At 42.4% G+C, this 72,089-nt stretch overlaps 1 pseudogene; it reads left to right on the forward strand.

Annotated features, from left to right (window-relative positions):
- The first annotated feature begins 39,928 nt into the window (after positions 1 to 39,928).
- LOC149279366 (SWI/SNF-related matrix-associated actin-dependent regulator of chromatin subfamily E member 1-related-like) lies at positions 39,929 to 51,671 on the forward strand (annotated as a pseudogene).
- Positions 51,672 to 72,089: the final 20,418 nt, after the last annotated feature.

Below are 72,089 nucleotides of genomic sequence, written 5' to 3' on the forward strand. Positions count from 1 at the left end.
TTATCCCAACCAATATAGATTATGAAGAGGCAAAATAAGCATCTGTTATGTAGTGGGTATTGTTTTTTACAGGTCGTAAAATCTCCTTTTTTATTACAAATGCATCTTTTGTTACAAAGATCAGTCTAATAATAACTTAAAATGTGTGATATCACGTTAAACAAAATGTCTTCTACTCTTGCTGACACCCAAGGGTGAAAAACTCTTAGTCATTCATTTAAAAACGTACACATTTTAAAGTAGCCTTTCTAAAATGCAACTGGATGGCTGCAATGTTTTGTTTTGCGGAAAATAAAACCATATATAAAGCCGACTTTCCTTTTGTGCTCCCTTCTTCTTACCAGGCTACAAAAAAAAAGAAGAGAAAAAATACCGTTTCCAATGGACCCAAAGCCCCAGTCACGGGGTATGTTAGATATTCGAATGAACGCCGAGAACAGATCAGAAGCCAGCACCCAGACTTGTCATTTTCAGAAATCTCAAAGATGCTGGGAGCTGAGTGGAGCAGTTTGCCAGCACCAGAGAAGCAGGTTTGGTTTTCAGAAACAAACTATTATGCTAAATGTATTGGTCCTTTTTAGTTCTATTGTTTCCATTCCCATGAATATTATTTTTAGCAATTAGGTTTTTGGTTGTATGCTTATTATGGGTTTTACTATTTATCTATTTATTACACCGGTGTCATTAACAAGATGGGTGAGTGAGTTTATATTCAATGTCTACTTCCAGGGGGCATAACTAGAAGCCACAGGGCCCGGATGTGAAAATTGCCAAGGGGCTCCCCAACAGCTAGTCTGTGCCATCACTGCCCCCAAACAACTTGTCTGTGCCTTCCTCGCCCCTTTCCTTCCAACATACACTCTGGCACACATATGTAAACACCCTTACACAAATTACACACACTCATACCAACACATATGGTTACATTCATTCTAACACACACTCCATCACAGCCCACTTACGCATCCATGTTCACACACACACACAATTACACATCCATGCTCACACATACGCACATTTACTCATCCATGCTCACACACAATTGCACAACCATGCTCACACACACAATTATGCAATTATCCAGTCGGAAGGGCCCTTTCTAAACTATTTTGAATCGGTTTGAGGAGACAGAAACAAGGAAATTCGGCCCCTGGTCTACTTAATGATTGACACCACACTTTTAATGACATCATGCAAGTTGAGTAGACAGGCATGTAGTATCTGTTAACCATGTTATCTAGCTTGGCTAGGAGCAAGCAACCCAAATCTATTCAGTTACAAAGTCATTGGCGTCAACAAGAAGAATGCTACTCCTATTTTTTCTTCATATAAGTTATAATTATGTTGCTAAGGAGAGCTGTCAAACAAGTTAAAAGAGCCAGATATATTTATGCTTGAGTACTAATGATTATACTTTCTATATGAGGTCTAACAGTTGAAGTTAACATGCTCTATTTTATAGAAATATCTTGATGCGGCAGAGAAGGACAAGCAGCAGTACATGATGGAGCTCAGGGAGTACCAACAGTCTGAAGCATACAAGATGTGCACAGAAAAGATCCCACCTAAAAAGATCAAAAAAGGTCTGCAGACTCTGCTCCGCTATATATATATATATATATATATATATATACCTACCGATATGTGTCCTGTTGTCATCTAATATGTATTTTTGGGCATCTACATCCCACTGTAAACATGTCTTAACAATTAGAAGTATTCGGTGAAATCTTTATTTATTATATACTTGACTTTAATCAGTAGTTTTTAATGTCATTTGTTTTTTATTTAGAGGAAGGCAATGTGCCCATCATTATTACCATCTTGTTGAACGAGCAACCATCCACAGTGAGTAAAGTAGTAACTCCATGCATGCCTCTTACTTTTTATCTTATCCAACTTTGTTTTCCTCCTGTCACACAGTCCCGATGTAAATACGGCATGGTTTATCTGTGCCTTAAGTAGCTTGCATGCAAGTTATAGTATTTTATTGTATTAGTATTTCTGGGGGGTTTTTGGTGTTTGGGAAACAGCATTCCATGTGGCTTACTTCGGCTTTTGTGGTCTTTCATCACCTGGTTACTGGTTGTTGTCCTGGATTTAGAAATACAATATTGTTTTTCTGTTTTTTAGAGCAAAGATCCTGAGACTGATGGATTCCCCACATGTGATGTACCCATTTTTACCAAAGAGTTGTTCAATGAAAATAAAGGTTTGTGAACTGGAAAATTACCTTTAACATAACTTTTTTTGTAAAACCAAAAACATTTTCAACCTTGGAAGTCTATTTACCTAGCAGCCACTAATCTCTTTTAACCCCTTAACGGCCACTGATGTACCAAGCACTTCATGTAAAAACGATCAGTTAACGACCAATGACGCGCATGGCACATCATGGCATTACACAAATGGCATTACTGTTAATGATGTATTCTTCCTCAGATTGTAAACTTGCAATCAGGGCCTCCTTTATCTAACGTATCAGTTTGTATTAGTCTGTATATTCTAGTTTTGTCATGCCCTTTTAATGTATATATTATAAGCAGCGCTGGCTGAAATTTTTGCGCTATATAACCATGAAATCATAATAACGGAAGCTTAACTCGAAGGATAATGGCACAGACAGCCAGACCTCTGACAGGAGTTTTGTGAGGGCAGGAATTCTCTTATTATATATATTGCCACATAAGGCAATTTTTTATTTTTTTGCTTCCCATATTACTTTTGTAATATTTGGGATTTTTAATACCCATCTGCATCAGTACAGGTATAGTTCAGGTGTTATGAGTTATACTTTTACTTCAGAAATCCTGTAACTAAGCACATGGTGGAAATTTTCTTGTAGCCATTAAACACGAGAAGAGAGAGAACATGGCACAGACCAGTGGAGGAGAGAAAGCTGGGAAAAAGTTGGAGGTAAAGATCATGATTTTTTATATTTACATTTTGTCCCATCCATGAGGGTAGATATGGTGTTCATGCTACACATGTCAGATTAGTTTACAATGTGTTGTATGAACCCCTGGCACACTACAGGTTAATATCCCAACCAATATAGATTATGAAGAGGCAGTATGTTATGTAGTGGATATTGGTTTTTACAGATCGAAAAATCCTTTTTGTTATTAGAAATGCGTCTTTTGTTACAAAGATCAGTCTAATAAAAATAATACCTTAAAATGTGTGATGTCATAAAAAAACAAAATGCCTGCTGCTCTTGATGACACCCAAGGGTGAAAAACTCTTAAACAGTCAAACTAACTGGACGGCTGCAATGTTTTGTTGTGGAAAATAAAACCATATATGAAACGAACTTTTTTTGTAGCCTGGTAAGAAGAAGGAGTGCACAACAGGAGAGAAGAGAAAAAAGACCGTTTCCAATGGACCCAAAGCCCCAGTCACGGGGTATGTTAGATATTCGAATGAACGCCGAGAACAGATCAGAAGTCAGCACCCAGACTTGCCATTTTCAGAAATCTCAAAGATGCTGGGAGCTGAGTGGAGCAGTTTGCCAGCACCAGAGAAGCAGGTTTGGTTTTCAGAAACAAACTATTATGCTAAATGTATTGGTCCTTTTTAGTTCTATTGTTTCCATTTCCATTAATATTATTTTTAGCAATTAGGTTTTTTGGTTGTATGCTAAATAGGCATTTTACTATTTATTTATTGCACCGGTGTCATTAACAAGACATACAGTCCCCTATCAGATGGGTGAGTCAGTTTATATTTAATGTCTGCTTAATGAGTGACACCACACTTTTAATGACAGCATGCAAGTTGAGTAGACAAGCATGTAGTATCTGCTAACTATCTAGCTTGTTATCTAGCTTGGCTAGGAACAAGCAACCAAAATCTATTCAGTTACAAAGTCATTGGCGTCAACAAGAAGAATGATATTCCTATTTTATTGCTATTCCTATATTATTTTTTCTTCATATAAGTTATAATAATGTTGCTAAGGAGAGCTGTCGAATGAAAATGCACAAGTTAAAAGAGTCAGATATATATTTATGCTTGAGTACTAATGATTATACTTTTTCCATATGAGGTCTAACAGTTCAAGTTAACATGCTCTGTTTTATAGAAATATCTTGATGAGGCAGAGAAGGACAAGCAGCAGTACATGATGGAGCTCAGGGAGTACCAACAGTCTGAAGCATACAAGATGTGCACAGAAAAGATCCCACCTAAAAAGATCAAAAAAGGTCTGCAGACTCTGTTCCACTATATATATATATATATATATATATATATATATATATATATATACCTACCGATATGTGTCCTGTTGTCATCTAATATGTATTTTTGGGCATCTACATCCCACTGTAAATATGTCTTAACAATTAGAAGTATTCAGTAAAATATTTATTATATCCTTGACTTTAATCAGTAGTTTTTATTGTGATTTGTTCTTTATTTAGAGGAAGGCAACGTGCCCACCATTGTTACCACCTTGTTGGACGAGCAACCATCCACAGTGAGTAAAGTAGTAACTCCATGCATGACTTTGTATCTTATCCAACTTTGTTCTCCTCCTGTCACGCAGTCCCGATGTAAATACGGGATGGTTTATCTGTGTGTTAAGTGACGTGAATGCATGTTATAGTATTTTATTGTATTAGTGTTTTTGTTTTTTTGTGGGGGGGAAGCAGCATTCCATGTGGCTTAATTCAGCTTTTGTGGTCTTTCATCACCTGGATTTAGAAATTATTTTTCTGTTTTTTAGAGCAAAGATCCTGAGACTGATGGATTCCTCACATGTGACGTACCCATTTTTACCAAAGAGTTTTTGAATGAATATAAAGGTTTGTAAACTGGAAAATTACCTTATAAGATTTTGAAAAAAAGTTTTTTGGTAAAACCAAAAACGATTGCAACTTGGCAAGTCTATTCACCCAGCAGCCACCAACCTCCTCCAAAGTAATATTTTTCTTTTTTATCAGAGAAGAGTTAAATAATAACTCATCTAATTTGCATTCTTTGTTGATGACAAAGGTATTCAATGATTAGCAAACATACTTAATTTCCTGGTGACATAAGCATTAATGTAGATGTACCGATTGTATAGAAAACAGTTGTTAAGCACACAAGATGTATAGCTGAAACAAAATATATTCCCACCCACTAAGCCGAAATCAAATCCCCCTAAAACAAGTAAAAACTTGATGCAGCAAAGATCAGTATACAAACTATAATGTAGAACAGATCAGTTTATCTGGAAGGTTAATAAGGACAGGATGAAATGTAATTTATATATGTATGTAGCAGAGGAGTCTTTTTTGTATGGTTTTATTTATCTTCTACTCCCCACTAACTCTACTTAAAATCCAAATGATGAAAAAACTGTCTTGCGCAGTCATGTGGTGTCATTGTGATGTATTTAATAATATGAAAATCATGATAGTATAGAATGTCAGGATGGATGCAGAGGGATGGAAGAGAAAATTGTAGCACTGGATATACCTTTTTATCATTATAGGTTATGCATAAGAAGCACGACATATATCTTTTAAGATGTTTTTCCACTAATGTGTCCATTCCCACCTCATGCAGCTTGTGAAACAGAGCTGAAAGAACTGACCAGTAGGAACTTGGAGTTGGAGAAGAGTAATATTAAATTCAGACAGAACTCCTATGGTTTGATGCATTACAACGTGTGGCTAGAAGAGGATATAGAAGCCAGAGAAGAATTTGTTATGAAGCTTGAGCAGGATCTGCAGACTATTCATCAAACCCTACTGAGCTGCTTCTCCTCCTTGCCCATCCCTGGTTAGTGAAGTCCACAGATATTCTGTCTTTGTCCTACAGCAATGTTCCCTTTTTCATTTGGGATATCTATGCAAATAGCATATTTATGTTTCAGGACAAATTATATATACCGTATTGGCTCGAATATAGGCCACACTTTTTCCCCCCACTTTAAAGACTTAAAATATTCGGGGTCTAGCGCCCGAAGGCCGGGACATGCAGTCCCGGGCGCCGGGCAGGCAGCGGGGTTAGGATACAGATCCCCCGCAGCGGTGCAGGGGACCTGCATCCTACTCCCCGATACGCTCAGACAGCCTCCCCTGCCAGCACTTCCCACGATGCGTTTTACCTCTGCCCCCCCCCCCCCCCCCGACTTACAGGAGCAGACTCCCGAGTGTCTTGCGGGGCCGGCGGGGGACATCTACGCAATACGCGTATACAACTTCCGGTGTTAGCATGCAAATAGTTAAAATACAGTGGGGTGATATTATATCACTTCTTTTTGTATGTATTTTTTAAATGAGTTTGCCATTATACCACTACAAGAGTAAACCAAAAACAAAAGGAACCCGACAGCTGAAATATGAATGCCGACAGGCTCTTTGGAAGTCTCGATAGCTGAATACATCTGGAAGTATCAGTTTTATTGTTGTAAAGTAGGATGTGTTTCAGTGCAAAGATAATCACAAAGGCTTATTCACTGAACACGTGATTTGTTTGAAGCTTTTCAGCTTACAAAAATAGCAACCCTGGTGATTGTTTAACGTTGAAATGGATGTGTTCGGCTTCATAATGCATAGTCACCGTGGAGAGATTTTTGATAATACACAAGTCATGGCCAATGCTTTTTGCCAGAGAAACTTTACTGGTTTGCTGGTTTTCCCCTTAATAATACATAGTGAAGTCAGCAAGTTGAAATGTTTTGTCTCAACACAGCTCTATCGTTAACAAAAATATTTCATTATTTATTCCTCTGACAGTAATATTTGTCTCCTTGATACTCTGTCACTTAGTGCTCTTGACTTACTGGACATTGCAGACCAGCTTTAATAATACTTTTCATGTCCCAATTTATATTGTAGGCACTGGTGAGACAGCAACACAAGAAAATCTTGATGACTACCTGACTAAACTTCATGACGTGATTATGAAGAACCCATCTCTGCACGAGGATATAGTCATCCGTGTAAAAGAAGCCTTGTCTAAGATTGACATGGAAGATTTTGAGTGATATTATTGGTAACCGTCCACAGTGTGCTTACGTGTACGCCCTTAGTTATAAAAATGTCCTTCTAGTAGCAGAAAGGTTAGGGCCTTTCTTTTGAGGACAATGAGAGTAATTACTTCTGCCACGAGGAGGGTTTTTTTGTTTGTCTCCTTGAAACAATAATGTTTTATCAAAATACAACTGACTTAATTATCGAGTGTAATATGCAACTGACATATTTTTTTGGCAAATATATATATTTATACAGAGAAACCTGAAAAAACAAAAACAAAACTTAAATAGGCCCCTTGTTCTTTCAGAGATCTAGTGCATTTATTTATATATATATATATTCTCTTCCCTTTAGTGATAAGCTGTAAGATTTGAAGACCACCAACTCAGTCTTCAACAGAATACATCAGAACTTTTCACAACTTCGCTGAATTAACAGTGAATGAGCAACGGATATGTATAGGGGGTTGCTTTGGGTGTAAGGGAAAATTATAAAGTTTAAATAATCACTAAAGATTGTGTGCAGTGAATTTCTTCTGTATCTTTTTATGTGCATATCTGAATGATGTTATAGTATTGTGTTGACTTGCCAAAATTGACTCTTATTAGCATATAGCTGAAAGTCCTTACACAAGCCATAGGCATTAACTGCTACTATAGTAGTATTTGCACAAAAGCTCCTCTTGCTGACATTTTTCAAAGGTCTTTCTCATTGTCTCTGTACAAAGCAGCTGCATTACCATATACTTAATCAGGTGACATATTGCAGTAATAATGTGCCTTAGAAGAGTCATTTTAACAAAGATTCTTTACATAATTATTCTTTACAATGTGTAAATATATAAATATAGCAGCTTTTTTGTACGGTATTTTTCTAATATTCTAATTGACATGCTCAATTTTAAAACTAAGTACCAGCAGGTCAAAAAATGTATTAATACTGTTCCATTTTTTGGGAAATCTGGCCTTCCAATCACAGCCTAAAGATTGTTGAGTGAGCAAGAATATTCCTTCCTCCACATGGCAAATATATATTTATAGGAGGGAGTTATATCTATATCTATATATACAGGGATTACATTTGTGTAAATATACTCATACAAATCAGACACATAATGAATTATTTTCATTTGAATCTGATATATACGTATATATATATAGTTATTACTGGCCCTACTGACTGGGTCAACTCTAATGGTGGCATGAAAAATAATGCATTATTTTACAGGTAAATCAATACACGTTACTGTTTGGGAGCTTTTTATCTTCGATACAATTTGTTCCAGTTCAATATGTATTAATTTAATGATTCTTTGTGTATTTGTTCTCATAGTCCAATTCTAAATAAAATCTACAATTCAATTCTCTGTCCAAGTGTTTTTTTTGTAGCGGAAATGCATGATTATCTATTTGCGGCTCTGTAGCCAGAAAAAGAAATCGGGTTAAAAAACATTTATCAGCTATGCATTAAAAATAAAGTCCAAGTAGTCAAATTAGGGTAGTTATAGTGCAAAGTAGCTATTAATCCCAAAAAAAAAATCATTTTCATTTTAGGTAATTTCTAGGTATTAATCAAATAACTCAAATATTTGAGTTTTTTAATGTTCAATCCATTTAATCCACACCTCACCGTCTTCATCGTAACCCACAACCCCATAATAAGCCTTTCCCTTATACTTACAATACTTTACGACACTTATGTGAACGCAAAGACTACTCTCAACCACGCGAATGCAAACTCAGTAAGGATCACTATAAGACCCTCAGTCTAGCATACACACAGTATTTTCAAACAAATGACACAAACTCAATTACACATCTCAGCCAAACACTTAATTTCCAACACAGCACTCATCACATCTCACCTTGTTCTGTTAAAATCACCTTATCCATTTGTATAACATATCTGAAGGCCATATGAGCTTGCACGGTTATATTTCTAAAGTTATATATCGAATCCCTATTTGCATAGGGCTGATGGAAAATTTGGGCTTCAAAATTGAACAAACACATAATACCTCATCTGATCATTTACAGCACTTCCTCATGGTGCTGCCACTAAAAATGCAGGAGGTCACATGACATGAAGCGACTCCATAGCTAGCCATAAATTGTTCTTGATGTATGGCTTCCACACAGGCCTATGGGCAAATGGGAAGAAATGTATTGGTATCCAACCAGTCTTGTCCTGATGTGCAGTGAGTTCTAGCCACTCTGCTTAATTTAATGTATTGGGAACTAAATGCATTAGAAGCATCATTCCTTGTACCGTTATACGTCCCGGGTACTCATAGGCAGTTGCCATAAAACGGTAAGTTTAATTTGTTTAGCATACTTCAGCACCCTCAAGACCAAACGTTCGAGACATGGCTGCTGGAGTATATGAATATACACATGTATGTACACATATATGTGTGTTTATGCATATACATTATGTGTGCGTATGTGTATATGTATGTGTGGGGGGGGTGCAGAATAGACATTAGAAAGAAGATAAAAAAAAGTATAAGGCAAGCAAGCAAGCTAAAAGAAGAAAGAGGATAGACAAAAATTAGGAAAAAGATATCAGCAAGTGTGCTGCAAATAAAGGACAAATGAAAGCATAGAACAGAAGTGAAAAGAGACCCAGCAGAGAAAAGGGGGATGAAAGCGATTGCTAAGGCAGGAAATCCAGAGAATGTTCCAGGTACCAAAGCTCCTTAATTTGGCCATGGCAGAGGTTGATTTAATGAAGGTCCACAAATGATAAGAATTTCCATACAGCATGTTGTAAAAATGGATATAAAATATTTTATTTCATTGTCCTGTATGTGGTTCACTGGCATAGTTTCACCTATGGATTTGAAATGGTTCTTTTGTAAGTCTGATTTTGGAATGAGCTGCATCCTCCTTAACACTCCTTAAATGTAAAATCTGCCCTAAAAGTGCTGCAACCAAAAACAAAAAGAGCAGGTCCTTTTAACACAATTCAAATCAATTGAAAGTAGTCTTCCACTTGCCAGAGGAGTGTGCATTTCCTAAATAAAACATTAACAATCGAACAGAAAAAGGAATGTGAAAGGTTTTTTGTAGTGGTCATGTGTTCACTATGCCATTTTCCTGTGAGCCAAGAACACGTTCTGATGTACAGGAAGAATCCTGTATTGAAGACACTGCGATTCTACCTGAAAGTTAGAAGAAGAAGAAAAAAAACATATTACAACTGGATGCTTTAACTCTGGAAGGCTGATATTTATACAAATGACGATAACCACAAACAGAAAACCATTTTTCATCTTCTAGAGTCCTTCCCCTTTTTCCCCACCCATCCTAAAAAGGATGTGTGATCCAATGATCAATTTAAAACCAGAGACAGATTAAGGGGGGGGGGGATATTTATGCAGATGCTTGGAATAAAGATGACTGGTTCCATGTTATACAAATAAGGTGAGTTTACAATACAGTATGCTAGTCATTAAGGGTTATTTTTTAATTTGTAAATATTTTCTTTTGTGTACTATAACTTCTATCCTGAAAAACACGACTGATCTGTCCAACTACCGTCCCATCTTTCTAATTCATCTTGCCTCCAAGCTTCTTGAAATAATTTTTTATAACCAATTTGCTAAACTCCTAGTTAGACTCCAACTCCTTATTTGACCCTTTTCAATACGGTTTCCTCTCTCGGCATTCTACTGAGACCACCCTTACTAAAGTTAATAATGACCTACTCTTTGCAAAATCCAAGGGCCACTACACTATGCTAATCCTACTGAACATTTCTGCTGCTTTCGACACTGTGGACCACACTCTTCTCCTTCAAACACTCCATGATCTTGGTCTCCGTGACACTGGCTCTCCTGTTATAATCCTGCGATTCTGATCGTACCTTCAGCGTTTCAGTCTCCAGTAGACTTGGGTGCCAGCCAACTCTTCATGTTCGTCTTCGTGGGGGAAAAAGTCTTTGCATTCCACAAATATTTGCCCGTTCCTGTGTTCGGTTCGGGCGAATATTCGTGTACATTTTAGTTTTCTTCATTTTTTGTAGAAGGGGTTAATACGGGGTTAACGCGGTATTTTAAATGTCCGTACCAGGAACTGTATTGGTCACCGGCAGGGGCCTCCTCTGCCATCAGCCAATGAAGTGCAGACGGCAAACCTACGGATTTCTGCTCCTGTTAATCCCTGTGATGCTGCATTGATAAGGTAGGCTAGATGGGGAAGGGACCAGGGAGACAAGTCTAGTCTCCAGTAACACTTCCCCTCCCTCTCAGTCAGGGTATGCCAAGGCTCAGTTCTCCCTTTATATCTCTTGGCAAACTTATATCTTTTGGCTTTCAACAAAACCTATATGCTGATGACACCCAGATCTACCTATCTTCTCCAGATCTCTCTCGCTCTGTCTTGATTGTGTAACTGTCTTGCCTCTGTCTCTACCCGGATATCTACACAATTCCTAAAAGTTTCTCTCTCAAAAACGGAATTTCTCATCTTGTCTTATAATTGCAGAAATCTCACAGTTATGACACTAATTTCAGGGCCTAAAAAAAATGGATAATTCACTAATCCACAAGTAGTTTGCAATAGAGCTCAATATTTTGAGTCCTATTAGCAGAATTAAATATATTTATCTAATAGCAGAATTGCTTATATTCAGTAATGGAAAAATTGATCAATTCACAAAGCAATGATTTACTTCAGACTACTGCTTCTCTGGAAATTGAGGCCACCTGTGCACACCTTAACATCTGAAGACCCATGAATAACAGTCATGCAACTGACAACCACTTTATATTTATATAAACCTGAGAACTTCAGGGGTGGGGTACCTGGAGCAGTCCCTCTTCCGAGAGAGTGACTTTGTGGAGGGTCGGGGTCACACAGCCTTCAGTAAGTGGGGAATGGGTGGGAAGTGAGTTGTCAAACACCACTTCCCTATCCGCAGAAAGAAACTGACCAAGACAAAGATTTTTACCAGAACACATTGAAGGTATACTAAGGCCTATTGAAACCGCCGCAAATTACTACACTGGTCTTTTCGTTTTGTGTGTATATTTTTAAAAAGGCAAGATAGGGACTTTTAATATATGACTTCATATTATGTGCTTCCTTGGTACTGGTAACGCTCAAACAAAAATCAGCAACAATAAAAACATCAAAAAAAAAAAAAAGTCGCAGTTCCAAAGGAATATTGATGAAACACAACACTGCCTTCAGTCCAAGAATAGAGTGGACACCAGTGTTGCGCATATTTTACTACATACTATGTCAGTATGCTGGTGAAACTGGCATTTCAGTGAAGATATATAATAAAAGGTGGATAAAAGAAGATGATCATCACAAGAACCGCAACACTTTTCAGAGAAAAGGGAGAGGAGTGAAGAGCTCACTTTTACTGCTTGAAATCAGTTTTGGATATGAGAGGCAGGGTGGTAAAGGCAGTATTCTTGCTATTGATGGCAAGTGTTTTTTCAAGGTAGGTATGGAAAAACTAAAGCTATTCACAAGTGAATGATGGTCAAGAAAAGATGACAACTCCTAAAAGTTGTTTTCACATCCAGGTCATAACCAGGGCATCAAGTAAACTTGGCATCTACCACATCAGGTCAGGAGCAATAACTGAAGTACTTAAAATGTTCAGTACCTCACTCAGCTGGATTACCTCTCACCAAAGTTCACACTGCATGCCCTAAAACATAGAAAACTCATCAGCATGCGATCTGTATGGAAAGGGAAATTTTATGTCTTGAACATATTTTGTCCTCTGGAAAAAATATCTAAAACATATGAACAAAATACATCTTCATAGATACATGCTTGCAACAAAAGCAGGCAATTAAAAGTCACTTAGTAAGTCACTGATTTTGGTCTAAGTCAATATGCCACCTTAACTAATTGCCATTCTCTTGTATAGATGGCCTATATAATAAAATATCAGAAAATAGGCAATTGCTTTAAACACTCTTGGTACAGGACATTTAAAAACATGGACATCTTTTAACCAAATAAAGTGTACAAAGCATTAAAGATAAATTAGTTAAACCAATTAATTACGCTAGCCTCCAGCGCTGCGCAAAGGCATCTTCAGGATCGGCTATTTTGCCGGAGGTATGTTTTATGTATCTATATCTTTTAGATAATAGATATAAATGACAGTTTACAGGTCTATAGATTAAAAACGCCTGCAGGAGCCACTACCTGCAGGCTCAGACAGTGACGTTAGGAGTGTGTGTGTAAAAGGATTAACTCACTGTGGAAACTAGGATCCTGAGCATAAGCAAAGCAAGTGCACTGGACATTCAATTTAAGCTTGAACACAGTACACCAAGCATTGCTCAAAGAAACATGGTATTGAAGGACAGCCATCTCAGGACATTGCAACCAAAGCATGGGAAGCATGGAGTTGTCAACACACAAAGCAGCGACTGGGTCTCCAACATCCAGTTCTACCAGTATTAAGAGTCATGATACAACTTGCGGGTCATCTTGCACAAGACAAAGGCCAACAGAGAGGTAAAGAAAATAGTTGTTTTGGTTTTTTACTGCTTATACTACTTCCATTGGAAGTCTGCTCCAAGATCTAGCCAAGTAGCCAAAAATACCTGTTCAAGCACAAGGGATTCAAGGAGTCATTGCGTATATTTCTGCCAGAAAATTATGCATAACGGAGTGCGCTTTTCACCGATTGTTGAATTTCGGGTCATTCAAACTGGCTAAAAACAGACACAAGCAAAGCAATGACAACGCGCATGAACACTATTCCATATAAAATAGGTTTTTTTGTTAAAAAGTCAGTTTTGCAGCTCCCTTTTTACCACTTTGTGACTAAGTGCATCCTATAAAACATGGTCTAGATGACCAAGGATATAATTGTTTGTTCTATAGTTTTCATTAAACAGTCTGGGTTCTGTCCTGTCACCAGGCGCTAGCATTGCTAGCTTCCATGATGATTGATCCAGTGTAACAACAAAATAATGGACAGCACTCAAACAGAAGATTGGGCATTCTCTTCAGGCACATTAAAACTAAAGAGATTCCCAGACAGTCAATTCAGACCCCTCTGATGAGGTAGTGCGATCAGCAATGCAGAGCAATGGATTAACAGTGGTGGGGATCAAAGTGAAAAGAGACACAGAGTTTCTTCCTCTCCTAAAAATATTTAAAAATTTAAATACAATTAAGAAAAATATTAAAACAGACTCTAGTAATACCAAGAGCGATCCATAAGGTCTACAACGGAGTATTCTGCTCCATTTTAAAGTTTTAAAAAACCCATGCATGTGTATTATTCTATCTAGGGGGATATTGCTGAACATAAATCAGGGTTTTTTTTTGTGGCACCTAAAATTGCTAAAGGGGAATCATGGTTGAACAAAGATATATTAGAAATGGTAAAAAAGCTCTGGTTTCCAGGGCAGTAAAAACCCTGGACTTCAGAGTCTTCTGGTAAAAACCTTTGTCTATTCTTTCAGTGAACAGGAAAGTGGTGTTTGTCCCATTCCTTGCTCACTTCCCTCCCATTCCCCGCTTACTAAAGGCAGTCTGACCCCAGCCCCCACAAAGTCACTTTTTCGGAAGAGGGAATGCTCCAGGTACTCCAGCACTAAAGTCCCCAGGTATGAATGACCAGGGTTTAAAAAAAGATATTTTGTGGGCAACAAAAACACAATAATAAGCAACATCAAGCTCATTACCAGGGAAGCAACATACACCGATCAGCCATAACATTATGGCCACTGACAGGTGAAGTGAATAACATTGACAATCTTTTTATCATGGCACATGTCAGCGGGTGGGATATATTAGGCAACAAGTAAACATTTTGTCCTCAAAGTTGAAGTGTTTGAAGGAGGAAATGATATGGCTGATCGGTGTACATCAGCCTGCAGACATGACATTCAGCGTCACAGCAAGAACAGGACAGCAAGAAAGATTTTTCTTATCACCTCTATACAATAAAACACTGTCAATATTATATGATCTGCTTTCTTAAAACATTGCTTAGCTTATAAAAATGAATGAGTAAACGGTTCAAAATAAATTTTGCATATGAAAAACATTCAAAAAGGTAAGGAATACAAAATAAGATGCTGCACACCAAACGTTGGGCTGGATGTTACAAATATTGTGGACTGCTCCAGCTGCCATTACTGCTTAAAATATTATATATTTAATGTTTCAGCAGCTAAAATATAAAAAAAGGCATATCAGCAGACCTGCCATGAAATGTACTGTTTTTTGGGTTTTTTTTATTAATAATTCATAGAATGACCGGGTGTAATACAGGTTTATGGGAAATTGTTTTCCATAACAAAAAATTATCCCTTAAATTGATGTGTCCCAAACCAGTAAAAGTCAAAAACTATTTATGTCTTAACATTCACAGCTTAATTTTTCCAGCTAACATGTGCACTATGCAACATGAAGAGTGTAGTTCATCATAAGTGGTCTAAAATGATTATGTGCATGGGTTGCCACAAACAGTTCCTCTAAAAGAAATAAAAGAAATGTTGTTTACTTACAGAACCGCACTTGGATTGGCCAGATCATAATAGAGCTTAGGGATATATGTGACCTCACCCAAACAAAAAAACAAATCGTTCATACCATATTTGCTCGATTATAAGGCAACCCCCCAAAATTTGAATATTTAAGCCTGAACATAAGACTACCTGGGCTGTCAGAGAGGAGGATCCAGGTCCACTGCAGCGCTGTGGCGGATCCTGCTCTCTGGTAGCCTGTGAACGTCTGCGTGATGTGCACAACCTCCGCTGCTGGCCAGCACGTCCACTGGGGCTTCTATGGTGGAGCACTGGAAGCCCTGACTGAAGTGCTGTGCAGTGCACTGGCTGCTAGAGAGGAAGATCCAGATCACCTGCAGCACTGCGGGGAAGTTGGATCTTAGTCTTATATTCATAACTCTATTTGAGGTCCGATTATAAGACAACCTTGAATATAAGACAAGGGGTATTTTTCAGAGCATCGTCTTATATTCGAGCAAATACGGTATATCTTACAAAATATGCAATACATTTAGAAAATGGATTCTCAGAAATTTTTTTAAAAAAAAATGCTCCTCCCAAAAGGTCATATAAAGGTTGGCATATGAGGGCGCAAAGCCGTCCCCTGGAATTGAAGATAAATATTGTCAAAAATTAAACAATGAGTAAGACTTCAATAGACTGTAGCAAATAATCCACTGTACCCTTTGCATAATAAACCTTCCTTATGGGGTATGGTAGAATGAAGTCAAATCTAGACATCTGTACCCAGCACTGTACTATAATTTCTTGAAGAATGTGGTTGGTGTCCACAGCCTTGTGGACCTTAGGCAAAAAATGAAATAACAGTACGGATGGTTTGGCTTTGTATATGTACTGCACCTCATCAATACTAAGCAGGCCCGGACTGAGACAAAAAATAGGCCCAGGCATTTAAGACTGAGCAGGCTATTTTTTTTTTGTTTTTTTGTTAAGCCAAATTCTGACAAATTCTTGTTGCCTATTAGTTATATTTAACCCCTTCGTGACAAAGGCTGATTTTACTTTTTGTACCCTTCGTGACAATGGCCGTTTTAACATTTCTGCGCTGCTCGTGTTTAGTTGTAATTTTCTTCTTTCCCGTTTACTGAACCCACACACATTAGATATTGTTTTTTTCAGGACAAGAAGGGCTTTCTTTAGATGACATTGTTTTGATTGTATCATATTATTTACTATTAAAAAAAGTATAAAATATGGTGAAAATTTTTGAAAAAAATGACTGTTTCTAACTTTTAGTTGAAAAATCTTTTACTCATCTATAAAAGGTAATGAAAAAACCTGCTAAATAGATTCTACTATTTGTCCTGAGTTTAGAAATACCCAATGTTTCTATGCTTTTTTCTACACATTATGGGGCAAAAAGTACAGGTAGCGTTTTGCTATTTCAAAGCCATTTTTTCCAAATCTGGTAATTCTTCCCCCCATGTGCCATTTCAGGTATCTTTGAAGCCGGCCAATGCAATTTACCCCATCAAGTCATATATTTTTGAAAACTAGACAGCCCAGGGTATTCCAAATGCTAGTATTTTAACCCTTTCCAAGCACTAATTCTACCATCAGCCTTTGTCAAACTTTATGTTAGTCATTTTTTTTGCATTTGTTTTTTCACACACATTTTACTTTAGGTATGAATAAAACACCCCAATATGTGTTTAGCAACATATTCTGAGTACAGCGATACCTCACATGAATGATTTTGCCTGGCTGTTTGGGGGCAAAAGGGCCACATTTGGGGCATGCGCATTTTCAATGTTGAACTTTGGCATTTGGGGATCCACTGCCCATGCCCTATTTGGTACATCTTTGAGCTGGGCCATTTCAGTATGCCCAATAAAGCCATATATTTTTGAAAACTAGACACCCCAGGGTATTTCAAATGCTAGTATTTTTTTTTTTTTTATCAATTCACCGTTTATTGAAAAAACAGGTAACAGTGCATAAAGTAAGGAACATAGTACATCAGCAGCAAGACATCTCTGTGAACACAGTACAGCAGGCAGCAAGACACAACCGTACACACGGGCGAGCGTCACACTGGGGAATGCCAGTTCCCAGAGGCACATAAGATGGCAAATAAACGGCAGAGGTGACAGAGGACAAAATACCGTGCATAGAGATACAATGTGCATAATATCAGAGGTACAACGCCACAGGGTTTGACAGCAGATGATCCCGTAGCGGAAAGTTGTCAAATAAACAGGCGAAAAGGCAAAAAGTAACAAAAGGAAATAATAACAATAAGATCAACAGTACCGCACGCGAATAAATGGGTGGGAGGGTGGATGAGGTGCCGTCTCCAAAAGCATACAGAGATAATGGCGCCGCAATAGGGCAGAGCGTCAGGAGCCAAAGCAAAACGCAAGGATACAAGACCACAGGCAAGCTCAGTCTAGATCAGGGGGGGGCTGCAACGAAACTACCCAGGACGGTCTGAAAGGAGGGAGAGGCCAAGAACTCCCGCCACGGCAACCACTTCAAACCATTTCTATACCCAAAGCCCCTGGAGGTCATGACCAGATCCTCCATCTGGCATATGAAATTGACCTTCCTCAGCCACACCGAGACAGGCGGGGGCACAGCCCGACGCCAAAAACAGGGGATGGTAGCCCTGGCGGCGGTAATGAAGTGAATCGTGAGCGACCTCTTGTAGGAGCCCAGGCTAGAGGAGCCGTGATGTAAAAGCATTGCCTCCGGGGAGGCCTGGTAGGAAGGGTCATCAACAGCCCGTATCACCGCGGCCACAGCTGCCCACAGGGGTTGCACCAGGGGGCAAGACCACCACAAGTGTATGTAGGACCCCTCAGCAGAGCCACACCTCCAACACAGGGGGGAAACCTGTGGAAGGAAGCGGTGGAGCTCAGCAGGTACCCGATACCACCTGGTGAGGAGTTTATATGCCGACTCTTGCAACCTACTAGAAGTGACCCCTCTAAGGGCGAGTAATATCATCCTATCCCAGTCTACGGGTTCAAACGAAAGGTTCAGATCCCTTTCCCACAGGCTGAGAAAGTACGGCTTCCTAGGGGTACGGTGAGTCAGTAGGAGTTTGTACAGCGTAGAGAGTAGGTGGGAATGCCTAGAGGGGTCCGAACAGAGCAGTTCAAACGGCGTCAGCGGTCTAGTCAAGTCGGAGGGAGGGGACAGGGAGGACAGAAAGTGCCTAATTTGGTGGTAGAGAAAAGTGACCCTAAAGGGAACCGGGGTGTCAGGTATAAAGTCCGAGATGGGGCGGACCGAGTCCCCGGTAAAGAGGTGCGAAGCACGGAGTACCCGCTCCCGTGCCGGCAGGAGAAGCCGTATATGCGCCTGGCATAGGCCCGGAGGAAAGTCAGGATTAGAGGAAACGGGGGACAAGGGGCCAGGACAAGACGCGAGGGGATACCTGGCGAGGACCCTCCAAAGGACACGGAGCGTCGGGGTAACGGTCGGGTGATTAGGGACAGCGGGCCGGCCATGGCGACGGGGCAGCCATGGGACAGCAGCTATCTCCAAGGGGAAAAGAGAGTTTTCAATGTGCACCCATTGTTTGCGGGTACAAGACGTCCACTCCGCCACCCTCCTAAGATGGGAAGCAACCCAATAGCCCTCGACGTCCGGGAGGCCCAGACCGGCCTGTTCCTTAGGACCAGTCAGGTAAGTGAAGGCCAACCTAGGGGAGCGATTAGACCAAACGTAGCCCGTAAAGGTCCTAGTCCATTTCTTAAGGCACGATTGCGTCAGATAAACCGGAAGAGACTGAAGGAGATATAGGAGGCGTGGGAGGATATTCATCTTAAGGACTCCTACCCTCCCGAACCAGGAGATGTGAGTAAAGGACCATTTCTTAAGATCTTTGGTGACTGAGGATAGGAGGGGAGTGAAGTTCACCTCCACCAGCGTGGACAGGTCCTCCGGGATACGAACCCCCAGGTAAGTGAGATACGAATCGGTCCACCGGAAAGGGTAGGCAGACTGAATCTGCGATTTAACCGAGGGGGCGACGCGGACACCCAGAATTTCCGATTTTTGAAGGTTTATTTTGTATTGGGAGAGGTCATGGAACTGGTGTAGTTCAGAGGTGAGATGCGGGAGAGAGGAAAGAGGATCGGTAACAAAACATAACATGTCGTCGGCGTAGACGGACAATTTATAATCCATCTAGGAAAGGGATCTGGTCCTTGTTAGGAGCATACACCGTGGCAAGCGTAATCTTGTGCATACCCAAAAACCCCTTGACAATCAAACCCCTGCCCTCCGTGTCCCTCCACACATCAAGAAGCTGAAAGGGGAGGCTTTTATGCAGGAGAACAGCCACCCCCTTGGTCTTAGTGGAGGGGGAGCTGGAAAAATAGGCTAGGGGGAAGTGGTTGGACGTGAGCCTGGGCTCCTTCGCGGCCACAAAGTGGGTCTCCTGAAGGAAGGCAATACGTGTTTTGTAAGAGCGGAGGAGGCAAAGTAATTTGGACCGTTGCTGGGGTTTATTCAGGCCCCTGACATTCAGGGATGTACAGTTAAAGGGAGCGGCCGCCATAAGGGACACAGAGAAAAGAAACCTTAGTTAGCGACGCACCACACCACCCATTGGGATACAATATAGCGAGAGACACACAAAACGTCACGTGTGATAAAACCAAAAAAACAAAAACGAACTGGGCAATTATAAGCCCGATGCAACCACATCGAATTACGAGCCGAGTGACCAGACCAGTGGTCAATGACCTAGTGTCGAAGCCCAAAGGGCAAGGTAGGCAGGCTCTGGCGGGGGAAGCGAAATAGCAGAACGGACGGTAGATAAACAAAACAGAAAATGACATCGTGTAGTGTAGGAGATATGCGGCGGTGAGGCTGGATGCGTAGGCACCCTCTCCGTGTCAATGTAAATAAAATAAAAGAAAACAGCGTGTGTGCGTGTGCAAGGGAAGAACAGAACAGCCATGGGGCAAGGAGCCTAAGAGGGAAGGAGGACCAGTCCCATGGTACCGCGGGAGGTCGGCCAGCCCGGGCGTAGAACCATATATCCCGGATAGACAGTGGGGAGTCCAGGGAAGGACGAGGCCCGGCCGGGTGGCGTCCCCGGGAGGAGAGACCACAGGCGCGCCACGGAACCTGCACAAGGTGCCACGAGGCAGGGCCACCGAGGAGGCAAGAAAGCAACAGCTCCAGGGACTTAAGGGACCGAAAACAGCATCAGCAGGTGAGTACACCTGGAGGAGCCGGGCCCGCCCCCCGAGACCAGATAGACCAGCCCCGGACGGAGAAACTAACAGGGCAGAGCCGTGAGGCGTATATGTCTATGCGTGTGTGATGAAGCATGGGGCGCAGCGAGGCCACCCATATGCACTAGATAGGGCCGGAGATACCGGTGTATCGAGGACCTAGGGACGGAGGGGGGGGGCACAGAGCCAAAAGAAAGTAATCAACCCGAAAGAAAATAAAACATATCCGAAACAAAACAGGAACCGTGCACCGTGAGTCGTCTGTAGATGGGCCCAGGGCCATACAACACAGCAGCGCGTCCATAAAAGTGTCCATGGCCGCGGGGAGCCGACCGGAGCCAGCGAGAGAACATCACCTCAACAACACGGTGCAGGATCCAGAGAAACGGCATGTCGGGAAGGGCGTCAAAGCCCCACGGTGAGTAGCAGTCAACGGCGTAGGCCAACATCGCGGCGGCAAAGTCAGGAAGTCGGGAGCTTCTGGCGCTTGGTCCGACGAGGCTTGGGAAGCCAGTCCTGAGCGGGGTTCCGCAGGCGTGTAGGAGCAGAAAGGGCCGACTCCCAATCCGGAACGGGGATAGAAGGCAGCCCCAAGCTCTCCAAAAAGGACGGGACATCCGAGGCCTGGCGAAGGACAAACGTGTCGGCGTCCTTCCGGGCAATCAGCGCGAACGGGAAACCCCACTGGTAGGGGATTGAAGCCGCTCGCAAAGCCGTGGTAATCGGTTTCAGGATGCGTCTCGTCTGGAGGGTGGAGGGGGAGAGATCCGGGTAAACGGAGATGACATGTCCGTTCCACGTAGGGTCACCCCCTGCCCGACAGGCACGGAGGATGTTCTCCTTCATAGAATAGTAATGCAAGCGGCAAACGACATCTCGGGGAGGGGCACCAGCATCACCCCGCGGCTTGAGGGCCCTGTGAGCCCGGTCGAACTCAATCGGAGTGTCCGTAGGGCGTTGCAGAACGCCATTAAAGATGGCCTGCAGGGTCGAGGCGAGGTCAGAGTGGGCGATGTCCTCCGGGATCCCGCGTACCCGCAAGTTGTTGCGCCGGCCGCGATTGTCGAGGTCCTCGAGTTTGCAAGCCATCGCTCGCAACATGTGGGAGTGTTCGGAGACTTGCGAGGAGAGAGTGTCCACGGAATCAGCGATCTGTGCTGCGTCAGACTCCACCGTCGCCACTCGGTCGCCAAGTTGTTGCACATCCGCCTTTAGCTCAGTCAGGGCGTCCCGGATGCCTTGAGTGGCTTTTTCAATAAGCGGTACCATGTCCTCTTTTGTAGGGAGACACCGGAGAGTATCCTGGAGGGTGGAGTAGTCCCTGGAGTCAGCGCCAGAGTCCTCTGGACCGTCGCTGCACGAGCCGGCGGGAGAAGGCGCCATTTTGTTGAAGGAGTCGCCGGAATCATGATCGTGGGTGCCATAGAAAAAGGACCGGACCGAGGTAAGTGAGGACTTCTCTTTATGCCCCGAGGGTTTCGGGGTGCCGGGGGCTCTGTTGGTCTTGCCCATGGCGGGAGAAAAACACGCTATTTAAGCAGAAACACGGAGAGAGGCCGTGGAGCAAAGAGCCTAAGCAGCCATCTTGGTCCGCGGCTAGCCACGCCCCCCAAATGCTAGTATTTTAACTCTTTCCATGCACCATATCTACCACCAGTCTTTGTCAAACTTTGTGGTAGTCATTTTTTTGCATTTGTTTTGTCACACACATTTTACTTCAGGTATGAATTAAAACATTCTCGTATATGTCACTATCACAAAACACCCCAATATGTGTTCAGCAACATCTCCTGAGCGCGGTGATACCCCACATGAATGATATTGCCTGGCTGTTTGGGGGCAAAAGGGCCACATTTGGGGCATGCGCATTTTCAATGTTGAACTTTGGCATTTGGGGATCCACTGCCCATGCCCTATTTGGTACATCTTTGAGCCGGGCCATTTCAGTATGCGCAATAAAGCCATATATTTTTGAAAACTAGACACCCCAGGGTATTTCAAATGCTAGTATTTTAACTCTTTCCATGCACCATATCTACCACCAGTCTTTGTCAAACTTTGTGGTAGTCATTTTTTTGCATTTGTTTTTTCACACACATTTTACTTCATGTATGAATTAAAAAGTTCTCGTATATGTCACTATCACAAAACACCCCAATATGTGTTCAGCAACATCTCATGAGCGCAGTGATACCCCACATGAATGATTTTGCCTGGCTGTTTGGGGGCAAAAGGGCCACATTTGGGGCATGCACATTTTTCAATGTTGAACTTTGGCATTTGGGGATCCACTGCCCATGCCCTATTTGGTACATCTTTGAGCCGGGCCATTTCAGTGTGCCCAACAAAACCATATATTTTTGAAAACTAGACACCCCAGGGTATTTTAACCAGTTAAAATGCTGGTATTTTAACTCTTTGCATGCACACATTTTACCACCAGCATTTTTTCAAAGTTTGCAGTAGTATTTTTGTGTTTGTATTTTTCCCACACACACCTACTTTATGTATGAATTTAAAGCTCCTGGTATATGCCGCTGTCACACGACACCCCAATATGTGTTCAGCAACATCTCCTGAGTACAGTGATACCCCACATGCATGGGTTTGTCATTTTTGGGGGGAACTAAAAGGCCACATTTGGTACGTGTGCATTTTTCTAATTGGAAGTTAGATATGTGGCCATCCTTCCAATTCCAATTCAATTTACCCCATCAAATCATACATTTTTTAAAAGTAGACACCCCATGGGCATTTAATATGCCAGTATTTTAACTCTTTCCATGCGAGAATTGTTTTAAGCTAATGTGCTAACTTTAGGACTTGCTCACAAAAATATATTTTTTATATATATATTTTATTTTTTTTTTGCCTTTTTTAAAACATTTTTAACATGTTTTTTCAACTTGAAGGTTCCCCTGATAGTGACATCAGAGGGAAATTATTTTTACATTTTACTGTTTTTTTACTATTTTTTTTTCTAATTATTATTAATTTTATTTTATTTTTAATTTATTTTTTCTAATCACACTGTGATTAGAAAGCTGGGCTCCATTGACTTGCATGGTTGAATGCAGTACCTAGCGAACCTTTTCATCTTTATTATTTTTTTTCCCGGGCCGCCACCATCTTGCTGATGGCGAAGATCACCGGCAGCTGAGGCTGTGACCGCTCTCCGGAGCGGTCACAGTCCATTGAGAGGTAAGTGTTTGGTGTCGCTGGATGCCTCCTGATCGAGGCATTCCAGCGACACCATTTAAGTTTATGAGGTGATCATTGTACATTGTATGGCGGATGTTGACGCCCCGGGGAGGGGCCAGACATGGCCCCTGATTCCGATCATGGCGTTGCTGAATGCCTCGAGGTCGAGGCATTACAGCAACGCCGTTTGGGTAAACAAAAAAAAAAACAAAAAAAAAAAAAAAAAAAAAAAACTCGATCACGGATTGATTTTTTTTACCCGTTTTAACAAATGACGGTCCTGGCACGTCATTTGTCGTTAACGACATGTTTTTCCGTGACTTGCCCGGACCGGCAATTGTCATCAAGGGGTTAATCGTGCTTTTGTCACTGTAATCAATTAGCATTACATAAATATATAATAAATGAATCATAACGTCATGCAATTTCTAAAGTGCCATATCTTTAATGAAAGATTCTATCTTTGACCATTTAGTTGGTACTTAGAAAGAGGTAGAAACTTGGTAAAAAAAAAAAAAAAACAAAAAAAAAAAAAACTCACTTAGAAACCAAAACAACTTTAACTTAATGAGGCCGTTTTGGTGTATATGCCCAGAAACAATATAATGGGGGTGGAACATAAGATACCACAGTCAAAACTGGGGGGCATTAATAATTTACCCCATTAAATCATATTACTGAAAAAACATTATATATATATATATATATATATACACATACATAATACTTGGTCTTTCAACATGGAAAGCCTGAAGCCACAATTTAGTGCGACTAATCCTTGAATTAAATAACACAATACCTTATCTTTTCCACTAAATGATTTCAGGGCCTTGAATGTTTTGTCCCCTGAAGTCACTACAAATTCAGGAGGGCATTTTATCTCTGGATAAGTAAAAATGAAATAGTTCCTACTGTAAATTAAGTGCCAGGAAACAGATAACCAAACACACACACACCAGGAAAGGATTTTCCACACCGACACCCAGACACACACCAGGACAGGCTCTGCCACACCGACACCCAGACACACACAGGACAGGCTGTGCCACACTGACATCTGAACACACACACTAGGACAGGCTCTGACACCCAGACACACACACTAGAATAGGTTCTTCAACACCGTCATCCAAACACACACACCAGGACAGGCTCTGCCACACTGACACCCAGATGTGGTGTTTAAACCAAATATAAAAATATATCTCACCAAGGTTCGTCTACATTCAAAAGTATTTATTATAAGGTAACAACACAGCAAACACATTTATCTCATATACACATGCATAGCCAAACCCCACAGGACAACAACCCCCTTTTAGCTCTCTCTCTATACATATAACAATTCCCTTCAACACAATTTGATCTCACCCAATGTTAAGCCTCCAGATCCGATAATAGCTCACTGCTGGGAGCCGACTCTTACCACATCCACCATGGAGGAAAAGGAAAAGAACTGAAGGAGTTCATGTGTGGCATTATATTATATATCCTTCATTTGACATCACATCCTGTTTCATCACTTCCTTTATTGAACTGTGGGAGGGAAGGATTCTAAGAATGCCCACGTTAACCTACTTCCTTTGTTTATGGAGACAAGACAAGTTACCACACCAGACACACACCAGGACAGGCTCTGCCACACTGACACCCGAACACACACCAGGACAGGCTCTGCCACACTGACACCTGAACACACACCAGGACTTGCTCTGCCACACCGACACCCAGACACACACACCAGGACATGCTCTGCCACACTGACACCCGCATTCGGAGGGTTTCCACGGACGGTTTCACTTTGGTATTGATTTATGTGATGGTCGCTGCCCCCAAAACAGCCTGCCTGTGGCATCTTTGCCCCCAAAACAGCCTGCCTGTGGCATCTTTACCCCCTTACACATCCATGCTATCACACACACACATATTCATTCACTCGTTCAAATATTTATTCACTAATTCACAGATAATCATTCACTCATTCAGATATTCATTCATACATTGATACTCATTAATTCCCTCATTCAGATACTCATTTACAAACATTTATTCACTTACTCCTTCACAGAGTGAATTCACTCACTCACTCAATCTCACATACTCCTTCATACAGCCTCCCTCACCCACTTACCTGAACTGATGATGTACGCGCCGCTTGCAGACTTCCGTGAACATCCTGTTCTACCGCACAGGGGAAGCAGACGCACAGCGGGGTCATGCGACGTACATGACGTATGTAACGTGACTCCGTTGGATTCCTGTTTCCCCCGGCGGTAGAAGAGACGCTGTTTCCCCCGGCGGTAGAAGAGACGTATTTGGAGGACTACCAGGACTTTTAAAGTACACACTATTTTTTTCTTTGTATACTTTGTTGGGTTAATTTTAACATAAGTTTACAAAATAAATGTAATTTTAATGCATCCTGGGATTTCCAAACATTTGGTGTGCTTCAGCTGCTACCTGCTTTAAAGAAGGCTCTGCCTACTGTGACAAACCCTATAGCATGAGGGCCATACATGTCACTCTTAGGGGTCCTAAGCACAGTCCTCTAGGGCAATCAGAGTCAGGAACAGCAGCTTTAAACAAAACAGCGCTTTATTTTAACCACTTAAACCCCAAAAACCAAATCATAAAAAGAAAACCTAGCTCCCAATTGGAGCCCTCTCTAACTGAACAATGCTGGTCTAATCTGACCAGCCTAATCACCCACTACCTCAACCTCCCAACCAGACCCAGCTACGCCAGGCTCTGGAAAACCTCCCCCAGACAGCACACAAAATGTCCAGGCAGGTATTGCCTCACTTGGCTCAGGGATAGTCTTCTTCAGGGCCTCTCCTTGCCCTGGGAGCACAGGGAACTTCCTCTTCCCCCAACAGTCTCCCTGAGTATCAGGCTCCAGGGGTTTTTAATGCCCAGCACCTGTGCCTGACGCCGGCCTCATAGAAATCCCGGACCGGATGCTGCAGATTTCTTGCCTCCTGGAAAACCCGGCATGGAGTTTCCACAGAATGGGGAAATGGAGCATTGGCCCACCCTGCTCTCCAATTGCTCCACCCCAGGGACCCATATGTATAATCTGCATAGCAGCTGTACTCAGATGCCATGCTAATCATCTCCCTGGGGTTCACACGGTCACATATCCTCCCCACCAGCTCAGAACCATGGGGCTGAGCGACCATGGGACTAAGCAGCTCTGCTGATGACGTCCGTCCCTCTTAGGTTGGCATCAGGGGGCTTTCCTTTCCACACCATAAATGTGGCCCGGTAGTGGATACTTTCTCCTTGTATCCATCTGCCCTTCTGGGTTTCTGCAACCATCAGTGAATGGGAAACACACTGCACAGCCATGTCTCTTCTCTGTACAAATGAACACCATTGTAGCTTGCTCATCCAAAAGTTTTACCCTGCGTGGTCTACGCGATACAGCCAAGTGCACACCATCTTCCAGCTGTTTCCCAGTAGCTTGTTCACCATCACTCCTTTTAATACCAAGCCCATTTTTATGTCCTCTTACCCCAGATGCGTGTAATGGACGGACCTTACTGTCACCTGTAGAAGGTTCCTCCTTTGAAGTATGGCTTCTGCTGGACCTGGGACCAGCTGCTCCCTGGAGTAGCTTACTGCCATGTTGATATTCTAGTTGGCCAGTACTCCTAGCACCATGCATGGACCCTCCTTCACTTAACCCATAAAGCTTACATTTAATGGCATTCTTAATCACAGTCTTTTTCTCCAGACATCTTGTATTGTACTGTGGCCGCTCATCTGCTGCTTGTACAATATTTAACGTTTCAGATACGGTGTCCTCTTCCTCCTGGACCTTAATCTGTTGCTGCAGAGCTAGCTTGGCCTCCCTCTCTTCAGCTAGCTGTAGACCCAGTTAATCTAACTGGAGTTGTAGTAGTCTGTGTTTTTCTACTGCAGTAACCCTTTGTTCCTCAAGGGTTGCTTTCACCTCTCAGCTCTAAGGTTGATATTGCCAGTTGATGCCTGAGGGATTTATTGGCTTTATCCAGTTCAAGCCCAACTTGTTGAAGCTTTACATTCGAAGTCTGGGCGGTCTCCAGACTCTCTGCCATTTTGTCTCTCTCAGCCTGGATATCAGCAAGCTGCATGAATAATGTTTGCCTGTCCCGCTCTGTATTAGTCGGTATTGCTTCCAGCTTACATTGGACCGTATCTCTTTCCCTTAAAGCTTGATCTCTGGAGCGGATAGCCAATGCTAACTCCTCCTCTTTTAGAAGCATAACTGCCCCCATTTGCTTTAGCTGGCCTTCTCTGGCCTGTAGCTGATCCTTGCAATATTCCAGTTCAGCCTTTACTTGGGAATACATGTCGTTTAGTGTTGAATTAGCCTTATGAAGTTCAGCACTCTCTTCACTGGCTTTAAACAAGACTTGGATTTCATCTTGTAGTTGTTTTATAGTCTCCTGCAGCTTTACCTTTTCTAGACGCTCAACTGCAAGTGTTAAATTCACACTGCTATTCTCAGAAAGGAGCCCGAATACACGCTCTGCATCCTCTTTACCTTTCTGGGACACCTCCGCGAGACGTTTTTCAACCACCAGCTTTTGTTCCTGCAACTGTTGCATCTCTTGAAGTTTTGCTGACAGGTCAACACAATGCTTTTCTCTAGAAGCAGCCACTTCATTTTGCAAAGTGAGGTTTTCTCCCTCAAGCTGGCCAATAGTTCGGTGCAATTCCTCCTGTAATTGTGCTGCTTGGTTTTTAACCTTTATTAATTCAAGTTCTTTTAGCATACACTCATCAGTCAGTTTTTTGTTCTTGCAGATCTGTTTCCCAACATACTCTGACTGCTCAATCACATAGAGATTCAGCTCATCTCTGGGCATAGCTTCCACTTTCCTGAGCTTAGTAGTCCATGCCACATTGTTACATACACCACGACTCAGTTTGTCATAGCAAACATTTAACTCTGTCAGTCTCTTAATTTCACAGTCTCTCTGTTTGATAGCATCCTCATACTTTTGTTTGTTGAAGACAAGCTCTTTCTGTAATTTGTGTTTCTCCTCCTGAAGTTGAAGAACCACCGGTGAAAGACTTTCTCTAGCTACTGTACAGTATCTTTTGTCCCCATGTACACAATTGCAAGACATAGGTAGCATTCCCACTTTCTTTTCTGCGGCATTTAGTTTATCGGTTACTTCTTTCAGCTGCAAGTTCAAATCAGAGGCTTCACCCTGGTGCAGCCACTTTAAGGATTCAATTTCCTCCTTTAACTCTTGTGCCTCAATACAGGACCCTGCACACTTTATATATGCCTCTTGTGCCAGTTTCAGTGGTTCCACATATCCACTGCAGGTTGGCTGGCGAGTGAAATATGGAAAGGACATTTTATTTCTGCTTTGCTGTCCTTTTCCCATCTTGCATTAGACTAGCAGTCACTGCAATACACAAATCCAAGAGATTGTACTCCAGGTCTTTAAATCGCTTCCTCTGCAGTATGCAATTAAGTAATTACCAGCAGGTCATAGCGACAAAATGCTTTTCTTTTGCAGGTTTCACAGATACGCAATACTTTTATCCAGCAAATAGAACCTTCACGTCCGGATCATCAATAAGTCGTCTCAAACACATCAAGGCCATCCTCCATAAGCATATGTATTTCAGCCAGCAATACACAAGGGCACATACCACGCAACAGTCTTTGCAGAGTTTCCACTCAATCCTCTGGTTTAAGCTGTAATAACTTCTGGCACATCCACTGCAGCTTGGTAGCTTCAGGCCGCACAACACTTGGGGTTCCTGGATCCAGTGTAGCACTCGTCACCAGCATCCACTCAGTTGTTCACTTGGTTCCTGCTTTCTGCCCACAGACCATAGCAGTGCTTTGCCCGCATTCTCCACCATATGTGACAAACCCTATAGCATGAGGGCCATACATGTCACTTTTAGGGGTCCTAAGCACAGTCCTCTAGGGCAATCAGAGTCAGGAACAGCAGCTTTAAACAAAACAGCGCTTTATTTTAACCACTTAAACCCCAAAAACCAAATCATAAAAAGAAAACCTAGCTCCCAATTGGAGCCCTCTCTAACTGAACAATGCTGGTCTAAACTGACCAGCCTAATCACCCACTACCTCAACCTCCCAACCAGACCCAGCTACGCCAGGCTCTGGAAAACCTCCCCCCAGACAGCACACAAAATGTCCAGGCAGGTATTGCCTCACTTGGCTCAGGGATAGTTTTCTTCAGGGCCTCTCCTTGCCCTGGGAGCACAGGGAACTTCCTCTTCCCCCAACAGTCTCCCTGAGTATCAGGCTCCAGGGGTTTTTAATGCCCAGCACCTGTGCCTGACGCCGGCCTCATAGAAATCCCGGACCGGATGCTGCAGATTTCTTGCCTCCTGGAAAACCCGGCATGGAGTTTCCACAGAATGGGGAAATGGAGCATTGGCCCACCCTGCTCTCCAATTGCTCCACCCCAGGGACCCATATGTATAATCTGCATAGCAGCTGTACTTAGATGCCATGCTAATCATCTCCCTGGGGTTCACACGGTCACACTACCCTATATTAGGCACAAGCCACAACACTCAGAGCCAGGTAATTTTATGGCTCGGAGCAAGGGAGGAAAAAACCACAGAGACGTTTAGGTGAAGTGCCGACTTAAGGGCACAGCCGTATGATTTTCAGGAGCGCTGGTATTGTAAGCAAATTCTGCCGTGGTGAGTAGTTCTTTCCAATCGGATTGGAGGTACGTACAGTAGCAACGAAGGTATGTTTCCAAGGTTTGGTTTGTTCACTCTGTTTGACCATTTGACTGGGAACGGAAAGCTGTGGAGAGGTCTACGGAGATGTTCAATGAGTGACAGAATGCTTTCCAGAAACGGGAGGTGAATTGCGTGCCTCGATCGGAGAGTATGGATTTAGGTATGCCATGGAGTCGGAATACAGAATCAAGGAAGAGGGTGGATGTTCTTTTGGCAGTAGGGAGCCCTTTGGTTGGGATAAAGTGGGCCATTTTTGTCAACCGATCAACCACGACTATGATCAGGGAGGTCCACAATGAAATCGACCGTGAGGTGGCTCCACGGTTGGGATGGTATAGGCAAGGGTTGTAACAAACCTGCCATTCTGGAGGTAGCGGCCTTGGCACGGTTGCAAACGGCACAGGAATTTACAAAGGCCCTGACGTGGGTAAGAGAGGGCCACCAGAAATGGCGTTGGATGTCATAGATGTTTTTTCTTTGTCCGCCGTGCCCTGCTGTGAGGGCATTGTGACAATGTTGCAGCACTAGAGCACATATGGTTTCAGGAACGTAGATTTTACCATGTGACAGGGGATATCCTTTGGGTGAGGTCGGGAGATCAAGGGAGGAAGCAGCTTTTTGGATATCCTGCAAGAAGTGGGTCGTGACACCCATGAAGTGGTGTGTTTGCAGTATTGTCTCCTCTTGTTTGGGTTTTGCCTCTTCTGGGGCATGCATTCTGGAGAGGGCGTCTGCTTTTTGATTCTTTGAACCAGGACGACATGTGACATGAAACATGAAACGGGAGAAAAACAGAGCCCATCGTGCTTGACAGGGATTGAGATGTTTGGCGGTTCTGAGGTACTCTAGGTTCTTGTGGTCTGTATACACCGTGACGGGGTGGTTGGCACCTTCGAGAAGATGCCTCCATTCTCTGAAGGCTCTTTTGATGGCTAGTAGCTCCTTATCCCCTACGTCGTAGTTGGATTCGGCATCTGCGTGAATAAAAGGCCACTGGATGTAGGAGTCCTGTGTCGCAGTCTCTTTGTGATAGCACGGCCCCGGTTGCTATGTTGGATGCATCCACTTCGAGGAAGAAGGGTCTTTTGCGATTTGGCAAATGGAGAATGGGAGCAGATGTGAACGATGTTTCAGGGTGTTGAGCGCCTTTTGGGCTGATGATGACCAACACCATTTGACGTCCTTTTTTGTGAGATGAGTCAATGGTTAAATTGTCTGTGAGAAGTTCCGGATTAATTTCCGATAGAAATTGGCAAACCCCCACAAAGCAATGTACTTGCTTCTTACTTTGTGGTATTGGCCATGAGAGGATTGCCTCTATCTTGCGAGGATCCATTTCAACCTTGCCTGGTCTGATGATGAAACCCAAAAACTCCACACAATCCGTTTCAAAAATGCACTTTTCGATCTTTGCGTATAAGTGGTGCTGTTGTAACCTTTTCAAAACCTCATATGTCATATGAAGACGGTGGATATGTACGTCAAGGGAGAAGATGAGGATGTCGTCCAAATACATCACTACGTACTGATCAAGGAGGTCCCTGAAGATGTCGTTAAGGAAATGCTGGAAGGAAGCAGGGGCATTACACAGTCCATAAGGCATGACCAAATATTCGTAGTGTCCATATCGGGATCAGAACGCAGTCTTCCATTCATCGTTTTGGCGCATTCGAAGCAGATTGTAGTAGGGCTGCAACTAACGATTATTTTAATAATCGATTAGTTGGCCGATTATTTTTTCGATTAATCGATTAATCGGATAAAAAAATGCAATTTTTTTTCAATTTAAAATAATGTAATAAAAAACGTACAATTTACACTTTCATCTCTTTATTGCAATGGCCTCTCTCTATTCACCTTCTTATTTTACTGACATAATAATAAAAGCTACAAGAACCCAAACACAGTGTTTCTCAAACTAGGTTTTAATACAAAGCTATTAGTAAATATTAATTCATATGTTAACTATTTTTCATATTTAATAAAAACTATGAGAAAAAAGCCTTGTTTAAATTTTTTTTTATTTACCAAACTGCCCCCGGTTATGCACATCTGACCCCCAGCTTGTCACTCTGCCCCCATATATGCCTTATACCTCTTATATGCCAGTGATATGCCACTGAGCCCCCTGATATACCTTTTACCCCCAGATATGTTTTATGCCCCCCTGATATGCCTAATATCGATATGCCTTATACCCCCTATATGCCCTGAAATTCATAATACCCCCCATACACCACTATAACTCACCCATACACCACTCTGGCTCCTCCCCCTCCCATACACCACTCTGGTTCCTCCCCCTCCCATACATCACTTTGCCTCCTCCCCCTCCCATATACCACTTTGCCTCCCCCTCCCATACTCCACTCTGGCTCCTCCCCCCTCCCATACATCACTCTGCCTCCTCCCCCTCCCATACATCACTTTGCCTCCTCCCCCTCCCATATACCACTTTGCCTCCTCCCCCCTCCCATACTCCACTCTGCCTCCTCCCCCCTCCCATACTCCACTCTGCCTCCTGTCAGCAACGGAGGTTCACAAGACACCAGGGAGCCGGGTAGAGAGGCAGAGTGCCGTATGGGAGGGGGAGGAGCCAGAGTGGTGTATGGGAGGGTGGCTCCCATACACCCCTCTGACTCCTCCCCCCTCCCATACACCGCTCTGCCTCTCTACCCGGCTCCGTTACTGACAGGAACTTTCACTGCAGCTTCATAGAAGCCTCAGCGTAAGTGAAGGTGAGTAACGGAGGCTGTCTGTGCGATGCAGACCCCCACCGGCTGACAGAGAGGATGATTCTCTGTCAGCCGGTGGGGGTCTGCACGATGCGCACAGCCAGCCTCCGTTACTGCCCTTCACTTACGCTGAGGCTGCAGTGAAAGTTCCTGTCAGTAACGGAGCCGGGTAGAGAGGCAGAGCGGTGATGTATGGGAGGGGGGAGGAGTCAGAGGGGTGTATGGGAGGGGGAGAGAGACGGAAGTGAGAGACCGGCCGACAGTGAGGGGAATCCAGGTCCCCTGCAGCGTTGCGGAGGATAAGGATTCTAGTGTTATAATCCGATCTCTGTTTGAGGTCGGATTATAATTTTTATAATCGATAAAAATCGATTTGATTAATCGATAATGAAAATCGTTGACAACGATTTTCATTATCGATTATTATCGATTTTATCGATTAGTTGTTTCAGCCCTAGATTGTAGGCTCCTTGTGTAGCTTAGTGTAGACGGTTGCTGTTTGCAGGCGTTCCAGGAGTTCAGGAATGAATGGCAGAGGATATTTATTTTTTATGGTGATATGATTCATCTCTCTGTAATCCACACATGGACGTATGCTGCCATCCTTTTTTCGCGTAAAAAATATACCGGCTCCTGCTGGGGACGTAGAGGGTCTGATGAAACCTTTCTTTAGATTTTCATGGATGTATTCCTTTAAAATGTGTAATTCTTTTTCTGCCAGTGGGTATATTTTGCCATATGATATGGGTGCCCCAGGCAGGAGATCTATAGGACAATCGTATGGTCTATGTGGTGGCAGGGTCTCTACCCCTTTTTTGTCGAACACAGCTTTATATTGTTCATACGCTTTGGGTAGCAAGATCTCTTGTCCTTTTTTCATATTCATTTCTAATATGGAGTGTATGAATCCGGTCGGTAGTTGTCCTCTATGATGGTTACTGACGGATGAGGAGAAGGTTAAGGTGCCTGTTGACCAGGTAATGGTAGGGTCATGGAGGCGTAACCAGGGTATCCCAAGGAGGGATACCCAACAGGGAATAGAGGTGAGGGAACCAGATCAGACTTGGATAGGTGTGGTTTGTTTAGTGAGGGGACCCGTTTGCAAAAATGACCCATCTACGACTTGTATGCGCAAAGGATTTATTTTGTCATGCACAGGGATGGACAAGGCATTTTCTATGTGGACTTCGAGGAAACAGCCGCTGGACCCGGAGTCGATCATTGACAGCCATATGAGTTCTTATTCCACTGCAAGGAAAGAGGAACAGATAAGGGTGGTGATATGGTGGTCAGAGTGGATGGCATGATAGCAAGGTCATTGGGTTTACCCCTGTTTCTCGCCTTTCTAGGGCAGGATTCAGCGGTGTGTCGACAGTTACCGCAGTAGAGACAAAGGTTCTCGTGCCTTCTGCGTTGTAATTCTGCTGGTGGCAGCCTTCCTTGAACCAGATTTGCATTGGTTCTTCAGTCTGGCCTGGAGAACGAGAAGGAGAGTAAGCAGCCGAGGAGTATCTTGGTGGTGCAGCAGGTGTTGCGGCCTTTTCTTGGCGTCATTCCCTCAGATGTCGGTCTAGCTGGATCGCTTGTTGGATAAAGGACTCCAATGATTCCGGAATCCCAAAATGAGCGAAGTCGTTTTTCAAGGGTTCAGACAACCCTAAACGGAACTGGTTGATCAATCCGTGTTCATTCCAGCGTGTGTCAGCAGCATACCGTTTGAAGTTGGTGATATAGTCTTCCACGGGTTGACGACCCTGGCGTAAAGCCCTGATAGCGGACTGAGCGGTTTCTTGTCGATGCGGGTCATCATACATGGAGGACATGACCGTAACAAAGGAATGCCAGGTCGAGACACTGGGATCATTGCTGCGTAGGAGGTCGTGGGCCCATTCCTGTGGCGGTACAGATAGGAGGGCAATCACAGTGCGGACTTTTATGGCATCAGAATGGTATGTGCGAGGTTTCAGTTCAAATAGTACGTCACATGCCATGATAAAAGACTGGTATTTGGTTCTTTCACACGTGAAACATTCTGGCAGAGGCACCTGTGGTTCTGGATTGGTTGTCAGTTCCTCAAGTGGGGTTACAACCCGTACAACCGGTGGTGGTTGTGGGAATTCAGGTGTAGGGGCCGCAGCTTGGGCCTGCAGGTCATGGACGGCTTGGGTGAGGGAGGATACCTGTCGTGTCAGGTTATCCAGTACGTCAGCCAGCTCAGCGAGCTCCATGGTATGGCTCAGATATTCTGTCGGGTTAGTAGTCGGAGCCCAGTATGCAAGGCTGGAGACGTGGGTGAATCAAAACGAGGTACCGATAGGGATGAGACATAGACGAAGTCAGGGTTAGCAGAGGTCGGTTCAGGCAGCGAAGGGTCAATATCCAATGAAACTATGATAAGGCAGCACTGACGTGTATACGTAGAGAGCACAGTATATCTGAGCACTGAGTAAACTAAAGGACACAGATTTATAGGAAGGAGGGAGGGATACTCCCTCTGATGTCAAGATTAACCTAATTCCATACACCTGAGAATGTTGCCTTTAAGAAGAGGATGTGTATGCACGTGCGCCACTAGAGGGTGTGCGAGAGATGGAATGTGTTCTCTGTCTCTGTTGGGATGGCCCTGCAGTTGTGTTCCGTCCGTCCTGAAGATCATGGTGCCGGGAAGAAGATTGCGGTACCGTCAGCGCCGGGGAGTGAGCGGGTCTGCCATGTCGGACCCCTCTTCGTGCGTCGCCATATTGGCGGCGTGGGTCGGAAGGAGGACGCGGCGTGGGACCTGACAGTAGGATATATATATTATCTACTTCTATATACAGACATACTGCACTATTATTTTTGTATTTCTGTTTTTTACGTTACATGTTACAGACACCAACAAGGAGCAAACTAAAGGAATGGGATGCTCTATAACTGAAAATAGCAAAACAACTCATTTCTGACCTTTAGGGTCCACCCTCCATTGAATGCTGTTTAGTACACTTCATAAAGTTATCCCATGGGGTTTACTAAAAAGAAACATATATGCATGGAAAGACATATCCAAACCACCAAGCATATCTGTTTAGCTCTCCCTTCCCACATTTCACTTGGTCTCCTCTCACATCTCCAACACCACGGGACCTCAAATTAAAATGAAAAAGGTAAATCCTCATAGTTTCGAATATCACATTAAAATGTCACTTAAAAGGAACATTTTAAAATAATGAACGGCTAGGCATTGGGATTTCTAAACATTTATCTTTTCAATAAAATGAATGGATTAGTATTTTTGTGATTTACATTTGCAATTTTAGTTTTTTAAATAAAGCTGTAGTATTTAGTGATATGCTTAAAAGTGCTTTGTGCTCAATGGAACCTCTCCTGCCAGCTATCATAGTGACATCATAATAGAAGTCTCATATGTTACACTGGATCTCCACACACACAGCGTGCAAACAGTTTTGAAGGACCATCTAAAGACAGCTGGCTACCTGGCAAAGTAATCTGCGGAGTGTCGGCTCCCCGGCAAAGAGATCCACAGAGCGTCAGATTTCCATCAACAGATTTGAAGACTGTCAACATATCTACGTTTTTCTTGTTGCTATGACATTTTTATTTTTTTTTAAACTTCTTTACATTTTAGTTCTAGTCAGTTAGCCTCTTAGTGCCCAGAGGGAGGGGCAGTTCTTCACACCCCAGAGATTTCCTTCCATAAACAAAGGTTTTTTCTTTCCTGTGGGCTGAAAAATGACTCTTCGTGAGTCCAGAGGCAGCTCCATCTTTAAACTATCCATACAATGTTTACTATTAAATTAAAAAAAGTTTGTTCTCAGAATTGTTGCTGTCTATGAGTAATTCTTTCAAAATACTATCACCTTTAGTTAAAATGGTATTATTCCAAAAAGTCTGCAATGATGTGCTAATGAAACTTATTTTTGGACTACCAATTTGATTTTATGTGATTGAAATTTGGTGTTACTGTGAAATAGACATCAAATGTTTTAGTTATTTATTGTAAAAACACATTTAACTAATTTAACACATCTATTAAAACTAAAGCATACACAGTCATTAGCTGAATATGTTCAATGACAATAGCAAAAGGAACACCTTTGTCAGCAACTTTCTGTGTGACACAGATCCAGACGGGTATTGACAATGCCGGCACCTGTACTATTGTTCTTGTCCCGTCTACCGTTTGCCGGAGAACTCGCTGCAGAAGTTCTTCTCCCTGTAAAACAGTACAAGTGGAAAAACCCCAAGTAACGTCCACCAGGGTATCGATGATCCCAGCAGTGAGGAGGCTCCAGAATAAGTAAATATGTTAAAAATGATAGACAAAGTTCTTGAGTATGCCAGGTGATGTTTCTGAAACGGAGCGAATACCACAGAGAATGAGAAAACCATGTCTGGGGCAGGATTCGCTAAATTAGTAAAACCACAAAAAAACAAATGTAGTCAAGCTCAGAACCAGGCGGGCCAAAGATCATACACTAGATGGCTAGTCAGATGAACAGGGGTTAAATTCCAGAGCGTGTAGTCAGACGGTCCGGGTCATACACAGGACGGAAACAAAATCGAATCGATGAGCAAAAGGAAGGTCAGGAACGCCAAGGGTCAGGAACATGCCGATCAAAAATGCAATCAACTTGATATCAGAGCAAGGACCATGCCAGGGTAAAGAGACTGGATTTTTAAATCCTGCGCCGGCTGAAGCCACGCTCCTCCAGCAGGGGAAGATTTTGTGAGAGAGGATCCCTTGCCCGTCACTTTCCCCTTACCCCGACGCAAGGTATGTCTATTAGGAACCCTGGAGCGGGTGACAGTTCTGTACCTGTTCCAGCCACCACAACAGAGCCAAGACATAAAGTGGGCGGCTGAGTTTCTTTGCCTTTTTCTATAAAGAGCTTTTTTTATAATAGCTAACGCAACATCCAAATATAAGCAAGCGTCTGTCATACAAGACAGTTTAAACCCAAAATCTATATGCATGTCATTTTCATGACTTGATAGAAACACAGAATTTGACCGCAGATGAGAACCATTCGGCCCATCCAGTCTGTCCATTTTTCCTGATCTAAGGGATCCACATCCACATCAGTCCTTGGTCTGGTTCCATAGTGAGGATAGCTTTATGTCTATCCCATCCCTGTTTAAATCCACTGACTGTAATATCTCCCACCAACTCTGCTGGGACATTATTCCATTTATCTACTATCCTCTCCGTAAAGTAGAACATCCTTACTGTGACGAAGACCTATACTCGGACAGAGTAGCTCCGCCGTAGAGATCTTCTTTGCCACTGAAAGTGATTAACCCTGTGTATTCCCCCAATACATATATACAATAAATATATATATATATATTTATAATCTAACATGATAAGATTAAAGGTATAATCACCCACCAGGCAGCCCAGAACCACCATACAGTTCTATTGCCAGCAATGCCCACCCGACAAAAAGTTACTATTTCAGGGTGAATCCGGCAGAGCGGTGTCAATCCCGGGGTACCATTGGAGAGCTAAGGGTCCAAAGATTCTATGATCTAAAAAGTGATGTGATCCAACGTCGGTACCCTGAGCGACAGTGTTGGAAACATCCCCGGGAATAGTCCATGCAGTAGTCGGGCCAGAGTACCATAGCTGCTGCTGGGTAAACCACAGTCCTAGAAATTGGTAATTAAACCACAGTTCCCGAACGAGCTCCCGAACGAGTGTTGCCCACCACATGCTTAATATACCCTTGGTGGGGCAAAGGGCGTCCGTAGCAACACTGTTCCAATTGTCGATGGGTATCTCCACGGTTCCTAGCTACCGCACAGTTCCACGAATTTGCGGCTAGGTCCTAGTCAGGCGTATTGAGTGTTTCCTGGCTTGTAGAGCCCCATAGCCGGCTAGTCCATAGGAGTCTGGTTCCGGCAGGCCAGACAGTATTTTCCGGTCACCTGGTGCCCCTTTAAAGAAGGGACTGGGCAAGCAGGTAAGGAGTTGTGACGGATCGTCCTGTGCCCCAGACTGGACACATCCGCCCGTCAGCTCCTTCCCTCTCCCAGTAAGCGGACACGCTGTGGCTGTCCGAAGAAAGCAGTCACAGACCACCACTTCCCTCAATCATGAGACAGGACTTCATGCTTTGAGGTTAAAACAGAACTCTCTTTATTACAAACACACAGAATTTATATACAATCTCCATTCACTGTGCACCGAATCCAACCCCCAATCCTATCAGCCACATCCCATCGCAAATCCCATCAGCCACATCCCCTCACAAATCCCATCGGTATACAGGGGATGTATCAGGTGAGGGGATTAAGGGATACAATGGGTTTCCCCCACCTGTGTTATCCCCCCTGTAGTGCGGGTGCCGTCTGGGCAGACAGGGCTGTGCTGGCTGATTAAGAGCCCCAGCCAGATTATCGTCTCTTTGAAGGCTGGAGCTGCAGCCACATTCAAACAGGGTACACATAAATATAATAATAATAATAACAGTGAAGATCAGACATGGTTCTTCACAGGAGTCTTCCCAGAAATCCAACAGTGCCCCACACTCAAAAATACTGTCAGGAACTGGGTCCATACAGGCGACTGTAATGACCCAGAGTGCCCAAAGATGGAGTTCAGGAGTTATTGCGCAGTAGCGGAGTAGGACAGGGCATGGTGCAGAGCGACTGCACTTTCCCGGGTGGGCATCTAGGGTTGTGCAGCAACATACCAGCGCCCTGACATAGCAGCTGATGTTAACCAGAACTTGGAGATGTCCTGCAGGCACCCTGGATCAGGCATCAGACATAGCACTAGAATCATGTGCAGGATGCTGCCAGCTGGGAGAATGGAAGCTAAGCAGAGTATATAAGGGAAACATAGCAAGCAAGGGGGACAGAGCAATGAGCATAACAGACAAAGCACACATAAATAAAGGACTAGCCTAGGAGTATGTGATAATAATTGGAGATTCCTTCACATCATATGGCCATAGAATGCTTAGCCCACCACTACGCCAAGGACATACCTTTAGACTGCAGACTGAGACAATTATAACAGGTGGGGCACACCTTATAAAGGAAACCGAGCTGAAGCAAAGAGCAGAACAAGAATCCAGGAATCAGAGGTTCAGGACAGAACATAACGGAAATCCAGAAATGGACCACAGTAAGACAGGGAAATAAAACAGGTTAACGTGACACTTACATTGCCCCTAAGCCTCTGACCCTCCAGGTTTAGACTATGACCTGTTGTTCTAACATTGTTCTTACTTTTAAATTCTTCTACTTTGTTCATTCCCTCCGATCCTCTTCTTTACTCCAAGCTATATACCGTATTTGCTCGATTATAAGACAAGGTTTTTTCCAGAGCCTCCTGTCTTATGCCCCCCCCCAACTTACCGGTACTTCTGAGTCCCCGGTGCTTAGTCCTGGCAGCATGTACAGCTCTCCTGGATTCGCGTAGAGCTCTTCACTCTGCCCGGACTAAGCACCGGGCAGCGTGTAGAGCTCTACGCAGTTTGCGTACACAACTTCCGCTGCAGCCGGGAGGAGGTGCGGTTAGCAGCGGGGGTTGTCTGCGTCCATCGCGCAGACCTTCCCCGGCTGTCAGAGATCAGAGTTCCTCTGTTTGGGTGAAGAAAGTGATCACTTTCTACAGCCATTTAACATGCCACATGCACATCAATTGTCATCATGGGGTTAATAAGATGAGATAATAGGAGGAATAATCATGCAGGTCTTGAAAATAAGGAGATTTCCCCAATGGTATACATGCAAGAAGGATTTTGTGTAGAAGAAATTGCAAATGATATCAAGTTTGTATATGCTGACACTGTCTGTTTACATATTTGACGGAATTCTTCCCCTCAATAATGTGTTTTTTTTAACAAAAAAAGATATATTTTTTTGTTTTTTATGTTTTTTTTACATACTTGAACTCACAATAAATATTTTTTTGCATGTTTCTATGGTTTCAAATAAAAAAGGATGTATAATTTGTGTGGGTACATCAACATAGAGGAGAATCTTAATTAAACCCAAAAATACAAAAAACATATGGGCTTTATGGTTCTAAAAATCCTGGGACTGAAAGGGTTAAGATCTTTACATTTTTACATTTACATTTTTAAAAATAGTTAAATGTGAATAACTTTTAGTATGCTTTACCAAAAGTCCTGACATTTTTAGTATATCTCTGGATATATGGGCTCTTGCATTGTGTAGAGTTTGGAGTAAATTGGTTAATATTTAAATTCATTTTTGCAAGTAAAGTCACATTAAGCTCCCCAAAAACAAGCTTAATGCCACACATTTGCAATGTGGGAAACCAAAGTCGATGAGACTTCTAGGTTAAGGAAGTTAAAAACCTATGTCATGTAAAAATATGACGCAATTGATTGACATTTGGAAACATTTTGACATAGCTATCTCCTTTTACGCCCGAGGCAAGAATGGAAAATTGTGCCTCTCACACTATATTTTTACATTGGTGATTTTATTTCCACTGCCCTTACACACTACAGCCCATACACACACACATATGCATTGCCATATACACACACCTGTCATTTACATGCATATACACTGCCCATATACATACACAAACAATGTCTTTACACATACCTGCCCACACACACGCTGATCCAAACCTTATCACCTCCTAAGCTTAAACGGTGTTGCTGGAATGCCTCGACATTCAGCGACAACGAAAACCCACCCCTGGACGCACTATGAACGCTCCAGAGAGCAGTCACAAACACCAATGCGAGAGATTTTGCCTCTCCCAAGATGGTGACGCCCATAAAAAAAACAAGTTCCTAAGAGGGTCTCTCCACACCCTCCTGAGAAGGCAGGTGAATGTAAAATTGAATTGTCCAGATACAAAGATGCCCCAAATAGAACATGGGGCAGAAGGACCAGATGTCAAAATCGTAAGTTGAAAAACTGAATTGCGCATGTTTCAAATGTAGCCTTTTAGCCCCAAACTCATGCATGGGTGGTATCACTGTACTCAGAAGATGTTGGTGAACACATATTAGGGTGTTGTTTTGAAGTGACATATGCCAGGAGCTGTAACTTTATACCTGAAGTACACAAAAAATATTACTGCCACAAACTTTGACAAAGGCAGGCAGTAGAATTAGTGCAAGGAAAGTGTCAAAGTACCAGTATTCAAAATACTCCGGGTCGTCTAGTTTTTCAAAATATAGGGCTTGATGGGGGTAAATTGAAGTGGCCGGCATTAAAGACGTCCCAAATAAACACAATAGGGTGCAAATAACTTCAGCCCAAATCTAAAAGTCCAAAAGAGAAGCACGCTCGCCGGATAGTAGGCCGTATCAAATAATCAGATTTCCAGAGCTGTCTAGTTTTTGAAAATATATAGTTTTAGGGGATAAAATTAATTATGGGATCTTTACTGTGTCTCAGGTGAGACCTGGACCAAGCAAACTGATCTGTCAAAACTCCATGTTTGAAAACTGTGCATGTGCCAATTTTGAACCCGCAGTGAATAAAAGACATGCCCTACCCATGTATATGGGGTATTCATGTACTCGGGGGTTGTTTCTGAATACAAATCACAAGTTGTTTCAGTAATTTCACGTACCCAGGGAAAATTACTGAAGTACTGTGTTTGGATAGAATAGGTTTGTTAAAAATGAAAAAAATGAAATTTTACTGCAACATTTAGGACAGATTGGTGTTAAAAATACTTTAAAATACTAGTAAATACTAGTAAAATACTTTGGGATGTCAACTTGGCATACTACATTTAAAAAAAATCTTATTTAGAAACAGCAATGTGCATTATTCATATTTAACCCTGTAAGTGCCAAAATAAATGAAAAAAACAGGCATACATTTTTAGAGGTTTTCCATTTGCACTGGTTATACATAGTCTTTATAAGTGAAACTGAAAATTTTGTCTTTTTCTCCTAATTTTCCCTACATTTTTAGATATTTTTCATACTAACAGATATATAATTAATATTTCAAAAGAAAGCAGTAGTTGTGCTGAAAATAACAATATATAATGTGTGTGGGTGCACTAAATGAGTTAGTGGAGAATCACAGTTGAATAAAGAAAAACACAAATACGGCTCTGGTCATTTAGCACAAACATGTTAAGAAAAAAAACCTTGGTCCTTAAGGGTTTAAAAATGCACGGTATCATTTCTATGTATTTAGAAATGTATTTATATATCCAGGAAATTGATGGGGGTTGTCTCCAGACAGAATATTAGAATTTATCAATTTACCTTGAAAATGGCTACAAGAGACAAGCAAAACACAGCCACATAATACAAATAATACTGATAATACTAATAATAATATGTTATTAAAATGTTAATAAAAAAATACCCTTCCCTGTAGTGTATTTCTAAAAGTTTCATATTTTCTGTTGTATGGGAAAGTTGCCCCTGGGGCTGTGTGATGATTGTATTCTGTAACCTGGGGTAAAATATATATAGAGAGAGAGACATGATTGCAACCTACATTGCTTCGTGAGTGTTTTAAAATACAACGCTAAATTAAGGGATGGTTTTGACATAATAATCTTCCCTATAATAGAGAGGTGAACCCGCCATTTTGTCGTTTCGATTGGCGTAAACTGATTGGACGGCAAAAGTGCAATATTCCGTCATAGGGTTGTCGTCACCTCGCGCAGAGCTGAAACCGTTGGTTTACCTGAACTGCGACGGTAAGCCTGCGACCTTAGCGCTTATTGTGAGATTGCTTCGGATCTTACGTTTTTTTGAGGTGAGGACCCGTTATCCGAGTTCTCCTGACGCGGAATCCCTTCGGAAGTTTCCCGGAAGGTGGCGCCTGAGACATCAGAGTGAAATCGCACCTTGTCGGGAGATCTGTAAGTGTCTGTAGGAGTTTGTCAAGGGGGACCGGCAGTTATTTCACTTAAAACAACACACCGCATTTTATATTTAATGTTTCTGGTAAGCTTGTCGTTAGTAGAATATTTAACCCTTCCATTAAATGCAATTGTCGTAAGGATTAATTTCCTTTAATGACGCTTTAATGTCATATATATCCCAGATTTTGAATACCCATCTGCGTCTGTACATGGACAGTTCCAGCTGTTATGATTTATACTTTTACTTCAGAAATCCTGTAACTAAGCACATGGTGGAAATTTTCTTGTAGCCATTAAACAAGAGAAGAGAGAGAACATGGCACAGACCAGTGGAGGAGAGAAAGCTGGGAAAAAGTTGGAGGTAAAAGTCATGATTTTTTATATTTACATTTTGTCCCATCCATAAGGGTAGATATGGTGTTCATGCTACACATGTCAGATTAGTTTACAATGTGTTGTATGAACCCCTGGCACACTACCGGTTATTATCCCAACCAATATAGATTATGAAGAGGCAAAATAAGCATCTGTTATGTAGTGGGTATTGTTTTTTACAGGTCGTAAAATCTCCTTTTTTATTACAAATGCATCTTTTGTTACAAAGATCAGTCTAATAATAACTTAAAATGTGTGATATCACGTTAAACAAAATGTCTTCTACTCTTGCTGACACCCAAGGGTGAAAAACTCTTAGTCATTCATTTAAAAACGTACACATTTTAAAGTAGCCTTTCTAAAATGCAACTGGATGGCTGCAATGTTTTGTTTTGCGGAAAATAAAACCATATATAAAGCCGACTTTCCTTTTGTGCTCCCTTCTTCTTACCAGGCTACAAAAAAAAAGAAGAGAAAAAATACCGTTTCCAATGGACCCAAAGCCCCAGTCACGGGGTATGTTAGATATTCGAATGAACGCCGAGAACAGATCAGAAGCCAGCACCCAGACTTGTCATTTTCAGAAATCTCAAAGATGCTGGGAGCTGAGTGGAGCAGTTTGCCAGCACCAGAGAAGCAGGTTTGGTTTTCAGAAACAAACTATTATGCTAAATGTATTGGTCCTTTTTAGTTCTATTGTTTCCATTCCCATGAATATTATTTTTAGCAATTAGGTTTTTGGTTGTATGCTTATTATGGGTTTTACTATTTATCTATTTATTACACCGGTGTCATTAACAAGATGGGTGAGTGAGTTTATATTCAATGTCTACTTCCAGGGGGCATAACTAGAAGCCACAGGGCCCGGATGTGAAAATTGCCAAGGGGCTCCCCAACAGCTAGTCTGTGCCATCACTGCCCCCAAACAACTTGTCTGTGCCTTCCTCGCCCCTTTCCTTCCAACATACACTCTGGCACACATATGTAAACACCCTTACACAAATTACACACACTCATACCAACACATATGGTTACATTCATTCTAACACACACTCCATCACAGCCCACTTACGCATCCATGTTCACACACACACACAATTACACATCCATGCTCACACATACGCACATTTACTCATCTATGCTCACACACAATTGCACAACCATGCTCACACACACAATTATGCAATTATCCAGTCGGAAGGGCCCTTTCTAAACTATTTTGAATCGGTTTGAGGAGACAGAAACAAGGAAATTCGGCCCCTGGTCTACTTAATGATTGACACCACACTTTTAATGACATCATGCAAGTTGAGTAGACAGGCATGTAGTATCTGTTAACCATGTTATCTAGCTTGGCTAGGAGCAAGCAACCCAAATCTATTCAGTTACAAAGTCATTGGCGTCAACAAGAAGAATGCTACTCCTATTTTTTCTTCATATAAGTTATAATTATGTTGCTAAGGAGAGCTGTCAAACAAGTTAAAAGAGCCAGATATATTTATGCTTGAGTACTAATGATTATACTTTCTATATGAGGTCTAACAGTTGAAGTTAACATGCTCTATTTTATAGAAATATCTTGATGCGGCAGAGAAGGACAAGCAGCAGTACATGATGGAGCTCAGGGAGTACCAACAGTCTGAAGCATACAAGATGTGCACAGAAAAGATCCCACCTAAAAAGATCAAAAAAGGTCTGCAGACTCTGCTCCGCTATATATATATATATATATATATATATATATATATATATATATATATATATATATACCTACCGATATGTGTCCTGTTGTCATCTAATATGTATTTTTGGGCATCTACATCCCACTGTAAACATGTCTTAACAATTAGAAGTATTCGGTGAAATCTTTATTTATTATATACTTGACTTTAATCAGTAGTTTTTAATGTCATTTGTTTTTTATTTAGAGGAAGGCAATGTGCCCATCATTATTACCACCTTGTTGAACGAGCAACCATCCACAGTGAGTAAAGTAGTAACTCCATGCATGCCTCTTACTTTTTATCTTATCCAACTTTGTTTTCCTCCTGTCACACAGTCCCGATGTAAATACGGCATGGTTTATCTGTGCCTTAAGTAGCTTGCATGCAAGTTATAGTATTTTATTGTATTAGTATTTCTGGGGGGTTTTTGGTGTTTGGGAAACAGCATTCCATGTGGCTTACTTCGGCTTTTGTGGTCTTTCATCACCTGGTTACTGGTTGTTGTCCTGGATTTAGAAATACAATATTGTTTTTCTGTTTTTTAGAGCAAAGATCCTGAGACTGATGGATTCCCCACATGTGATGTACCCATTTTTACCAAAGAGTTGTTCAATGAAAATAAAGGTTTGTGAACTGGAAAATTACCTTTAACATAACTTTTTTTGTAAAACCAAAAACATTTTCAACCTTGGAAGTCTATTTACCTAGCAGCCACTAATCTCTTTTAACCCCTTAACGGCCACTGATGTACCAAGCACTTCATGTAAAAACGATCAGTTAACGACCAATGACGCGCATGGCACATCATGGCATTACACAAATGGCATTACTGTTAATGATGTATTCTTCCTCAGATTGTAAACTTGCAATCAGGGCCTCCTTTATCTAACGTATCAGTTTGTATTAGTCTGTATATTCTAGTTTTGTCATGCCCTTTTAATGTATATATTATAAGCAGCGCTGGCTGAAATTTTTGCGCTATATAACCATGAAATCATAATAACGGAAGCTTAACTCGAAGGATAATGGCACAGACAGCCAGACCTCTGACAGGAGTTTTGTGAGGGCAGGAATTCTCTTATTATATATATTGCCACATAAGGCAATTTTTTATTTTTTTGCTTCCCATATTACTTTTGTAATATTTGGGATTTTTAATACCCATCTGCATCAGTACAGGTATAGTTCAGGTGTTATGAGTTATACTTTTACTTCAGAAATCCTGTAACTAAGCACATGGTGGAAATTTTCTTGTAGCCATTAAACACGAGAAGAGAGAGAACATGGCACAGACCAGTGGAGGAGAGAAAGCTGGGAAAAAGTTGGAGGTAAAGATCATGATTTTTTATATTTACATTTTGTCCCATCCATGAGGGTAGATATGGTGTTCATGCTACACATGTCAGATTAGTTTACAATGTGTTGTATGAACCCCTGGCACACTACAGGTTAATATCCCAACCAATATAGATTATGAAGAGGCAGTATGTTATGTAGTGGATATTGGTTTTTACAGATCGAAAAATCCTTTTTGTTATTAGAAATGCGTCTTTTGTTACAAAGATCAGTCTAATAAAAATAATACCTTAAAATGTGTGATGTCATAAAAAAACAAAATGCCTGCTGCTCTTGATGACACCCAAGGGTGAAAAACTCTTAAACAGTCAAACTAACTGGACGGCTGCAATGTTTTGTTGTGGAAAATAAAACCATATATGAAACGAACTTTTTTTGTAGCCTGGTAAGAAGAAGGAGTGCACAACAGGAAAGAAGAGAAAAAAGACCGTTTCCAATGGACCCAAAGCCCCAGTCACGGGGTATGTTAGATATTCGAATGAACGCCGAGAACAGATCAGAAGTCAGCACCCAGACTTGCCATTTTCAGAAATCTCAAAGATGCTGGGAGCTGAGTGGAGCAGTTTGCCAGCACCAGAGAAGCAGGTTTGGTTTTCAGAAACAAACTATTATGCTAAATGTATTGGTCCTTTTTAGTTCTATTGTTTCCATTTCCATTAATATTATTTTTAGCAATTAGGTTTTTTGGTTGTATGCTAAATAGGCATTTTACTATTTATTTATTGCACCGGTGTCATTAACAAGACATACAGACCCCTATCAGATGGGTGAGTCAGTTTATATTTAATGTCTGCTTAATGAGTGACACCACACTTTTAATGACAGCATGCAAGTTGAGTAGACAAGCATGTAGTATCTGCTAACTATCTAGCTTGTTATCTAGCTTGGCTAGGAACAAGCAACCAAAATCTATTCAGTTACAAAGTCATTGGCGTCAACAAGAAGAATGATATTCCTATTTTATTGCTATTCCTATATTATTTTTTCTTCATATAAGTTATAATAATGTTGCTAAGGAGAGCTGTCGAATGAAAATGCACAAGTTAAAAGAGTCAGATATATATTTATGCTTGAGTACTAATGATTATACTTTTTCCATATGAGGTCTAACAGTTCAAGTTAACATGCTCTGTTTTATAGAAATATCTTGATGAGGCAGAGAAGGACAAGCAGCAGTACATGATGGAGCTCAGGGAGTACCAACAGTCTGAAGCATACAAGATGTGCACAGAAAAGATCCCACCTAAAAAGATCAAAAAAGGTCTGCAGACTCTGTTCCACTATATATATATATATATATATATATATATATATATATACCTACCGATATGTGTCCTGTTGTCATCTAATATGTATTTTTGGGCATCTACATCCCACTGTAAATATGTCTTAACAATTAGAAGTATTCAGTAAAATATTTATTATATCCTTGACTTTAATCAGTAGTTTTTATTGTGATTTGTTCTTTATTTAGAGGAAGGCAACGTGCCCACCATTGTTACCACCTTGTTGGACGAGCAACCATGCACAGTGAGTAAAGTAGTAACTCCATGCATGACTTTGTATCTTATCCAACTTTGTTCTCCTCCTGTCACGCAGTCCCGATGTAAATACGGCATGGTTTATCTGTGTGTTAAGTGACGTGAATGCATGTTATAGTATTTTATTGTATTAGTGTTTTTGTTTTTTTGTGGGGGGGAAGCAGCATTCCATGTGGCTTAATTCAGCTTTTGTGGTCTTTCATCACCTGGATTTAGAAATTATTTTTCTGTTTTTTAGAGCAAAGATCCTGAGACTGATGGATTCCTCACATGTGACGTACCCATTTTTACCAAAGAGTTTTTGAATGAATATAAAGGTTTGTAAACTGGAAAATTACCTTATAAGATTTTGAACAAAAGTTTTTTGGTAAAACCAAAAACGATTGCAACTTGGCAAGTCTATTCACCCAGCAGCCACCAACCTCCTCCAAAGTAATATTTTTCTTTTTTATCAGAGAAGAGTTAAATAATAACTCATCTAATTTGCATTCTTTGTTGATGACAAAGGTATTCAATGATTAGCAAAACATACTTAATTTCCTAGTGACATAAGCATTAATGTAGATGTACTGATTGTATAGAAAACAGTTGTTAAGCACACAAGATGTATAGCTGAAACAAAATATATTCCCACCCACTAAGCCGAAATCAAATCCCCCTAAAACAAGTAAAAACTTGATGCAGCAAAGATCAGTATACAAACTATAATGTAGAACAGATCAGTTTATCTGGAAGGTTAATAAGGACAGGATGAAATGTAATTTATATATGTATGTAGCAGAGGAGTCTTTTTTGTATGGTTTTATTTATCTTCTACTCCCCACTAACTCTACTTAAAATCCAAATGATGAAAAAACTGTCTTGTGCAGTCATGTGGTGTCATTGTGATGTATTTAATAATATGAAAATCATGATGGTATAGAATGTCAGGATGGATGCAGAGGGATGGAAGAGAAAATTGTAGCACTGGATATACCTTTTTATCATTATAGGTTATGCATAAGAAGCACGACATATATCTTTTAAGATGTTTTTCCACTAATGTGTCCATTCCCACCTCATGCAGCTTGTGAAACAGAGCTGAAAGAACTGACCAGTAGGAACTTGGAGTTGGAGAAGAGTAATATTAAATTCAGACAGAACTCCTATGGTTTGATGCATTACAACGTGTGGCTAGAAGAGGATATAGAAGCCAGAGAAGAATTTGTTATGAAGCTTGAGCAGGATCTGCAGACTATTCATCAAACCCTACTGAGCTGCTTCTCCTCCTTGCCCATCCCTGGTTAGTGAAGTCCACAGATATTCTGTCTTTGTCCTACAGCAATGTTCCCTTTTTCATTTGGGATATCTATGCAAATAGCATATTTATGTTTCAGGACAAATTATATATACCGTATTGGCTCGAATATAGGCCACACTTTTTCCCCCCACTTTAAGTCTTTAAAGTGGGGGCGCGGCCTATATTCGGGGTCTAGCGCCCGAAGCCCGGGACATGCAGTCCCGGGCGCCGGGCAGGCAGCGGGGTTAGGATACAGATCCCCCGCAGCGGTGCAGGGGACCTGCATCCTACTCCCCGATACGCTCAGACAGCCTCCCCTGCCAGCCCCCCCCCCGACTTACCGGAGCAGACTCCCGAGTGTCTTGCGGGGCCGGCGGGGGACATCTACGCAATACGCGTATACAACTTCCGGTGTTAGCATGCAAATAGTTAAAATACAGTGGGGTGATATTATATCACTTCTTTTTGTATGTATTTGTATGTATTTTTTAAATGAGTTTGCCATTATACCACTACAAGCGTAAACCAAAAACAAAAGGAACCCGACAGCTAAAATATGAATGCCGACAGGCTCTTTGGGAGTCTCGATAGCTGAATACATCTGGAAGTATCAGTTTTATTGTTGTAAAGTAGGATGTGTTTCAGTGCAAAAATAATCACAAAGGCTTATTCACTGAACACGTGATTTGTTTGAAGCTTTTCAGCTTACAAAAATAGCAACCCTGGTGATTGTTTAACGTTGAAATGGATGTGTTCGGCTTCATAATGCATAGTCACCGTGGAGAGATTTTTGATAATACACAAGTCATGGCCAATGCTTTTTGCCAGAGAAACTTTACTGGTTTGCTGGTTTTCCCCTTAATAATACATAGTGAAGTCAGCAAGTTGAAATGTTTTGACTCAACACAGCTCTATCGTTAACAAAAATATTTCATTATTTATTCCTCTGACAGTAATATTTGTCTCCTTGATACTCTGTCACTTAGTGCTCTTGACTTACTGGACATTGCAGACCAGCTTTAATAATACTTTTCATGTCCCAATTTATATTGTAGGCACTGGTGAGACAGCAACACAAGAAAATCTTGATGACTACCTGACTAAACTTCATGACGTGATTATGAAGAACCCATCTCTGCACGAGGATATAGTCATCCGTGTAAAAGAAGCCTTGTCTAAGATTGACATGGAAGATTTTGAGTGATATTATTGGTAACCGTCCACAGTGTGCTTACGTGTACGCCCTTAGTTATAAAAATGTCCTTCTAGTAGCAGAAAGGTTAGGGCCTTTCTTTTGAGGACAATGAGAGTAATTACTTCTGCCACGAGGAGGGTTTTTTTGTTTGTCTCCTTGAAACAATAATGTTTTATCAAAATACAACTGACTTAATTATCGAGTGTAATATGCAACTGACATATTTTTTTGGCAAATATATATATTTATACAGAGAAACCTGAAAAAAAAAAAAAAAACTTAAATAGGCCCCTTGTTCTTTCAGAGATCTAGTGCATTTATTTATATATATATATATATTCTCTTCCCTTTAGTGATAAGCTGTAAGATTTGAAGACCACCAACTCAGTCTTCAACAGAATACATCAGAACTTTTCACAACTTCGCTGAATTAACAGTGAATGAGCAACGGATATGTATAGGGGGTTGCTTTGGGTGTAAGGGCAAATTATAAAGTTTAAATAATCACTAAAGATTGTGTGCAGTGAATTTCTTCTGTATCTTTTTATGTGCATATCTGAATGATGTTATAGTATTGTGTTGACTTGCCAAAATTGACTCTTATTAGCATATAGCTGAAAGTCCTTACACAAGCCATAGGCATTAACTGCTACTATAGTAGTATTTGCACAAAAGCTCCTCTTGCTGACATTTTTCAAAGGTCTTTCTCATTGTCTCTGTACAAAGCAGCTGCATTACCATATACTTAATCAGGTGACATATTGCAGTAATAATGTGCCTTAGAAGAGTCATTTTAACAAAGATTCTTTACATAATTATTCTTTACAATGTGTAAATATATAAATATAGCAGCTTTTTTGTACGGTATTTTTCTAATATTCTAATTGACATGCTCAATTTTAAAACTAAGTACCAGCAGGTCAAAAAATGTATTAATACTGTTCCATTTTTTGGGAAATCTGGCCTTCCAATCACAGCCTAAAGATTGTTGAGTGAGCAAGAATATTCCTTCCTCCACATGGCAAATATATATTTATAGGAGGGAGTTATATCTATATCTATATATACAGGGATTACATTTGTGTAAATATACTCATACAAATCAGACACATAATGAATTATTTTCATTTGAATCTGATATATACGTATATATATATAGTTATTACTGGCCCTACTGACTGGGTCAACTCTAATGGTGGCATGAAAAATAATGCATTATTTTACAGGTAAATCAATACACGTTACTGTTTGGGAGCTTTTTATCTTCGATACAATTTGTTCCAGTTCAATATGTATTAATTTAATGATTCTTTGTGTATTTGTTCTCATAGTCCAATTCTAAATAAAATCTACAATTCAATTCTCTGTCCAAGTGTTTTTTTTGTAGCGGAAATGCATGATTATCTATTTGCGGCTCTGTAGCCAGAAAAAGAAATCGGGTTAAAAAACATTTATCAGCTATGCATTAAAAATAAAGTCCAAGTAGTCAAATTAGGGTAGTTATAGTGCAAAGTAGCTATTAATCCCAAAAAAAAAATCATTTTCATTTTAGGTAATTTCTAGGTATTAATCAAATAACTCAAATATTTGAGTTTTTTAATGTTCAATCCATTTAATCCACACCTCACCGTCTTCATCGTAACCCACAACCCCATAATAAGCCTTTCCCTTATACTTACAATACTTTACGACACTTATGTGAACGCAAAGACTACTCTCAACCACGCGAATGCAAACTCAGTAAGGATCACTATAAGACCCTCAGTCTAGCATACACACAGTATTTTCAAACAAATGACACAAACTCAATTACACATCTCAGCCAAACACTTAATTTCCAACACAGCACTCATCACATCTCACCTTGTTCTGTTAAAATCACCTTATCCATTTGTATAACATATCTGAAGGCCATATGAGCTTGCACGGTTATATTTCTAAAGTTATATATCGAATCCCTATTTGCATAGGGCTGATGGAAAATTTGGGCTTCAAAATTGAACAAACACATAATACCTCATCTGATCATTTACAGCACTTCCTCATGGTGCTGCCACTAAAAATGCAGGAGGTCACATGACATGAAGCGACTCCATAGCTAGCCATAAATTGTTCTTGATGTATGGCTTCCACACAGGCCTATGGGCAAATGGGAAGAAATGTATTGGTATCCAACCAGTCTTGTCCTGATGTGCAGTGAGTTCTAGCCACTCTGCTTAATTTAATGTATTGGGAACTAAATGCATTAGAAGCATCATTCCTTGTACCGTTATACGTCCCGGGTACTCATAGGCAGTTGCCATAAAACGGTAAGTTTAATTTGTTTAGCATACTTCAGCACCCTCAAGACCAAACGTTCGAGACATGGCTGCTGGAGTATATGAATATACACATGTATGTACACATATATGTGTGTTTATGCATATACATTATGTGTGCGTATGTGTATATGTATGTGTGGGGGGGGTGCAGAATAGACATTAGAAAGAAGATAAAAAAAAGTATAAGGCAAGCAAGCAAGCTAAAAGAAGAAAGAGGATAGACAAAAATTAGGAAAAAGATATCAGCAAGTGTGCTGCAAATAAAGGACAAATGAAAGCATAGAACAGAAGTGAAAAGAGACCCAGCAGAGAAAAGGGGGATGAAAGCGATTGCTAAGGCAGGAAATCCAGAGAATGTTCCAGGTACCAAAGCTCCTTAATTTGGCCATGGCAGAGGTTGATTTAATGAAGGTCCACAAATGATAAGAATTTCCATACAGCATGTTGTAAAAATGGATATAAAATATTTTATTTCATTGTCCTGTATGTGGTTCACTGGCATAGTTTCACCTATGGATTTGAAATGGTTCTTTTGTAAGTCTGATTTTGGAATGAGCTGCATCCTCCTTAACACTCCTTAAATGTAAAATCTGCCCTAAAAGTGCTGCAACCAAAAACAAAAAGAGCAGGTCCTTTTAACACAATTCAAATCAATTGAAAGTAGTCTTCCACTTGCCAGAGGAGTGTGCATTTCCTAAATAAAACATTAACAATCGAACAGAAAAAGGAATGTGAAAGGTTTTTTGTAGTGGTCATGTGTTCACTATGCCATTTTCCTGTGAGCCAAGAACACGTTCTGATGTACAGGAAGAATCCTGTATTGAAGACACTGCGATTCTACCTGAAAGTTAGAAGAAGAAGAAAAAAAACATATTACAACTGGATGCTTTAACTCTGGAAGGCTGATATTTATACAAATGACGATAACCACAAACAGAAAACCATTTTTCATCTTCTAGAGTCCTTCCCCTTTTTCCCCACCCATCCTAAAAAGGATGTGTGATCCAATGATCAATTTAAAACCAGAGACAGATTAAGGGGGGGGGGGATATTTATGCAGATGCTTGGAATAAAGATGACTGGTTCCATGTTATACAAATAAGGTGAGTTTACAATACAGTATGCTAGTCATTAAGGGTTATTTTTTAATTTGTAAATATTTTCTTTTGTGTACTATAACTTCTATCCTGAAAAACACGACTGATCTGTCCAACTACCGTCCCATCTTTCTAATTCATCTTGCCTCCAAGCTTCTTGAAATAATTTTTTATAACCAATTTGCTAAACTCCTAGTTAGACTCCAACTCCTTATTTGACCCTTTTCAATCCGGTTTCCTCTCTCGGCATTCTACTGAGACCACCCTTACTAAAGTTAATAATGACCTACTCTTTGCAAAATCCAAGGGCCACTACACTATGCTAATCCTACTGAACATTTCTGCTGCTTTCGACACTGTGGACCACACTCTTCTCCTTCAAACACTCCATGATCTTGGTCTCCGTGACACTGGCTCTCCTGTTATAATCCTGCGATTCTGATCGTACCTTCAGCGTTTCAGTCTCCAGTAGACTTGGGTGCCAGCCAACTCTTCATGTTCGTCTTCGTGGGGGAAAAAGTCTTTGCATTCCACAAATATTTGCCCGTTCCTGTGTTCGGTTCGGGCGAATATTCGTGTACATTTTAGTTTTCTTCATTTTTTGTAGAAGGGGTTAATACGGGGTTAACGCGGTATTTTAAATGTCCGTACCAGGAACTGTATTGGTCACCGGCAGGGGCCTCCTCTGCCATCAGCCAATGAAGTGCAGACGGCAAACCTACGGATTTCTGCTCCTGTTAATCCCTGTGATGCTGCATTGATAAGGTAGGCTAGATGGGGAAGGGACCAGGGAGACAAGTCTAGTCTCCAGTAACACTTCCCCTCCCTCTCAGTCAGGGTATGCCAAGGCTCAGTTCTCCCTTTATATCTCTTGGCAAACTTATATCTTTTGGCTTTCAACAAAACCTATATGCTGATGACACCCAGATCTACCTATCTTCTCCAGATCTCTCTCGCTCTGTCTTGATTGTGTAACTGTCTTGCCTCTGTCTCTACCCGGATATCTACACAATTCCTAAAAGTTTCTCTCTCAAAAACGGAATTTCTCATCTTGTCTTATAATTGCAGAAATCTCACAGTTATGACACTAATTTCAGGGCCTAAAAAAAATGGATAATTCACTAATCCACAAGTAGTTTGCAATAGAGCTCAATATTTTGAGTCCTATTAGCAGAATTAAATATATTTATCTAATAGCAGAATTGCTTATATTCAGTAATGGAAAAATTGATCAATTCACAAAGCAATGATTTACTTCAGACTACTGCTTCTCTGGAAATTGAGGCCACCTGTGCACACCTTAACATCTGAAGACCCATGAATAACAGTCATGCAACTGACAACCACTTTATATTTATATAAACCTGAGAACTTCAGGGGTGGGGTACCTGGAGCAGTCCCTCTTCCGAGAGAGTGACTTTGTGGAGGGTCGGGGTCACACAGCCTTCAGTAAGTGGGGAATGGGTGGGAAGTGAGTTGTCAAACACCACTTCCCTATCCGCAGAAAGAAACTGACCAAGACAAAGATTTTTACCAGAACACATTGAAGGTATACTAAGGCCTATTGAAACCGCCGCAAATTACTACACTGGTCTTTTCGTTTTGTGTGTATATTTTTAAAAAGGCAAGATAGGGACTTTTAATATATGACTTCATATTATGTGCTTCCTTGGTACTGGTAACGCTCAAACAAAAATCAGCAACAATAAAAACATCAAAAAAAAAAAAAAGTCGCAGTTCCAAAGGAATATTGATGAAACACAACACTGCCTTCAGTCCAAGAATAGAGTGGACACCAGTGTTGCGCATATTTTACTACATACTATGTCAGTATGCTGGTGAAACTGGCATTTCAGTGAAGATATATAATAAAAGGTGGATAAAAGAAGATGATCATCACAAGAACCGCAACACTTTTCAGAGAAAAGGGAGAGGAGTGAAGAGCTAACTTTTACTGCTTGAAATCAGTTTTGGATATGAGAGGCAGGGTGGTAAAGGCAGTATTCTTGCTATTGATGGCAAGTGTTTTTTCAAGGTAGGTATGGAAAAACTAAAGCTATTCACAAGTGAATGATGGTCAAGAAAAGATGACAACTCCTAAAAGTTGTTTTCACATCCAGGTCATAACCAGGGCATCAAGTAAACTTGGCATCTACCACATCAGGTCAGGAGCAATAACTGAAGTACTTAAAATGTTCAGTACCTCACTCAGCTGGATTACCTCTCACCAAAGTTCACACTGCATGCCCTAAAACATAGAAAACTCATCAGCATGCGATCTGTATGGAAAGGGAAATTTTATGTCTTGAACATATTTTGTCCTCTGGAAAAAATATCTAAAACATATGAACAAAATACATCTTCATAGATACATGCTTGCAACAAAAGCAGGCAATTAAAAGTCACTTAGTAAGTCACTGATTTTGGTCTAAGTCAATATGCCACCTTAACTAATTGCCATTCTCTTGTATAGATGGCCTATATAATAAAATATCAGAAAATAGGCAATTGCTTTAAACACTCTTGGTACAAGACATTTAAAAACATGGACATCTTTTAACCAAATAAAGTGTACAAAGCATTAAAGATAAATTAGTTAAACCAATTAATTACGCTAGCCTCCAGCGCTGCGCAAAGGCATCTTCAGGATCGGCTATTTTGCCGGAGGTATGTTTTATGTATCTATATCTTTTAGATAATAGATATAAATGACAGTTTACAGGTCTATAGATTAAAAACGCCTGCAGGAGCCACTACCTGCAGGCTCAGACAGTGACGTTAGGAGTGTGTGTGTAAAAGGATTAACTCACTGTGGAAACTAGGATCCTGAGCATAAGCAAAGCAAGTGCACTGGACATTCAATTTAAGCTTGAACACAGTACACCAAGCATTGCTCAAAGAAACATGGTATTGAAGGACAGCCATCTCAGGACATTGCAACCAAAGCATGGGAAGCATGGAGTTGTCAACACACAAAGCAGCGACTGGGTCTCCAACATCCAGTTCTACCAGTATTAAGAGTCATGATACAACTTGCGGGTCATCTTGCACAAGACAAAGGCCAACAGAGAGGTAAAGAAAATAGTTGTTTTGGTTTTTTACTGCTTATACTACTTCCATTGGAAGTCTGCTCCAAGATCTAGCCAAGTAGCCAAAAATACCTGTTCAAGCACAAGGGATTCAAGGAGTCATTGCGTATATTTCTGCCAGAAAATTATGCATAACGGAGTGCGCTTTTCACCGATTGTTGAATTTCGGGTCATTCAAACTGGCTAAAAACAGACACAAGCAAAGCAATGACAACGCGCATGAACACTATTCCATATAAAATAGGTTTTTTTGTTAAAAAGTCAGTTTTGCAGCTCCCTTTTTACCACTTTGTGACTAAGTGCATCCTATAAAACATGGTCTAGATGACCAAGGATATAATTGTTTGTTCTATAGTTTTCATTAAACAGTCTGGGTTCTGTCCTGTCACCAGGCGCTAGCATTGCTAGCTTCCATGATGATTGATCCAGTGTAACAACAAAATAATGGACAGCACTCAAACAGAAGATTGGGCATTCTCTTCAGGCACATTAAAACTAAAGAGATTCCCAGACAGTCAATTCAGACCCCTCTGATGAGGTAGTGCGATCAGCAATGCAGAGCAATGGATTAACAGTGGTGGGGATCAAAGTGAAAAGAGACACAGAGTTTCTTCCTCTCCTAAAAATATTTAAAAATTTAAATACAATTAAGAAAAATATTAAAACAGACTCTAGTAATACCAAGAGCGATCCATAAGGTCTACAACGGAGTATTCTGCTCCATTTTAAAGTTTTAAAAAACCCATGCATGTGTATTATTCTATCTAGGGGGATATTGCTGAACATAAATCAGGGGTTTTTTTTGTGGCACCTAAAATTGCTAAAGGGGAATCATGGTTGAACAAAGATATATTAGAAATGGTAAAAAAGCTCTGGTTTCCAGGGCAGTAAAAACCCTGGACTTCAGAGTCTTCTGGTAAAAACCTTTGTCTATTCTTTCAGTGAACAGGAAAGTGGTGTTTGTCCCATTCCTTGCTCACTTCCCTCCCATTCCCCGCTTACTAAAGGCAGTCTGACCCCAGCCCCCACAAAGTCACTTTTTCGGAAGAGGGAATGCTCCAGGTACTCCAGCACTAAAGTCCCCAGGTATGAATGACCAGGGTTTAAAAAAAGATATTTTGTGGGCAACAAAAACACAATAATAAGCAACATCAAGCTCATTACCAGGGAAGCAACATACACCGATCAGCCATAACATTATGGCCACTGACAGGTGAAGTGAATAACATTGACAATCTTTTTATCATGGCACATGTCAGCGGGTGGGATATATTAGGCAACAAGTAAACATTTTGTCCTCAAAGTTGAAGTGTTTGAAGGAGGAAATGATATGGCTGATCGGTGTACATCAGCCTGCAGACATGACATTCAGCGTCACAGCAAGAACAGGACAGCAAGAAAGATTTTTCTTATCACCTCTATACAATAAAACACTGTCAATATTATATGATCTGCTTTCTTAAAACATTGCTTAGCTTATAAAAATGAATGAGTAAACGGTTCAAAATAAATTTTGCATATGAAAAACATTCAAAAAGGTAAGGAATACAAAATAAGATGCTGCACACCAAACGTTGGGCTGGATGTTACAAATATTGTGGACTGCTCCAGCTGCCATTACTGCTTAAAATATTATATATTTAATGTTTCAGCAGCTAAAATATAAAAAAAGGCATATCAGCAGACCTGCCATGAAATGTACTGTTTTTTGGGTTTTTTTTATTAATAATTCATAGAATGACCGGGTGTAATACAGGTTTATGGGAAATTGTTTTCCATAACAAAAAATTATCCCTTAAATTGATGTGTCCCAAACCAGTAAAAGTCAAAAACTATTTATGTCTTAACATTCACAGCTTAATTTTTCCAGCTAACATGTGCACTATGCAACATGAAGAGTGTAGTTCATCATAAGTGGTCTAAAATGATTATGTGCATGGGTTGCCACAAACAGTTCCTCTAAAAGAAATAAAAGAAATGTTGTTTACTTACAGAACCGCACTTGGATTGGCCAGATCATAATAGAGCTTAGGGATATATGTGACCTCACCCAAACAAAAAAACAAATCGTTCATACCATATTTGCTCGATTATAAGGCAACCCCCCAAAATTTGAATATTTAAGCCTGAACATAAGACTACCTTATAAGAAAAATAGGCTGTCAGAGAGGAGGATCCAGGTCCACTGCAGCGCTGTGGCGGATCCTGCTCTCTGGTAGCCTGTGAACGTCTGCGTGATGTGCACAACCTCCGCTGCTGGCCAGCACGTCCACTGGGGCTTCTATGGTGGAGCACTGGAAGCCCTGACTGAAGTGCTGTGCAGTGCACTGGCTGCTAGAGAGGAAGATCCAGATCACCTGCAGCACTGCGGGGAAGTTGGATCTTAGTCTTATATTCATAACTCTATTTGAGGTCCGATTATAAGACAACCTTGAATATAAGACAAGGGGTATTTTTCAGAGCATCGTCTTATATTCGAGCAAATACGGTATATCTTACAAAATATGCAATACATTTAGAAAATGGATTCTCAGAAATTTTTTTAAAAAAAAATGCTCCTCCCAAAAGGTCATATAAAGGTTGGCATATGAGGGCGCAAAGCCGTCCCCTGGAATTGAAGATAAATATTGTCAAAAATTAAACAATGAGTAAGACTTCAATAGACTGTAGCAAATAATCCACTGTACCCTTTGCATAATAAACCTTCCTTATGGGGTATGGTAGAATGAAGTCAAATCTAGACATCTGTACCCAGCACTGTACTATAATTTCTTGAAGAATGTGGTTGGTGTCCACAGCCTTGTGGACCTTAGGCAAAAAATGAAATAACAGTACGGATGGTTTGGCTTTGTATATGTACTGCACCTCATCAATACTAAGCAGGCCCGGACTGAGACAAAAAATAGGCCCAGGCATTTAAGACTGAGCAGGCTATTTTTTTTTTGTTTTTTTGTTAAGCCAAATTCTGACAAATTCTTGTTGCCTATTAGTTATATTTAACCCCTTCGTGACAAAGGCTGATTTTACTTTTTGTACCCTTCGTGACAATGGCCGTTTTAACATTTCTGCGCTGCTCGTGTTTAGTTGTAATTTTCTTCTTTCCCGTTTACTGAACCCACACACATTAGATATTGTTTTTTTCAGGACAAGAAGGGCTTTCTTTAGATGACATTGTTTTGATTGTATCATATTATTTACTATTAAAAAAAGTATAAAATATGGTGAAAATTTTTGAAAAAAATGACTGTTTCTAACTTTTAGTTGAAAAATCTTTTACTCATCTATAAAAGGTAATGAAAAAACCTGCTAAATAGATTCTACTATTTGTCCTGAGTTTAGAAATACCCAATGTTTCTATGCTTTTTTCTACACATTATGGGGCAAAAAGTACAGGTAGCGTTTTGCTATTTCAAAGCCATTTTTTCCAAATCTGGTAATTCTTCCCCCCATGTGCCATTTCAGGTATCTTTGAAGCCGGCCAATGCAATTTACCCCATCAAGTCATATATTTTTGAAAACTAGACAGCCCAGGGTATTCCAAATGCTAGTATTTTAACCCTTTCCAAGCACTAATTCTACCATCAGCCTTTGTCAAACTTTATGTTAGTCATTTTTTTTGCATTTGTTTTTTCACACACATTTTACTTTAGGTATGAATAAAACACCCCAATATGTGTTTAGCAACATATTCTGAGTACAGCGATACCTCACATGAATGATTTTGCCTGGCTGTTTGGGGGCAAAAGGGCCACATTTGGGGCATGCGCATTTTCAATGTTGAACTTTGGCATTTGGGGATCCACTGCCCATGCCCTATTTGGTACATCTTTGAGCTGGGCCATTTCAGTATGCCCAATAAAGCCATATATTTTTGAAAACTAGACACCCCAGGGTATTTCAAATGCTAGTATTTTTTTTTTTTTTATCAATTCACCGTTTATTGAAAAAACAGGTAACAGTGCATAAAGTAAGGAACATAGTACATCAGCAGCAAGACATCTCTGTGAACACAGTACAGCAGGCAGCAAGACACAACCGTACACACGGGCGAGCGTCACACTGGGGAATGCCAGTTCCCAGAGGCACATAAGATGGCAAATAAACGGCAGAGGTGACAGAGGACAAAATACCGTGCATAGAGATACAATGTGCATAATATCAGAGGTACAACGCCACAGGGTTTGACAGCAGATGATCCCGTAGCGGAAAGTTGTCAAATAAACAGGCGAAAAGGCAAAAAGTAACAAAAGGAAATAATAACAATAAGATCAACAGTACCGCACGCGAATAAATGGGTGGGAGGGTGGATGAGGTGCCGTCTCCAAAAGCATACAGAGATAATGGCGCCGCAATAGGGCAGAGCGTCAGGAGCCAAAGCAAAACGCAAGGATACAAGACCACAGGCAAGCTCAGTCTAGATCAGGGGGGGGCTGCAACGAAACTACCCAGGACGGTCTGAAAGGAGGGAGAGGCCAAGAACTCCCGCCACGGCAACCACTTCAAACCATTTCTATACCCAAAGCCCCTGGAGGTCATGACCAGATCCTCCATCTGGCATATGAAATTGACCTTCCTCAGCCACACCGAGACAGGCGGGGGCACAGCCCGACGCCAAAAACAGGGGATGGTAGCCCTGGCGGCGGTAATGAAGTGAATCGTGAGCGACCTCTTGTAGGAGCCCAGGCTAGAGGAGCCGTGATGTAAAAGCATTGCCTCCGGGGAGGCCTGGTAGGAAGGGTCATCAACAGCCCGTATCACCGCGGCCACAGCTGCCCACAGGGGTTGCACCAGGGGGCAAGACCACCACAAGTGTATGTAGGACCCCTCAGCAGAGCCACACCTCCAACACAGGGGGGAAACCTGTGGAAGGAAGCGGTGGAGCTCAGCAGGTACCCGATACCACCTGGTGAGGAGTTTATATGCCGACTCTTGCAACCTACTAGAAGTGACCCCTCTAAGGGCGAGTAATATCATCCTATCCCAGTCTACGGGTTCAAACGAAAGGTTCAGATCCCTTTCCCACAGGCTGAGAAAGTACGGCTTCCTAGGGGTACGGTGAGTCAGTAGGAGTTTGTACAGCGTAGAGAGTAGGTGGGAATGCCTAGAGGGGTCCGAACAGAGCAGTTCAAACGGCGTCAGCGGTCTAGTCAAGTCGGAGGGAGGGGACAGGGAGGACAGAAAGTGCCTAATTTGGTGGTAGAGAAAAGTGACCCTAAAGGGAACCGGGGTGTCAGGTATAAAGTCCGAGATGGGGCGGACCGAGTCCCCGGTAAAGAGGTGCGAAGCACGGAGTACCCGCTCCCGTGCCGGCAGGAGAAGCCGTATATGCGCCTGGCATAGGCCCGGAGGAAAGTCAGGATTAGAGGAAACGGGGGACAAGGGGCCAGGACAAGACGCGAGGGGATACCTGGCGAGGACCCTCCAAAGGACACGGAGCGTCGGGGTAACGGTCGGGTGATTAGGGACAGCGGGCCGGCCATGGCGACGGGGCAGCCATGGGACAGCAGCTATCTCCAAGGGGAAAAGAGAGTTTTCAATGTGCACCCATTGTTTGCGGGTACAAGACGTCCACTCCGCCACCCTCCTAAGATGGGAAGCAACCCAATAGCCCTCGACGTCCGGGAGGCCCAGACCGGCCTGTTCCTTAGGACCAGTCAGGTAAGTGAAGGCCAACCTAGGGGAGCGATTAGACCAAACGTAGCCCGTAAAGGTCCTAGTCCATTTCTTAAGGCACGATTGCGTCAGATAAACCGGAAGAGACTGAAGGAGATATAGGAGGCGTGGGAGGATATTCATCTTAAGGACTCCTACCCTCCCGAACCAGGAGATGTGAGTAAAGGACCATTTCTTAAGATCTTTGGTGACTGAGGATAGGAGGGGAGTGAAGTTCACCTCCACCAGCGTGGACAGGTCCTCCGGGATACGAACCCCCAGGTAAGTGAGATACGAATCGGTCCACCGGAAAGGGTAGGCAGACTGAATCTGCGATTTAACCGAGGGGGCGACGCGGACACCCAGAATTTCCGATTTTTGAAGGTTTATTTTGTATTGGGAGAGGTCATGGAACTGGTGTAGTTCAGAGGTGAGATGCGGGAGAGAGGAAAGAGGATCGGTAACAAAACATAACATGTCGTCGGCGTAGACGGACAATTTATAATCCACGCCCTCCACAGATAAGCCAGTAATGGAGGGGTTGGCCCGGATGGCATTGGCCAGGGGTTCTAAAGAGAGGAGAAAGAGCAGGGGAGAGAGAGGGCAACCCTGCCTGGTGCCATTAGCCAAGACAATTTTCTCGGAAAGGGTACCATTAACCCGGACATAGGCAGAGGGGGAGCAGTACAGGGACCGAATGAGTTGAATGAACGTGGGGCCAATGGCAAGCTTCTCAAGGACCTGAAACAAGAAGGCCCACGAGACCCTGTCGAAGGCCTTCTCAGCGTCCATTGACACCAACAGAAATGGAGTATTACGCGAATGGGCCAGCGCCATCAGGTTCAGCACCTTGAAGGTGTTGTCCCTGGGCTCGCGACCAGGGACAAAGCCAGCCTGGTCGCTATGAATAAGCCGGGGAAGGAGGGGATTGAGCCTAAAGGAGAGAATTTTGGCGAGGATTTTGAGGTCCACATTGATAAGGGAAATTGGGCGGTAGTTGCTACAGATCTCAGGGTCCTTGCCCGGCTTTGGGATGACCGTGATGTGGGCAGTATTGGTCTGAGGATCAAGGGGAGTCCCAGAGGCTAGGGCATTAAATAGGGACACCATGTGGGGACCGAGAGGGCGTAAAAATTTACTGTAATAGAGTGGGGTGAAACCGTCCGGGCCCGGACTCTTGCCCTTCGGCAAGGACTTAACCGCCCTCTCAACCTCCTCCAGGGTAATAGGTGAGTCAAGGCCAGCCCTGTCGGCAGCAGAGAGTCTAAGCCAAATAGGCCGACATGCGGGCAAGCTTAGCGTCATCAGGGGCTTTACCCCCATCAAGGCTGTAAAGCTTAGAGTAGAATGCGGAAAAACAGCGGGCGATATCCCTCGTGTGGTGTTGCAGGGTACCAGACGCATCCCTGACCCTGGGGATAAATGTGGCTACCCTCTTAGCCCGGAGGGCCCTAGCAAGGAGCTTCCCAGGCCTGTCCCCCAACTCGTAAAAGTGCCTCCTGGTGAGGAGAAAATTCCGCTTGACCCTAGAATCTAGGAGGGCAGAAAGACGGGCACGAAGGGCTTGGAGCTGTTCAAAGATTTCGTGGGACAGAGTAAATTTATGCCTAAGTTCCAGCTCCGCTATCTGACGCGTCAGGGAGATGAGGGACAGGTGGTCCAAACGCTTAAGCTTGGCCCCCAGTTGGATTAGGTGGCCTCTCATTACCGCCTTATGGGCCTCCCAAACAGTCGGGACCGGGGTACCACGGGAGGAGTTATCATCAAAGTAATGCTTGAGGTGCTCCTCAAGCTCCGGGAGGAACGTGGGGTCATTAACCAGGTTGGCATTAAGGCGCCAGCACCACACCTTGGGAGGATGGAAAGGAAAGCGGAGAGCAACGTGAACCAGGGCATGATCACTAAGAACCTGAGGCCCAATAGAAGCAGTATGGAGATAGGACAAATGATGGTGGGACAAAAATATAGCGTCAATACGGGTATAACGGTCGTGGGGGGGGGGGGGAGTAAAAAGTGTAGTCACGGGTAGCGGGATTGCAGGCCCGCCAAACATCAACCAGTTGATTGAGGAGGAGCATTCGTTTAACTTTCTTTATATTCGCGTAGGGAAGATGGTATGTACCCGTCGAGCAGTCAAGTCTGGGGTCCAGGACCATGTTGAGGTCCCCCCCGAACACCGTCACCCCCTCTTGATAATCTGCCAACTTAGAGAGGAAGCGGACTAGGAAAGGGATCTGGTCCTTGTTAGGAGCATACACCGTGGCAAGCGTAATCTTGTGCATACCCAAAAACCCCTTGACAATCAAACCCCTGCCCTCCGTGTCCCTCCACACATCAAGAAGCTGAAAGGGGAGGCTTTTATGCAGGAGAACAGCCACCCCCTTGGTCTTAGTGGAGGGGGAGCTGGAAAAATAGGCTAGGGGGAAGTGGTTGGACGTGAGCCTGGGCTCCTTCGCGGCCACAAAGTGGGTCTCCTGAAGGAAGGCAATACGTGTTTTGTAAGAGCGGAGGAGGCAAAGTAATTTGGACCGTTGCTGGGGTTTATTCAGGCCCCTGACATTCAGGGATGTACAGTTAAAGGGAGCGGCCGCCATAAGGGACACAGAGAAAAGAAACCTTAGTTAGCGACGCACCACACCACCCATTGGGATACAATATAGCGAGAGACACACAAAACGTCACGTGTGATAAAACCAAAAAAACAAAAACGAACTGGGCAATTATAAGCCCGATGCAACCACATCGAATTACGAGCCGAGTGACCAGACCAGTGGTCAATGACCTAGTGTCGAAGCCCAAAGGGCAAGGTAGGCAGGCTCTGGCGGGGGAAGCGAAATAGCAGAACGGACGGTAGATAAACAAAACAGAAAATGACATCGTGTAGTGTAGGAGATATGCGGCGGTGAGGCTGGATGCGTAGGCACCCTCTCCGTGTCAATGTAAATAAAATAAAAGAAAACAGCGTGTGTGCGTGTGCAAGGGAAGAACAGAACAGCCATGGGGCAAGGAGCCTAAGAGGGAAGGAGGACCAGTCCCATGGTACCGCGGGAGGTCGGCCAGCCCGGGCGTAGAACCATATATCCCGGATAGACAGTGGGGAGTCCAGGGAAGGACGAGGCCCGGCCGGGTGGCGTCCCCGGGAGGAGAGACCACAGGCGCGCCACGGAACCTGCACAAGGTGCCACGAGGCAGGGCCACCGAGGAGGCAAGAAAGCAACAGCTCCAGGGACTTAAGGGACCGAAAACAGCATCAGCAGGTGAGTACACCTGGAGGAGCCGGGCCCGCCCCCCGAGACCAGATAGACCAGCCCCGGACGGAGAAACTAACAGGGCAGAGCCGTGAGGCGTATATGTCTATGCGTGTGTGATGAAGCATGGGGCGCAGCGAGGCCACCCATATGCACTAGATAGGGCCGGAGATACCGGTGTATCGAGGACCTAGGGACGGAGGGGGGGGGCACAGAGCCAAAAGAAAGTAATCAACCCGAAAGAAAATAAAACATATCCGAAACAAAACAGGAACCGTGCACCGTGAGTCGTCTGTAGATGGGCCCAGGGCCATACAACACAGCAGCGCGTCCATAAAAGTGTCCATGGCCGCGGGGAGCCGACCGGAGCCAGCGAGAGAACATCACCTCAACAACACGGTGCAGGATCCAGAGAAACGGCATGTCGGGAAGGGCGTCAAAGCCCCACGGTGAGTAGCAGTCAACGGCGTAGGCCAACATCGCGGCGGCAAAGTCAGGAAGTCGGGAGCTTCTGGCGCTTGGTCCGACGAGGCTTGGGAAGCCAGTCCTGAGCGGGGTTCCGCAGGCGTGTAGGAGCAGAAAGGGCCGACTCCCAATCCGGAACGGGGATAGAAGGCAGCCCCAAGCTCTCCAAAAAGGACGGGACATCCGAGGCCTGGCGAAGGACAAACGTGTCGGCGTCCTTCCGGGCAATCAGCGCGAACGGGAAACCCCACTGGTAGGGGATTGAAGCCGCTCGCAAAGCCGTGGTAATCGGTTTCAGGATGCGTCTCGTCTGGAGGGTGGAGGGGGAGAGATCCGGGTAAACGGAGATGACATGTCCGTTCCACGTAGGGTCACCCCCTGCCCGACAGGCACGGAGGATGTTCTCCTTCATAGAATAGTAATGCAAGCGGCAAACGACATCTCGGGGAGGGGCACCAGCATCACCCCGCGGCTTGAGGGCCCTGTGAGCCCGGTCGAACTCAATCGGAGTGTCCGTAGGGCGTTGCAGAACGCCATTAAAGATGGCCTGCAGGGTCGAGGCGAGGTCAGAGTGGGCGATGTCCTCCGGGATCCCGCGTACCCGCAAGTTGTTGCGCCGGCCGCGATTGTCGAGGTCCTCGAGTTTGCAAGCCATCGCTCGCAACATGTGGGAGTGTTCGGAGACTTGCGAGGAGAGAGTGTCCACGGAATCAGCGATCTGTGCTGCGTCAGACTCCACCGTCGCCACTCGGTCGCCAAGTTGTTGCACATCCGCCTTTAGCTCAGTCAGGGCGTCCCGGATGCCTTGAGTGGCTTTTTCAATAAGCGGTACCATGTCCTCTTTTGTAGGGAGACACCGGAGAGTATCCTGGAGGGTGGAGTAGTCCCTGGAGTCAGCGCCAGAGTCCTCTGGACCGTCGCTGCACGAGCCGGCGGGAGAAGGCGCCATTTTGTTGAAGGAGTCGCCGGAATCATGATCGTGGGTGCCATAGAAAAAGGACCGGACCGAGGTAAGTGAGGACTTCTCTTTATGCCCCGAGGGTTTCGGGGTGCCGGGGGCTCTGTTGGTCTTGCCCATGGCGGGAGAAAAACACGCTATTTAAGCAGAAACACGGAGAGAGGCCGTGGAGCAAAGAGCCTAAGCAGCCATCTTGGTCCGCGGCTAGCCACGCCCCCCAAATGCTAGTATTTTAACTCTTTCCATGCACCATATCTACCACCAGTCTTTGTCAAACTTTGTGGTAGTCATTTTTTTGCATTTGTTTTGTCACACACATTTTACTTCAGGTATGAATTAAAACATTCTCGTATATGTCACTATCACAAAACACCCCAATATGTGTTCAGCAACATCTCCTGAGCGCGGTGATACCCCACATGAATGATATTGCCTGGCTGTTTGGGGGCAAAAGGGCCACATTTGGGGCATGCGCATTTTCAATGTTGAACTTTGGCATTTGGGGATCCACTGCCCATGCCCTATTTGGTACATCTTTGAGCCGGGCCATTTCAGTATGCGCAATAAAGCCATATATTTTTGAAAACTAGACACCCCAGGGTATTTCAAATGCTAGTATTTTAACTCTTTCCATGCACCATATCTACCACCAGTCTTTGTCAAACTTTGTGGTAGTCATTTTTTTGCATTTGTTTTTTCACACACATTTTACTTCATGTATGAATTAAAAAGTTCTCGTATATGTCACTATCACAAAACACCCCAATATGTGTTCAGCAACATCTCATGAGCGCAGTGATACCCCACATGAATGATTTTGCCTGGCTGTTTGGGGGCAAAAGGGCCACATTTGGGGCATGCACATTTTTCAATGTTGAACTTTGGCATTTGGGGATCCACTGCCCATGCCCTATTTGGTACATCTTTGAGCCGGGCCATTTCAGTGTGCCCAACAAAACCATATATTTTTGAAAACTAGACACCCCAGGGTATTTTAACCAGTTAAAATGCTGGTATTTTAACTCTTTGCATGCACACATTTTACCACCAGCATTTTTTCAAAGTTTGCAGTAGTATTTTTGTGTTTGTATTTTTCCCACACACACCTACTTTATGTATGAATTTAAAGCTCCTGGTATATGCCGCTGTCACACGACACCCCAATATGTGTTCAGCAACATCTCCTGAGTACAGTGATACCCCACATGCATGGGTTTGTCATTTTTGGGGGGAACTAAAAGGCCACATTTGGTACGTGTGCATTTTTCTAATTGGAAGTTAGATATGTGGCCATCCTTCCAATTCCAATTCAATTTACCCCATCAAATCATACATTTTTTAAAAGTAGACACCCCATGGGCATTTAATATGCCAGTATTTTAACTCTTTCCATGCGAGAATTGTTTTAAGCTAATGTGCTAACTTTAGGACTTGCTCACAAAAATATATTTTTTATATATATATTTTATTTTTTTTTTGCCTTTTTTAAAACATTTTTAACATGTTTTTTCAACTTGAAGGTTCCCCTGATAGTGACATCAGAGGGAAATTATTTTTACATTTTACTGTTTTTTTACTATTTTTTTTTCTAATTATTATTAATTTTATTTTATTTTTAATTTATTTTTTCTAATCACACTGTGATTAGAAAGCTGGGCTCCATTGACTTGCATGGTTGAATGCAGTACCTAGCGAACCTTTTCATCTTTATTATTTTTTTTCCCGGGCCGCCACCATCTTGCTGATGGCGAAGATCACCGGCAGCTGAGGCTGTGACCGCTCTCCGGAGCGGTCACAGTCCATTGAGAGGTAAGTGTTTGGTGTCGCTGGATGCCTCCTGATCGAGGCATTCCAGCGACACCATTTAAGTTTATGAGGTGATCATTGTACATTGTATGGCGGATGTTGACGCCCCGGGGAGGGGCCAGACATGGCCCCTGATTCCGATCATGGCGTTGCTGAATGCCTCGAGGTCGAGGCATTACAGCAACGCCGTTTGGGTAAACAAAAAAAAAAAAAAAAAAAAAAAAACTCGATCACGGATTGATTTTTTTTACCCGTTTTAACAAATGACGGTCCTGGCACGTCATTTGTCGTTAACGACATGTTTTTCCGTGACTTGCCCGGACCGGCAATTGTCATCAAGGGGTTAATCGTGCTTTTGTCACTGTAATCAATTAGCATTACATAAATATATAATAAATGAATCATAACGTCATGCAATTTCTAAAGTGCCATATCTTTAATGAAAGATTCTATCTTTGACCATTTAGTTGGTACTTAGAAAGAGGTAGAAACTTGGTAAAAAAAAACAAAAAACAAAAAAAAAAAAAACTCACTTAGAAACCAAAACAACTTTAACTTAATGAGGCCGTTTTGGTGTATATGCCCAGAAACAATATAATGGGGGTGGAACATAAGATACCACAGTCAAAACTGGGGGGCATTAATAATTTACCCCATTAAATCATATTACTGAAAAAACATTATATATATATATATATATATACACATACATAATACTTGGTCTTTCAACATGGAAAGCCTGAAGCCACAATTTAGTGCGACTAATCCTTGAATTAAATAACACAATACCTTATCTTTTCCACTAAATGATTTCAGGGCCTTGAATGTTTTGTCCCCTGAAGTCACTACAAATTCAGGAGGGCATTTTATCTCTGGATAAGTAAAAATGAAATAGTTCCTACTGTAAATTAAGTGCCAGGAAACAGATAACCAAACACACACACACCAGGAAAGGATTTTCCACACCGACACCCAGACACACACCAGGACAGGCTCTGCCACACCGACACCCAGACACACACAGGACAGGCTGTGCCACACTGACATCTGAACACACACACTAGGACAGGCTCTGACACCCAGACACACACACTAGAATAGGTTCTTCAACACCGTCATCCAAACACACACACCAGGACAGGCTCTGCCACACTGACACCCAGATGTGGTGTTTAAACCAAATATAAAAATATATCTCACCAAGGTTCGTCTACATTCAAAAGTATTTATTATAAGGTAACAACACAGCAAACACATTTATCTCATATACACATGCATAGCCAAACCCCACAGGACAACAACCCCCTTTTAGCTCTCTCTCTATACATATAACAATTCCCTTCAACACAATTTGATCTCACCCAATGTTAAGCCTCCAGATCCGATAATAGCTCACTGCTGGGAGCCGACTCTTACCACATCCACCATGGAGGAAAAGGAAAAGAACTGAAGGAGTTCATGTGGCATTATATTATATATCCTTCATTTGACATCACATCCTGTTTCATCACTTCCTTTATTGAACTGTGGGAGGGAAGGATTCTAAGAATGCCCACGTTAACCTACTTCCTTTGTTTATGGAGACAAGACAAGTTACCACACCAGACACACACCAGGACAGGCTCTGCCACACTGACACCCGAACACACACCAGGACAGGCTCTGCCACACTGACACCTGAACACACACCAGGACTTGCTCTGCCACACCGACACCCAGACACACACACCAGGACATGCTCTGCCACACTGACACCCGCATTCGGAGGGTTTCCACGGACGGTTTCACTTT

The sequence above is a fragment of the Sceloporus occidentalis genome, unplaced genomic scaffold, assembly GCF_023333645.1.
Source record: "Sceloporus occidentalis isolate IW3139 unplaced genomic scaffold, rSceOcc1.0.p SCAF_169, whole genome shotgun sequence".
Lineage (NCBI taxonomy): Eukaryota > Metazoa > Chordata > Lepidosauria > Squamata > Phrynosomatidae > Sceloporus > Sceloporus occidentalis.